The following is a 72,089-nucleotide window of genomic DNA, read 5'->3' as shown; positions in this document are numbered from 1 at the left end:
TGGTTTCTAATTTTTGCAAACAATTATATTTATATATGGTTCGGTTTCGGTTACTCGTCGAAAACCGACACACCTTTAATGGACCCGAATCATTAGCTTAAATTAAAATATAGAAAATTACCAATATATTATACACTTTAATTTACTATTTTTGATATTTTTGTTCATAACACACATACATATAATGAGAATGCTATTTGTTTTATTGTAGAAGTTAGATGGCTTCTTCATTTTTAATGTACACTTAAATTTGTACCTTATTTGGTTTTCCTATTTTATCATATGAAACGTTTTTACTTATCATTTTTCTAATTTTGAATTGTTTTAAATTATCTCATGAATTGAGAAAGTAGAAAGACTAAAGTTTTTATGTGTTTGCACCTCCTTTGCCATTCTTGACGCAAAAAAAACCTATCCACAAACCATGTTCAAGCTTTGAACTCCATCTATGCTGTTGAAAATCTAGGGACTCAGAGCTATTGGCAACAAAATTAACGTTCATGAACTATATGGTAAGATACTCTTTATTTGATGTTCAAGTTTTAAACTTTGAAAAATGCTAACATTCGTTTCTTTCTCTTTTGAAGATGGATACCCAAACATGTTGTTCATTAAACTTCATCCCGGAGGGAGTTTCACAAAGTTTCCAAGTATCAGGTACATTAATGGGGCTGTTAGGAACTTTGATGTGGTCGGCATTGATGAATTCTCCGTGCATGAACTAGACTTGATAATGGGAGAGTTAGGGTATGATGGTACTTAAATCATGTACTACCACTTCCATTTTTCCAATAAGGGATTCAATTTTGGACTACGAGCATTAAGTATGATGATTTGCGTAATATGTCAAATTATGTTACTCAAAAGAAAGTCATAAAAGTGTACACAAAGCATAGACAAACCAACTTGCTTACATATTTCATGTCTCCAAAAGGTACTAAAAGGGTTATAATATAAGATACTGAAAATGAGAAACCTCATACACCACATCCCTAGTAGTTGCTCAACAAGTGGTAACCCTAATTGAGTAATTGAAACTGAAGTTGATGATGGTGACTTACGGTTGGCATTAGCCTTATATAAGTCAGCAACACCTTAATTCAATAGGTCTAGAGATTGGAAACTAACTAACAGGGGATAATCATGAGTAAAAAACTTAAATTTGATTTGATGGATGAACCAATAGTGACAGCTAGTGAAGTTGATAAAGGTAAGGATGTTAATTTAGTCCATCCTAAAGTTATGGAATTAGATATAAATGAAGGTGACATAAACATAAACCAATACATGGACTTAAATGTAAAAATGAGCTAAACCAAGAGATAGACATAAATGTACACATGGACATCAAGCAAGACATGGGCTTGAATAAATATATAGACATGGGATTGAATGTAGAAAAGGATTTAGACCAATACATGGGCTCGAATGAACAATTTGACATCAAAAAATACAATGGTGAGTTGTGGAAGGATTTATAGATGATGGATATATAGTTGTATTAGACCAAGAACCTCCACAAGCCAATGAATTCTAGCTAACATCCACATAGATGATGATTTATTGAAAGACTTTCACCAATTCCATGGGTTTGATGATTGGAGACCAGAAGTTGATAAGGAGAAAAAAATTAAACAAGTTGATATAGATAATGACTCTTAGAACCGTGAAAACAATGAAGATAATGACTTTATAGTTTATGAGGACAACATAATTAAAGATGTTGAAGTTGATATGGCTTTTCATGTTGGTCAGAAATATAAATCCAAGAAAGAATTAAAAGACAAAGTGGATATGCATGCTTTAGAGGCCATAAGGAATATACCATTCAAGAAAAATGACATGTATAGGCTAACAGACGTGTGTGTGATGGTACTGTGGTTGTAAATACAAGTGGGGTAGGCGGACCTACCTCTAAGAAATAAGAAATAGGTAAAAGGTAAAGATTTAAATAGTGAAAAAATCAAATGTCCTTGGAAACTACATGCATCTAGGGCAGTTGTAGAAGACTACTAGCTTGTAAAGACATACACTCATAAACACACCTGCCTCCACACAAGAAAAATCAGATCTTGCACAACAACTTTTCTTTCCAAAAAGTTTGTGGATCAAATTAAAACAAATATTGAAGTGCCAGTTCGTGCCCTGCAAGACCAAATTCAAAAGCAATATAGGGTTAGTATTTATGAAGACAACTTTTAGGGAAAAGTAGCATCTATAAAAATTATTGTATGATATTACACAAAATAGTATGCAATCTTGAGAGACTATATACTAGAGATGTAGAAGACTAACGAAGGTCAACTTATAAAGATCGAAGTGGTTTCTAAACCAATTTATGCATCCCCACATGGAGAGTTCAAAAAGGATATATGTGTGTTTATGACCATTAAAGAAAGACTCTAAGGTTGGGTTGAGAGACTTTTTAGGGTTATATGGAGCCTTCATGAAGGTACCTTTCCCAGGTTGTAAGTCCCTAATTTGCCTGTGTATCAGTCAAATCCGTTTGATGGTGCGGAATCCCAATCAAACAGATGATGTCAGATCAAATAGAAGAGAAGGAAAAGAAGAATATTAAGAATCTTGATTGTATTGATGATATAAATGAAATTCCTTACAATAGATTCTCTCACACAATATGCTCTCTCTTCCTCTCTCTCTCTCTCTCTTGGCCATACAATCTCTAGGGTTTATCAATCCGTTCCTCACACCCTAACACCTATATTTATACTTGGGAGTATGGGCTAACTAAACTTGGGCCATAAATGGGTTTACGGTCGTAAGGTGTTTACGGCCGTAAACTCAATCGTAAACATGACCATAAACTCCAAAAATATTACAGAAAAATACATTTGCCCAGAAAAGCAAAGTATAAACCATATTTTGACCCAACAATCTCCCCCTTGGTTTATAGCTTTCTTTTCTTAATCGAACCAACAAGCTCCCCCTAAAAAGTAGTTGGCTCTTCTTGTCAATCTTCAATGGGAGCTTGGCTTTAGCTTTAACCTTCGATTTCTTCACAACATCAGGATGAACATATGAATCTTCAATGAATGACTTCATCTTGAGCACTTGAGGTTTTCTTCAGAATTTGGCATTGAACGCACATTGGGTGAGGAGGCTTGACGTACTGATTCTTGAAAGTTGGCACTTTCATCTTGAGAATCTTTAGAGAGAACATTAGAGAGAACAAATCTTCTGGATCACTTCAGCAGGTTCATAGATAGCAGCAGAATGATTGAGGAGGCTTCAATGCAATTTGTCACATAATATTCAATTTCAGCTTCACCTTGCTTCTGGGGTTGAAAGATTGAATTTGAAAGAATAATCTTCATTTCTTGCTCCTTCGAATGAGAATTCTTCGATGCTCATGGACGACGCCTTTGGCTCAGAAATCTTCAACACAAACTCCATGAGTTTCATCTTCACCTGAAATCACTTTTCAAGACAAAACAAAACTAAAAGAAAACTTAGCACACAAATTAAAATAGAAACAAAAATATTTTTGGATTTTTTTTATTTTTCTGAACAAGAAATAACACTATTTTTATTATTTTTTTTATTATATATATATATATATATATATTTTAATTCTCCCCTAATATTTAAATTAGAAGAAAACTATGAACAAACTTATATATATATATATATATATATATATATATATATATATATATATATATATATATATATATATATATATATATTTTAATTCTCCCCTAATATTTAAATTAGAAGAAAACTATGAACAAACTTAACAAAAATAGAATGATATCTAACTTTAAGAATGATTTGGGATCAAAGTTTTTAGACAGCCTTTATCCGCTTGTCGGTACCTTCTATCTTCACGTCTTTGTCTGGTCGATCGTCGGTATTGTGGTCCACTTAAACACGAAAAATTGTGACAAATTTAGGACATACTATTTGTTACAAGACAAGGTGAACTCAAGTTCCTAGATATTATATCTGATCCTAAGTTCCTAGATACTATATCTTAAGGACCATTCAGCTGACGACGACCAGAGATTTGTTGTCCACCTAAATTGAGCAGCGAGATCTATAGACAATCTTTGAGTGTTCAATTTTAATTGTACTGGAACATATTTCCCGCTTCCTGATATGCCCCGGCCATCAAGAACTTCCAGAGTACTCCTTACACCGGGTGAGCAAACAATCATTCAGAGAGAGGACAGATTCAGATTGCTATTACTTATTGTTTCAGAGGGGTTGAGAAGTAGAAGGTTGCATATGCTGTGTACCAGGTCGGATTGGAAGCCACGCAAAGGAGACAGCATATGGCTAACAGATAAGAGGAATTTCATATATATAACATGCAAAGAAATAGAGTTGTATATGTTGTGTACCAGGTCGGATTGGAAGTCACGCAAAGGAGACAACATATGACTAACAGACGGAAAGAAAGAAAACGATTTTCTACAGACCTAATTTATCGGAATTTACCAGTCGCCCCATCCAACTGGAATTAAGGACAGAACCCGCACATCGAGGAAAAGTTAAACCACGGTTCCAAGTACGGGTTCATTTAATGTGACGAGTGGATTCCCATATATATCTCCCTGCTCAACCTATCCGAGCATCGTATTGTCAGGCTGAACGAATCTAACTAGGTCAAGATTTGTCAAGAATAAGAATTTCTTAAGTTCAACTCTGCCTAGTCAAGTCCATTTAGAATCTTTTGTGCCTACCGACGCATCAAACCAGAGCATAGACCCTTCAACTTTGGGTACGTTACGCAAACTCAGGTTTCCTGTTATCACATGATCATATCACTTCCCAAAACATCTTCCTCAAGCACACACACTTTTCATAACCAACATATTTTTTTGATTTTCTGATTTTCTAATGTTTTTGGATTTTTGAAAATTTTCTAATTTTTGATTTGTTTTTATTTCTCCCCCTTAATTTGTGCATAGGAGAGAAACGAAAGTAAATGCGCAAATTTAAACTATGCTAAAACAAAATTTAGTCTTTAAAGCGAATCAACTTAAGAAAAACTCAGGAGTATAGAGAAGAAAACTCAAACCGTAAGTCACCGATTGAATTTGCATCAAGAAGGTCTGAGAACAACACGCATAATCTCATAACAGATCCGAAAATTCTTCATGTCATTAAGCACTAACCCCATGAGTGACCCCTTCCTTTCTTCCTTTCCCGCAAAAGGACACATACTCTCAACAAATGTCTGAATGTTGTACAGTTGAGAGATGTCCCCAATCATATGCCAGGAGCAGCCACTACCAACAAACCGAAGTATGATGATGTGCCTCCATAGCTGCTCCAACATAGAGCGAGATTAGTTGGTCTTTGGAACCCAGTCCATTTTGAAACCGGGTCGACCTTTGTCATCAATGCAGGGTACTCTCTCCCATGACATATCCTGCTTATCACAAACAGAAGATATAGAAATATTAGAATCATTAGAAAATTTGGGAGATTGAGCCTTCGGAACCCATTTGTAGTTGGGTTTAACCCATTTCTTTTTCGATCCGATGGGTGGCTCAGTACTTGCTTTTGATCTTGATGTCGGATGTTGAGATGACTTTGATTTTGACTTCACGGGATCATCTCTTTGATTTGGCTTCTTGGCCGGCATTACCTTCTTGCCCTTGGGATTCGGATTATTGGCCTTGTGGGTTTGATTCTTGGCCTTCTGCGCGTTCCAGTCATCATGTTCTGAACGTGACCTGGAAGGGTTTCTTTTGAAGTATCTCCCACTTGGCGCATTTTTCCATCCTTGTGCATAGTAGGGAACGTATGCACGATTAGGACAATTTCTGGCAATGCGTCCAGGTGTTCCACAGTGAAAACAAGTCTTTTTCTTCACTGTGAAGTTATTTATTCCTGCCCCTGGTGGCGTATCCTTGCCTTGTCTCTTATTGTTCCCATATGCACGCTTGCAATAGGCACTTTGTTGCGCTGGAATTGGAGGCCTGTATTTCTCAATGGCAGGTTGATCAGAAGCAGCCGAGTTCGAAGCAAAAGACTCAGAGTTCAAAGAGATGTTGGTTTGTTCAGTAGTGCTCTCCTTGTTCTCATCTTCTGCTACTTTACCTGCACATGAAGTAGACACATTAGTATTTTCAACCTGAATACCTCCTGACACAAATCCAGCTGGTTTTCCATATTTAAGATGTGCCTCCCTGGCAATTTCTTCCTGTGTCATAGGGATGGATGTGTAGTTATGATTGAAAGGTGGAGGAACACTATCATACCCTAAACCCTTGTTTTGATTATCTTTGAATTTTAATTGGGTTTCAAACAAGGACTCGACTGTCTGACTTGACGCAGTATAATTTTTAAAACTAACATCTGTTTTTCCACACTTAATTTTCAAATTGTCAAGTTCTTCAGTTATAGCAGCAAGTTGTCTCTTAATATAGTCATAATTTTCACACTTGTTGCTATACTCTTCCTGAAGCTTCCTAAAGTCCTTGGTTTTTGCTTCTAATTCAGCCTTAAGGGGTTTCTGTCGTTTCCTGAGTTGATATCCTTCATATCTCAAGCCCTCAACTTCTCTTTTTAATAAATCAATTTGTTCCCGAAGAAATTTAATCGTATCTTCACTAGATAGTGTACATGAAACATCACATAATTGAGAACCTGAAACTTCATTGACCGAGATGCTTGCAGAACTCATTGTATTTCCACACTTCAAAGCATCAAGTTCTTCAATTACATCAGCAAGACTAAGACGATTGAGATCTTTTGTCTTCTTGATGATAGCTACGTCCATATCCCACGATTTTGGAAGTGAATTCAATAGCTTTTTGTTTATCTCAGATTTAGACAAGAAGATCCCCGCTATATTCATCTCGGTAATAAGTGTAGTAAATCGCTGCAACTGAGTTTCGAGGGTTTCTCCAGGGATATAATCGAAAATGTTGAAATTTTGTCTTAACATATCCTGACGACTCTCTTTCATGTCTTTATTTCCCTCGTTGACCTTAAAAGCAATTACAAAGCACAACTAGAAGCCAAAATCAAACTTAAAGGTCAAACCCTTTGATTATAAACCTCAAAAGTCAACCTTGAAAGTCAAATTTAAAAGGTTAAACTCAAAAGTCAAACTTAAAAAGTCGAACCGAAAAGCTAAATTTGAAAATTTAAAAGTTAAACGAAAAAGTCAAAGTTTAAAATCAAAAGTCAAACCTGAAAGACAAAATCAAAATTTTAAATCAAAAATCAAAAATAAAAGTTTAAAAAATAATTTTTTTAATTTTTTTAATTATTATTATTATTATTATTATTATTTATTTATTTTGGATGAAAAAGGAATTTAAAACTAAAAAAAAAATTGAATTTTGGGCTAAAAGTGTAAAAAATGTGAAATTAGGAACGAAGGGAACAGGTTATGTTTTAAATTTCGAAGAGAGGAAATAAAGGACTTGCTAGCTGAGTTGGTAAGGCGCTTCTGTTCTTGATCTAGAGGTCGTGGGTTCGATTCCAGGCCACACCAAAGTCGCTCCCCTTTTTTTTATTGAAGCACTGATGCGAGCTGCTGCTTAGCCGACCACTGAGCCGAGCCGTAAATTCCGAACCGTGATCCGAGCCGAGCCGAGGCCGCAAACCTCAGGCGACCGTGAACTGTTTCCAGCCGTAAAACCTTCAAAGATTACGTGAAAAACACCTCTTTTAGCTCCAAAACTCCATCAAAAACCCGTTTTTATGAAAAACGCGAAGAACAAACCCCCCCTTATTTTTCAGAGATCTATCCAAAAATGCAAGAATATTTTGAAAATAAGATCAAATTATGCTCCAAATCTAACAAAATTGAATGATACAACCAAGCTCTGATACCAATTATAAGTCCCTAATTATGCCTGTGTATCAATCAGATCCGTTTGATGGTGCGGAATCCATTTGTAGTTGGGTTTAACCCACTTCTTGTTCGCTCCGATGGGTGCCTCGACACTTGATTTGGAACTTGAAGCCGGCTGCCGAGATAACTTTGAGCTAACCGGTCTTGGCTTCACTGGAGCATCTCTTGAACTAGACTTCTGGGCCAGCATACCCTTCTTGTTCTTGGGAGTTGGATGCTTGGCCTTGGGAGTTGGATGCTTCGCCTTATAGGTTTGATTCTTCGCCTTTTGCGCATTCCATTCGCTATTGTCTGAACGTGACCTTGAGGGATTTCTTTTGGATTATCTCCCTCTTGGCTCGTTATGCCAGCCTTGTGCATAGTAGGGAACGTATGCGCGATTAGGACAATTTCTAGCAATGTGTACAGGTGTTCCACAGTGAAAACATGTCTTTTTCTTCACTGGGTAGTCGTTTCTTTCTGCCCTTGTTGGCGTATCTTTGCCTTGTCTCTTGCTCTTCCCACAATCACAGTTACAACAGGCACTCTGCTTCATTGGAATTGGTGGCCTGTATTTCTCAACGACAGGTTTGTTAGGAGTAACAGAATTCGAAGCAACAGTTTCTGAGTTCAATGAGTCATCGGTTTGTTCAGTAGTGTTCTCCTTGTTCTCATCTTCTGCTACTTTACCTGCACATGAAGTAGCAACATTAGTATCTTCAATATTAATAACTCCTCCTGACACAAATCCCGCTGGTTTGCCATAAACCATGAATGTTTCGTTGGCAATCTCCTCTTTGGTCAACGGGTGATACTGATATGCATGATTGAAAGGAGGAGGTACATTATCGTATCCTAAACCCTTATGTTTGTTTTGTTTGAACTTTAATTGGGTTTCAAATAATGACTCGACTGTCTGACTTGACACAGTATAATTTTTGAAACTAACGTCTGTTTTTCTACACTTCATTTTCAAAGTGTCAAGTTCTTCAGTTACAGCAGCAAGTTGTCTCTTAATATAGTCATAATTTTCACACTTGTTTGCTATACTCTTCCTGAAGCTTCCTAAAGTCCTTGGTTTTTGCTTCTAATTCAACCTTCATGGGTTTCTGTCCTTTCCTGAGTTGATATCCTTCATATCGCAGGTCCTCAACTTCTCTTTTTAATAAATAAATTTGTTCCCGGAGATATTTAATCGTAGTTTCACAAGCTGGAGTACATGTAACATCAGTGACCGGAATGTTTTCAGAACTCATTGTTTTTCTACACTTCAAAGCATCAAGTTCTTCAATTACATCAGCAAGACTAAGATGATTGAGATCTTTTGTCTTCTTGATGATAGCCACGTTCATGTCCCACGATTTCGGAAGTGAATTTAGTAGCTTTTTGTTTATCTCAAACTTAGACAAGAAGATCCCAGCTATATTCATCTCAGTAGTAAGTGTAGTAAATCGCTACAACTGAGTTTCGAAGGTTTCTCCAGGGATATAATCGAAAATGTTGAAATTTTGTCTTAACGTATCCTGACGACTCTCTTTCATGTTTTCAACTCCCTCGTAGACCTTAAATAAAAAGCACAACTAAAAACCAAAATCAAACTTAAAAGTCAAACCCTTTGATTATAAACCTCAAAATTCAACCTTAAAAGTCAAATTTAAAAAGTTAAACTTAAAAGTCAAACTTGAAAAGTCAAACTTAAAAGTCAAACCCTTTGATTATAAACCTCAAAAGTCAACCTTAAAAGTCAAATTTAAAAAGTCAAAAGTCAAACTTAAAAGTCAAACCGAAAAACTAAATTTGAAAATTTAAAAATTAAACGAAAAAGTCAAAGTTTAAAGTCAAAGGTCAAACTTGGAAGTCAAAGTCAAAATTTAAGGTCAAAAGTTAAAAAATAAAAGTCAAAAATTAAAATATAATTTTATTTATTAATTTTAATTATTATTATTTTTAATTTTATTATTATTATTATTATTATTATTATTATTATTATTATTATTTTATTTTGGATAAAAAAGAAATTTAAAATTAAAATGAATTGAGTTTTGGGGTTAAAAGTGTCAAAAGTGCGAAACTTGAAGCGAAAAAGACGGGTTATGTTTTAAATTTCGAAGGAATAAAACAAGAAGCTTGCTAGTTGAGATGGTAAGGCGCTGTGTTTGGGAGTTGGAGGTCGCGGGTTCGATCCCCAGCACCTCCAAAGTCGCGTCCTATTTTTTAAATGCGAAGCAAAGCTGGTTGCGAGGCCGGGGAGCTATGCGAGGACGAGGCTGCTTCTTGCGAGGCCGCAAACCGAGGCTGTGAACTCCTCGGACCGCAAACTCCGACCAAAAACACCGATTTTTCGACTTTGAAGCTCCAAAACTCGATCAAAAACCTTTTTTTATGAAAAACATGAAGAACAAACCCCCCTTGTTTTTCAGAGATCTATCCGAAAACGCAAGAATATTTCTAAAAGAAGATCAAATAATGCTCCAAATCTGACAAAATTGATTGATACAACTTGGATCTAATACCAATTGTAAGTCCCTAATTTGCATGTGTATCAGTCAGATCCATTTGATGGTGCGGAATCCCAATCAAACGGATGATGTCAGATCAAATAAAAGAGAATGAGAAGAAGAGTATTAAGAATTTTGATTCTATTGATGATATAAATGAAATTCCTTATAATAAATTCTCTCACACAATATGCTCTCTCTTCCTCTCTCTCTCTCTCTTGGCCGTACAATCTCTAGGGTTTATTAATCTGTTCCTCACACCCTAACACCTATATTTATACTTGGGAGTATGGGCTAACTGAACTTGGGCCGTAAATGGGTTTACGGACATAAGGTGTTTACGGTCGTAAACTCAATTGTAAACATGACCGTAAACTCCAAAAATATTACAAAAAAATACATTTGCCCAGAAAAGCAAAGTATAAACCATATTTTGACCCAACACAGGTTAAATACTAAATGTAGTTGGAAGTGGTTTCTTGAGTGTCTTAGAGAAGATATTGAGTTGTACTTAAATTCAAACTTCACCTTTATCAGTGATATGCAGAAGGTGATATTTATACATTTAATTGTCATTTTAGTTTTAAGTACACACTAATGCTCATTACTCACTTGTTTTGGAGAATCTGGGGTGTCATTCCAACCGTTGCATAGTTGTTTTTGTGAGATTAAGGTGTTTAAGGTCTTAACTAAATTGGTATATTCTTAGTGAATAAAAGTAAAATCCTTTTTGGATGGCCCTCGTAACTAGAGAACAACCAGGATTGATATTAAAAAAGAGATAAAATTATTTGTTAATATATTATATCATTAATATAATAATTAGAAATAGTTAATAATTAATTGGAAATTAATTTTGGATTAATTAGAATTAATTAAGGGTGCGATAGTTGAATTGCATTTGTTCAATAGTCGAGCAAGGGACACAATTATAGAACTTCCTTTAGTATGGACGGTTTTGAGAGGTTCCAGATATATTCTGGAAGCCTCCAATAGCTGATAAGGAAACCGATTTGAATTACGATAAAATACTATTATTTTATTATTAAAATTAAGGTTTCTAGCAGATATAAATAGGACCATACCCTAGCCAAAATCGACCCATATACAATAGATAGAGAAATCGATTTTCTTCTCCCTCCTTTCTCCATATTTTCAGTCATACAGTTTTCTAGGTTTTAGCTATGAACCATTAGAGGCATCCATATTATTGGTGCTTGCTTTCCGATGAAGATTTCAATAGGGTTGTTCGCATTATTCTAATATTGCAAAAAGTATGTATTCTAACTATGTAATTTTTGATTTTCATCGGTTAGAATTTTGTTTCATAAGTATGTTGTTATAACTTGAGAAAAATACATAGTGTTCTAGGCTTCATGTACCCATAACTTGATTATGTTTCCACTATGAAATTATTTTTGTTTGTAACCTAAAAAACGCATCAGTTTCCTCATGCAGAACACGGGTATTGTCTAAGACACATATACCAAAACATGAGATTGAAATGGAAGACTAAAGAATACAAGGACTATTTGTGGAATTATGCTACAACCACAACTATATTAGAGTTTAAAGCTATAATTCAAGAGTGTATGATTTATAACAAGCAGGCATATGAGTGGTTATTAAAAATCCCTCCACATCATTGCGCAGAAAGTCATTTTTTAGGTTCAAAGTCAAAGTCAGATCCAAAATGAAACAAAAATTTTGAGCAAGAAGTTTTTTAGTGTGACATATGGGAAGTGTAAGCATAAGGGACACATTTTAATGACCTAGAAGGGCAAGGTGGGTATTGATGAATTTGAAGTTCTAGAGGGGTAGTGTTGGTACAAGTTCAAGTCTAGGTTTAAGTTTATGTTTTCTCTTTTTGATAATGTACTTTTGGGATTAGTGTTTGTTGGTAGTACTTTATGTTTATTATTATGATAACCACATTTGGTAATGTACTTTTGATAGTTGTGCAGTATTAATATGTTAGTCATCACTTATAGTAATGTACTTTTAGGATTAAACATGGTAGAACTTATATATGTAACTTATTTTTGGTACTCTTGTGACATGTTAACATTAAACATATTCACTTTGGTACTTGTATATGCATGTTTTTTGGTATGCTTGTAACCTGTTAGCATTAACCATATAATATACATGTGTTAAGGAGAAATAAAACATCACAATTCCATTACTCCATGTTGTGAAAATACCATTACAATTTCATTACACCAAAAAAACAAGTGCAACAACATTTACTTCTTGATTTTACAACAAAGACTAGCCACCATTAGACCTTCCAACACCAAAGACAACATATTCAGGTGGTTTTTACCAACAAAAGCATCCCTACTGCCAAGGGTCGACTCGTTTAGACTAGTCAATCCTGTGTACCACTTAGCGCTTCTTCGACAAAGTCAGGCTAACTTCGACGATCTAGATGTACTAACGAACTTAGGAAGCAAGAGTTACGACAAGGGAAACTTCAAGAAAGCTTCTATTATATAACTTAACTTCTTTACAAGGCAACTTCTCGATGGTTTGGGCAAATGATCCCTTCTCGCTATTTATAGGAACCTTACACCTCCTTAAATGGAAGTTTCTAGGTCCCGATCATTCATGACTAATCTAAACTCTTCCTATTATATCCATGGATTTTACAAGACTCTAGAATATGGTATACTTGTATACGATGTTCTAGAAAACTTGATGTGCACGAAAGTACCCACTAATTTTAATATTTATAACCTAACAAACTTAAACTAACTATGCACTTATAGGCAGTGTACCTACTCGGATTACAGTATAGCTTGGGTAAGTCGGGTGTCGATCACAGGGAACGGTGTTACTAATTAATCTATTTGCTATCAAATTAACCTAATTATTAACAAGTTTAGAACGGGTTTTATCCGATTTTACAAGATCAGACGAACTTAATTCAAATTCAATCAATAAGTAAAAACACACTCTTGTCTAGTTTGAATCCACTTCTTCCTTATGGCTAGCTAATAATTATGGATTATCTAGTTGGTTTTAATTGTATTAGTAATTTAATTCTAATTTGACCAATAATTAACTAATTCATGTCAAACTATGTATGGTCACACACAATTAAACACAGAACCAATTATGAATATGAATATGCTATGTAAGATTTATTATGTAAACGCAATTATAGTCACAATCCACGTTCTCTAACACAGCTAAGTCTATTTACTCTGATTACTAACTAAGATTGGTCAATCCTAGCTCTAACGATTTAATGTTCACTAAATCATTAGGTAAACAAGTTCATGCAGTTAATGGTCACTAAGCTACACAGAACAGGAAATCAAGCAACTAGAGAAACAAACACAAGCATGCTAGGTAACTATAAATCAAACACAAGCAATTTACCAACTAAATAAATCCATAAAAATTAAGCTATTCATAAGTTGGAAGCTTCATCTAGCTAAACAAGAGTAGCTAGATTCAGCTGCTCATAATAGCAACTAACATACTAACACAAATCAAAGTATAATGAAACATGTTCCTAGTTAACAAATAGATAAACTAAATTATGGACCTTTACTCTTTTGGTGTTGAAAGCTTCTTTCCAGGACTTTTCTTCTGCTCAAAATCGTCTTGTGGAACCCCTTTCTCTAGCCAAAAGTCCCCTCTATTCGTAACGGTCAAGGGTTTATATAGTTGCTGATTTTTACAAATTCACGTCGTGAATAATAAGATATTCACGTCGTGAGTTCCAGATAACCGTGCCCGTCAAGGATTCCTTCACCCGCGTACATATCTTCTAGAACTAACTCTCACGTCATGAATCTTCTAGTTCTCACGACGTGAGAACGCTTTTTCCAGATTTTCTTTTCCTTTACTCTTTTAACTCCCAAAGTTTCTTCCTTTAACGCTTTTAGTCCCTTTTCTTCAAAATGTCTTCTTTTTGGCTGCAAATAACATTTAAGCTCATAAGTACCATTATTCTAAACAAATTACCAACTTTTTAATAAAAATGTACTTAAATATTGCCTAAAACTAGATATAAATACGGCAATATCAAAATACCCCACACTTGGGCTTTGCTTGCCCTCAAGCAAATTTAAACTTAACCCTTTATTACTAACATCATATAGAACAATCTGATTCCAGCCCAACCATTACGCCAAGACCTCAACGCATGCATTTGCGTCTAAAATTTTCCTAAAGTACCCCCATACTTTAAATACTCACAATCTTCATAAACACTCGCCCACTTCTTCCGTACAATGCTCATTTGATGCAACCCTTCGAATCCATCCGCAAAAAACCTCCTAACCTCAAGGTATTTTTAGTTGGAGCAACCCAAGCATACATAATCTAGAATTACAATTTATGATACCACTATGGAGCTCTTTGGAATTCTTCATTTCTTTGGCATTTGCTCTTTGATTTCTTTGAATTCACCACCTTGTTTGATTTGATTTCTGGTATCTTCAACTTTTTGAATTTCTTCGGAATTTTGATCTTTTGATCTTCACTTTATTTGCTCCAAAATTCTTCAAACTTTTCTTGCAATTCTCACTTTTTTTTTACATGTACCTCACTTTTTTTCACTCCAAACCTACATGCTTAAGCAGAGGCGCTCAACTTCAACCTTTATTGGTTAACGATAATAATTTTCCTAGATACATTTCAGGTTTAGGCTGCTAAACATATTGCATCCCTCAAACCAAGCGGGGTTATGTTTTTGTTCCGCGATTTCACTAAAATAAGGGAGGCCACAAATGCACTATAACGTGTATTGGCTCAACTAAACATTTGAACTCTTATCGGATCATCGCATATAACACTAGCAACTACAGTTCAAATTATTATTACTAGATTCAATTATTAAAAATTTCAATTATCAAATTTTCTAGTAATTTACTAGTAATTATTAAAAATTTCAATTATTAAAAATTTCAATTATTAAAAAGTAGGATTAAAATTTTCTAGTAATTTACTTTTTCTACCCCTACCCCACATTTATTTCATACAATGCCCTCATTGTATGCATAAAATAAATCAAAATTAAGAAAAATGAAGAAAAATGAAGAAAAATGAACAGACTCCCCTTGGATAGTGGCGTAAACATCTCCAAAAGTGTGGAAAACGTGCATATTGAATATGGACTCTGAGAAATAGAAACTTGGATCATGAACTCGCGAGATAAGAAATGCACCGGCAAAACATGAAATCCAGCCTTCAATCTTCTAAAAGTGTGGTGGAAATCTTCAAAATAGAACGAACAATGTGGGAAAGCATACGCCACATTGGATGGTAGTGAAAATGAGCTAAAATAATCTCCAGAATAATGACAAGAAGAATGGTATCAACCCATGAAAGAATAATATCTCAAGGGCCTTGAACTTGTAAAAACCTTAGATTCACGACGTGAGCTTAAGTAAATTCACGACGTGAAGTCGCAATTACGCGTATTCTGAGAACTGACTCACGACGTGAGTAAAAAGGGTTCACGTCGTGAAAACTGGGCAGACAGAAAAACATTGTTAAATCTTCTTCTAATGTGCACAATTCAATCCAATGTCTTAATGTATTAAGACTCTTCTAAATTCACCAGTTTTTGACTCTTTCGCTGACTATCCACTCTCTTGACTCACCCCACACTTATTTTAAAATATGGGTCTCGACTCTCGACTTTAAACACTCCCGGCTAAAGACGTACGCACTTATATCTCGTTATCCTTTCTAGGCGCTCCTAGCAATTTCTGAGAAATAACCACCAAAGAAGAATAAAAGTAACATAATATCTTAATAGTTCTTACAATCCCAACAAAACAAAACAACATAAAAAAAACCATAAACAAAACAAACAAAATAAAAATAAACAACAATCAATCATCCTCCTCATCATCATGTGCTCCACTGGTTCCAGCTCCATCACCTCCATGTCCGCCATACTCCGTCCATCTTGGGCAAATCGGGTAATGATACCCTAAATGAGGCGGCTGCTCCACCCCAAGATGTCGGACAACATTCTCCATAGTACCTCCGATCCAATTGACACTCAACGATAACTGGTCAAAATAACCAGCCATGTCACTCCCAAAAGGTGCTCCCACCATGGATGTGGGTGGATGTATTGGCTGCCCGCGTTCTCCCCGTCCTCTCACATTCCTGCGCCTCGGCCGTGGTTGTGGTTCAGGTTGTCCGGCCGGCTCCTCCTCATCATCATCTCAAACAATTCCCCAATATGTCCCATAGTTTTTGACCACCCTCATTGTTTCCAGGTACCCCATACTGAACTCATTCCCCTCAATACATGTTAGGGAACGAGTGATATCAGGAACGAAGACCATAAGAGCGGGCCAATCGGGTAACAAAATGCCCTCCACAAATGGGGCTTCCAGGACGAGCACTTGTCGCATAGTCCGCCAAATACCGTGCCAAAAAATAGGGGATGTTGCAGCAAACACCCAGTTGTAAGATGCAACATAAAAAGAACAAGTTACTTTTAGTAACTTTATCACCGTGACGCTTGTGATGAATGGAGAAAGTGATTAATCGATGGATGAGGCGGTGTATCGGGCTTTTGATGCTACTCTTGGGAGATACACCGGAATTAAACACTCCAGTGGCAATGTTGCTCCAAAACTCAGGCCCCGAAACTCCATCCGCATACACCCACGTGGCGTCCCTCAAAAATAAAATAAACTCATGAGTGATGGTCTCATGAGCTTCATAGAGCCCCGTACGGCGAGAAAACTCCACTAGACTGCACTCCCGATACTCCCCACCTAAACGAAAGATCAAAGCTCGGGGAAAAGTGGGATCTCTGACATTGTCATGGAATGTGACTGTGGAAAAGAAATCCACGCAAAGCTCCTTATATACACGCTCCTGGATGTTAAACAGATTGAACCACCCCTTACATGTAAATTGGAATCCGTCCCCCAAAAAGATTTTTGTTAGGTATTGGGACATCCTATCAACCAAGCCAACCTCCCTCATCCTTGCCCACTGAATAGTGGGAGCCATCGCAAACTCTCGATTGTAGAGCCATCCCAACCGGGTATTCCATCGCATGTAAACATCACGGGGTGTAGTGGTTGGAAACTCGTAAAATGGGTGTAAACTTGCAGTCCCAAGAGGTAAGTCTCTTCTAGGTGCCATTTCTGCAAAAACAAGGAACAAACACAGCCAAAACAACAACCCAACAATTTAGACATAAAGGAAAACAGATAACTATTCAGTCCCAGGATTCACGTCGTGAATCCTTTAGGATTCACGTCGTGAATTCGCAATATCAGCAAGCAAAATCGCGACAATGGGGGGTAAATCTAGTCACAATATCAATGGGTTTTACTCCTATACCACTTCCAAACACATAGCATAAACATTCAGAGGTTATTACAGAACTTTGAAGAATTAATTTCGTCATTTCTCTCAATTAATGAACCCTAACCCCAAGTTCATCTACTAGAGCAAAAACTAAACTTAAAAATCAATAATTATTACCTTTGATGGAAGTATTACGTAAGCACAAAGAAGATTAGGGGAGTTTTCGGCCAAAATCGGAGCAATGGGGACCAAGGGGGACCAGATTTCGCTTCCACTTCGTGCGGTATAAACAAATGGGGGTCAACTAGTTATTTTAGGGCTTTATCCTGTGGTCCCGTGTAATTGGAAACTCACGTCGTGAGTTCACCAAAGATTCACGTCGTGAATTTCATCTGGGCTAAAATTGGGCCATGCACTCACGGATTGATCTTGGGCCTCTTAGTCTAATGGGTTAAACTCTATTATTGAGTATTTATCCGGTTCATTCACGATTCACGTCATGAATATGGTCTGGAAGGAAAATTTTATACTAAATCAATTTTGGCTTTAACTAAATTCTCAATTATTACTACCTCCATTTTAAGGTCCCTACATTCAATGTTTAATTATGTTCTAATCGAGTTGGATGACATGATCTATGTTTTTAAGACTAAAATGCAAAAAGAAAAGAAAAAAAATTGCACACCAAACTCGGGTTGCCTCCCGAGAAGCGCTTCTTTTTCTTGGAGTCTTGAGCTGGACTCCGTGCCTCCTACGTTGAGTTCTCGAAAGAATCCACCACTAGGATCTTTTGTTCCTTGAATCGCGTCTTGTAAGCTTGAACTCGCCTTTTATACGCCTTCTTTGAATTCTCTTTTTTTTTTTGCTTTGACCTCTTCTTCATCAAGCTTGCGTTTGGTCCCTTTACCCTGCATTCCATAGCATCCTTCTCCTCTTTCACCACTGGCTTTGTCACCCTTGAAATAACCTCCTCTTCATCACTTGTCATCTCATCATCTTCCTTGCTTACCCAAGAAGGTGGACTCTTGTAAGCAATGACTTCAACCAAATATGGAATATATGCTCTTGGTTTTGTTCTTTTGACTGGATGAACTGTCTTGATCTCTTCTTCCATAAGCTTTTCTAGTTTTTCAAGTTCATTATCTTCATTGATTGTGAACACCTCTTCTTGAACATGATTCCTTTGGAAGCCATCTTCTATCCCAAAAACTTCTTTTTCATCTCCAACCCTCAAGGTGAGCTTAGACTCGCGAATACCAACAAGAGCTCCATCAATGTTAAGCAATCGACGACCAAGGATAATTGGAACATCGGGGTCTTCCTTCATATCCAAAACTACAAAATCTATTGGAAAAACAAATTTTCCAATTTTCACCAAAATATCCTCCACAATGCCCCGGGGTTGTGTCACTAAACGGTTCGCCATGTGAATAGTCACTCTTGTAGCCTTCATCTTCTGAATTTCCAACTTCTGATAAAATGTATAAGGCATCAAATTAATGCTAGCCCCAGAATCGGCTAAAGCATTAACCTTCATTTTGTTACCAAACTCACACGGAAGAGTGAGGCGTCCAGGATCTCCCATCTTCTTAAGTGTCTCTCCCAACACAGCTTTTGAGCTTTGATCACTTAGAATCACCTTAGAATGCTTCTTTAACTGCTTGCGAGTGTCTATCAAATCTTGCAGTAATTTATGATGCTTGGGAATTTTGGATAAGGACTCGACAAAAGGAGTATTAATCGGGATACCCTTCACGTGCTTAACAAACTCCAGATGCTCCCTTTCCAGTGGACTAAGGGTAGCTCGGGAAGGAAAAGGCAAAGGCGGCTGATAACCCGAACCAGCTACAAAATTTTTCTGTTCATGACGGGCCCATGTCGTGAACTTATATGGTTCACGTCGTGAATTCTAAAATTCAGCAGCATCTTGATTTTCGAGCTTGGGCTTCTTCAACTTTGGATCGGGCTATTGTTGTTCAACTTCTAAGGCTTCTAAGAACTCAGAGATGGCCTCTTCTTCAGTATCTATGGCCATTACATGAGATTGGGCCTTCGTTTCGGGATTTTTCAGGGATAACTTCTCATGAACCAGAGTGGCTAGTTGACCAAATTGTACTTCAAGTTTATTGATGGAGGCTTGTTGATTCTTTATTAAAGTTTGCTATTCAATAATAGCAACATTAGTATCATCATGTCTCTTTTCCGAAGCTTCCATAAACTTCATCAACAAGGTCTCTAGATCGGGTTTCTTCTCAGCTGGTGGCTGCTCCTTTTGATAGAAGCCTCGACCTGTCTACCTATACTTCTCTTCTTTTTTCTTTTTATACTCTTCATATGGCAGCCACTCCTTCTTTGGTTTCCTCCAGTCTTCATCAAACTTATCCCCACTCGAGTAGCACACTTGAGCTTTTCTGTTCCCAAACTCATCTAAATGGCAATCCTTGGTCAAGTGCGGACCACTACACCTCTTGCAACCCACTCTCATAGCATGAATTGACTGGTCCATTTGTATTATCCTTCGATCCAAATTATTCAGCATAGCCATCACAGCTGCTATTTCTTCAGTTTGGGCCCCTCCACCGCCTTTGATCCCATCTTGCCTAGGGTTGTGGTATTCGCGAGAGTGCTTCGCGAATTCTTCAATCAGCTCCTTGACCTCCCATGGATTTTTCTTTGTCAAAGGTCCTTGAGAGTCAAGGAGTTGTCTCGTCATAACGTTGACCCCATCATAGAAAATCGACATCTCTTGTTGCACATTTAGATCATGTTGAGGGCAATTCATGAGCAAGACCTTGTACCGCTCCCTTGCTTCGTATAATGACTCCCCCGGCTGTTGCTCAAAGTTGGCTATTGCCTTCTTGAGTTTAGCTATCTTGGATGGCGGGCAAAACTGCTCCAGGAATTGCTCACATATTTGAGCCCAAGTGGTGATTGTACCCGGTGGAAGTGATTTTAACCACTCTTTAGCAGCTCCCTTGAAAGTAATGGGAAGCATCCTAAGCAAGACGGTGTTTTTGTTGACATTTGGGACATTGAAGTAATCCGCAATGTCGTTGACTTCATCTAAATGCTTAAAAGCATCCTCATGATCTTTCCCAAAAAATGGGATATCCTTCAGTGCAGTCAAGATGTGCCCCTTCAACTCGAATGTGGTAGTGGCAGGTATTGCGGGTTGGACTAAACCGGGACCCACATCTTCTCGGATCCGCTTCTTGTAAGCTCCCATGGACATCTCTTCAATTGCTGCCATCTCGTTCCTTGGCTCGTTCTCGGGTTCGCTTGTATGTTCTTCAAATTTCGGCTCGGTATCGTATTCGGATTCGGTTTGGACGGGTATTTGATCCAAGTGCTCAAAATTGCTCTTGTGCCTTGAGGATGAACTTGACTCTCCTGTCTTCTTTCCCGACTTTCTTGAAAATGCTGACTTTAATTCTTGCAGTGGCGTCTTCTTATCAGTCTTCTTGTGAAGTGCAGCTTCTGGATCATCAATTGGTGGCACCAAAGGTGTGGTAGATCCTCTGGTCATGAACTCCTGCAACTTGCTAAACTAAAAACGTAAAACTGAACTAAAATAAGAAAATACTAAAAAAACTGAAAATCGCAGCTTTCACGTCGTGAGTTTATAAAACTCACGTCGTGAATTCTGTGACAGAAATAGAAAACAAAATTTTTTTTATATGCTAATCAACTAAGCTAATAAAAAAATAACTAATTAACTTTTTGCAGATTTTATTCCACAAAAAGGGTCGATTAATCTAATGCAACTAAATAAACTAATAAACGCGCTGCTCCCCAGCAACGGCGCCAAAAACTTGATGTGCACGAAAGTACCCACTAATTTTAATATTTATAACCTAACAAACTTAAACTAACTATGCACTTATAGGCAGTGTACCTACTCGGATTACAGTATAGCTTGGATAAGTCGGGTGTCGATCACAGGGAACGGTGTTACTAATTAATCTATTTGCTATCAAATTAACCTAATTATTAACAAGTTTAGAACGGGTTTTATCCGATTTTACAAGATCAGACGAACTTAATTCAAATTCAATCAATAAGTAAAAACACACTCTTGTCTAGTTTGAATCCACTTCTTCCTTATGGCTAGCTAATAATTATGGATTATCTAGTTGGTTTTAATTGTATTAGTAATTTAATTCTAATTTGACCAATAATTAACTAATTCATGTCAAACTATGTATGGTCACACACAATTAAACACAGAACCAATTATGAATATGAATATGCTATGTAAGATTTATTATGTAAACGCAATTATAGTCACAATCCACGTTCTCTAACACAGCTAAGTCTATTTACTTTGATTACTAACTAAGATTGGTCAATCCTAGCTCTAACGATTTCATGTTCACTAAATCATTAGGTAAACAAGTTCATGCAGTTAATGGTCACTAAGCTACACAGAACATGAAATCAAGCAACTAGAGAAACAAACACAAGCATGCTAGGTAACTATAAATCAAACACAAGCAATTTACCAACTAAATAAATCCATAAAAATTAAGCTATTCATAAGTTGGAAGCTTCATCTAGCTAAACAAGAGTAGCTAGATTCAGCTGCTCATAATAGCAACTAACATACTAACACAAATCAAAGTATAATGAAACATGCTCCTAGTTAACAAATAGATAAACTAAATTATGTACCTTCACTCTTTTGGTGTTGAAAGCTTCTTTCCAGGACTTTTCTTCTGATCAAAATCGCCTTGTGGAACCCCTTTCTCTAGCCAAAAGTCCCCTCTATTCGTAATGGTCAAGGGTTTATATAGTTGCTGATTTTTACAAATTCACGTCGTGAATAATAAGATATTCACATCGTGAGTTCCAGATAACCGTGCCCGTCAAGGATTCCTTCACTCGCATACATATCTTCTAGAACTAACTCTCACGTCGTGAATCTTCCAGTTCTCACGACGTGAGAACGTTTTTTCCAGATTTTCTTTTCCTTTACTCTTTTAACTCCCAAAGTTTCTTCCTTTAATGCTTTTAGTCCCTTTTCTTCAAAATGTCTTCTTTTTGGCTGCAAATAACATTTAAGCTCATAAGTACCATTATTCTAAACAAATTACCAACTTTTTAATAAAAGCGTACTTAAATATTGCCTAAAAATAGATATAAATATGGCAATATCAGGGAGAATTAACAACCTTCAAATGGCCTTCTTCTTTCAGGTAGTGGATTCCCAATCTCTTTGCTTCGTTTTCAAAAAGGAAGTTGTGAGTCGCACCTGAATCTATTAGCGCTTTGGTATTTCCTCCATTCAACTTGGCTTCGACTAGCATGAGACTTCCTACCTTAGAACCACTCCCTTTCGATTCCCTTGTCTCGTCTTTTGTCATAGAGTTTTGAAGTCGCATGGAACTCATGTGAACTTCTTTTTCTTCTTCTTCTTCTTGTAACACCGTCGCATAAAATGTCTTTTTCTTCGGACAGTCTCGGATCAAGTGAGGACCATCACACAAGTAGCACTTGATCTCCTTTCGTTATTCTCTTCGGTTTCTTCCTTCGATTGCTTTTCCTTTCGTATTCGAAGGTTGGGGTGTGTTTTGTTTTGGTTCCGGTTCTGACATAGATTGTTCTCCCCCACTATTCCTCTTAACTATGCTTTCTTTTTGAAATTCCATTAGATCTTCTGCCATGGCAATAGCTTCGTCGACGTCTTTGACATTTTACCTCCTGAGCTCGTTGTAGGCCCAAGATTATAGTCCATCCATGAAATAGAAAAGTTTTTCCTTCTCGTGCATGTCGGGTAACTCTAGCATCAAGCTCGTAAACTCGACTATATAGTCTCAGATGGATCCAATATGCTTTAGACCACGAAGTTTCTTCATCGCTACGTCTTCAACATTATGTGGGCAGAATTGTCTCTTAAGTTGCCTATTGAATTCTTCCCATGTGTCTATAGTATATAATCCTTTTTCAATATCACCGTGCTTCCTTTGCCACCATAGAGCTGCACTCTCGCATAGATAAAGTACGGTTGTATCTACCTTCGTCTTGTCGTCTTTCACTTGACTAGCATTTAAGTAACATTCCATCGACCAAAAGAATTCGTCAAGTTCTTTGGGATCGCGTTTACCTCCATACTTCAATGGTTTGGGTGCTTTTATGTGCGGAAACGTTCTCGCAATGGTACCTCCGGCGATTGCTACCTTGAACAAGTTTACTTCGGCTTGTAATGCGTCTACCTTCTCACAGAACTCATTTTTCACGGTGTTGATAAGTCCAAGGGCTTCTTCCTTGATGACACCAATGGTCTCCTTTAATCCATCGCTCGTGTCACTTATCTCAGCAACGAATTGATCGACGATATCCTTCCATTCAAGGATATCACCGATGTTGATCTCCGTCCTTGTAAGCTTGTTCTCTAAGCTTGCCAAGGCAACTATCGATTGGTCCCTCTTCATGGACTTTCTTCCTCTCTTATCGACGACAGGGGGTAGGTCTGCTACTTCACTACTTCCTCCTTCCATAACTTCGATCTCTTGCTTGCACGAACTCTAGGCTCTGATACTACTTGTCACGGGTTGACTCGTTTAGACTAGTCAATATTGTATGCCACTTAGTGCTTCTTCGACTAAGTCAGTCTAACTTCGACGATCTCGATGTACTAACGAACTTAGGAAGCAAGAGTTATGACAAGGGAAACTTCAAGAAAGCTTCTATTATATAACTCAACTTCTTTACAAGGCAACTTCTCGATGGTTTGGCAAATCAGCCCTTCTCCCTATTTATAGGAACCTTACACCTCCTCAAATGGAAGTTTCTAGGTACCGATCATTCTTGAATAACCTAGACTCTTCCTATTATATACATGGATTTTACAAGACTCTAGAATATGGTATACTTGTCTACGATGTTCTAGAAATATCTAGGTCGTCCCAACATTATCCAAATCGTTCTTGTATGATCTAGCGTGTTCTAGATCGTTCCAAAGTCTTATGGGTCGTTCTAGCTTCGTCTAGTGCATTCTTGAATATTCCTTATCGTTCTCATTTGTTCCACGAACATCTATAATATTCTAGTATCTTCCAGGGTCCCGTAGAGCATTCGTGATCTCTCCGGAGACTTCTCGAGTATACTTGATCGTTCTAGAGTTCTCTAGATGATCGTGGAATTTTCCAGAAACTCGGTCCATGACACTACCATCTAATTCCTATTTCCAAAACAACATAAAGAATAGAAACAAGATCGACGAGGCAACCAAATATATCCTAAGGTGAGTTACTTCAACCTCCTGCATATTGATTGTTCTCAACAGCCCTAGTATTATAGCAATTAATCTATGACACATTAAGGGATCGACCCAACCCAAAAATCCACATCTTGAACCCTACATGAATACAACAAAGTAGAAGAATTATTGCACAATTAATGTTAAAACATTAACCTAATATGAGTTTCCTTAACATTTTAGGGCTTGCATAGAAGCGACGACTAGGGTTTCGTGAGGTCCAGGAGGTTACCATAACAACAACATTTCCACAAAAACAGAGCACCATTATTGAAGCTTGAACACGAGAAGGAGAAGAACGAAGAACCATAAACAAGAAGAATGAAGAAGAAGTGTGTGCTCTTTCTTTATAAACGAAAATGAATAAGAAAGACGTTGAGTGTGTATTTATAAAGAAATAAATAAAAATAGTAAAAAAATCCAAGACTTAAAAAGACGGAAGGAGACTAAAATGACTAAAAATACAAAAAAATACAAAAAAAAATCTTGATTTTGGACATTTCATGCAAAATTGAAAACTTTTTGGACTTTATCCATAGTTTTGTGATTACCATAGGGACCAATTTTGTAGTTTTGTCATATTTCGATGTACAAAACCAAATGTGATCAGTAAAAAGGTTCAACAGGTTCAACATGACCACTTTGACCTCCTAGTGTCACTTTGTAGGTTTTTTAGTTCTAAAAAAGTCACTTATGTTTTCAAAAAAGTCAATTGCAACAACCACTATAAATAATAACATGAATGCATTTCTCATAGTTCAATTAACAATATATTATATAATAGATTAATTTGGTGTTCCCCTAGGAACATAGGTTTTTGAAGTATTGGACTTTGGCCACACATATTTGAGGCATTTGTCACTTTTAGTCCCTTCAATATAGGGTTTTAATTTTGGTCCCTTTTGACAGTAAAGTTCTTAAGGGTTTGACATAATTGGTCCTTCTATTTTGCCTATTAACCATTTTGGAAATATACTTTTTTTTAACTAAAGGGTTTGACATAATTGATCCTTCTATTTTGCCTATTAACCATTTTGGAAATATTTTTTTTAACTAAAGGGTTTGACATAATTGGTCCTTCTATTTTGCCTATTAACCATTTTGGGATTTTTTTTAACTAAATAAAGTTTAATACATATCAATGGAATTGCCCGATTTTTCTTGAAGTTGCAATTTCGTCGCTTTTTATGTTATTTGTATTGGGTTGGTCATTCTTTCTCGATCCTTCTGCACCGCCATTCTTTTCTGATCCATTTACTCTTTCTACCGCTTTGAACCTACTCCACGTTCGTTTAGGCCCAGAGCTACCATCTACGTGGTGTTTTTTTCCTCTGAGCTTCTATTGTCCACGCAGGAGATAACACTGACAATATGTTAGCGATTAAATCGTCTCTCTGCTGCCACCATCAGCATCTCCCCCACATCCATCTATCTATCAACATCACCTAATTATACTGGTTACGAATCAGACCCTAAGAACTTGAACGGGGCGGTGTTCACTGCGGTTTCACATGCCACGTAGGCTGAAAACACACTCCATTCCCTCTGGTCTCAGCCCTTTGACTACTGCGTAAGTTCGTTTGCAGTTACTTTAAGGCATAAAAAATAACCTTATTTTCGTAATATTGGAATATTGGAATAGTCGGTATGCGAAAGTTGGTTTCGAAATCCACGTTAGGGAAGAAGTTCACTTTACAAAAATAAAAATTAAAAAATAATCAATTTGGAGTAATATTTTATGTATTATTTTGTCGTTAAAAATGTAACATTTAAGGAATTGATAACCGGTCCATTTTCTAAAAACTTGCTAATTCCAACTCTTTAATTCTTTAGCCATTTTGACACTTTTGGTCCTTACAGTGAAAATTTTTATATTTTTTCATAAAAAACACAAAAAACGGTCTCCCCGAAGCCCGGGTTTTTCTGCTTGTTAATAGAAATATTCAATTATTTATTTATTTTTCATCGTAGTATGCAAAAAAAAAAAAAAAAAACAAAAACAAAAAAAAAAAAAAAACACACACACAAATTACCAAATGTGTATATTTGACATTCAAACAAACTATATAGTTTGAAACTAAAATAAATTTAAAATGAATTAACCATTGACTCAAAATATGAACACGATTATCCATTGAAATTTGCTTATGAATAGTAATTTTTCTTGGTTTTAAACTTTTGACATAAATATTATTACTTTCTAAAATTTTGCCACTTTTTTTATTTTGGATTTTTGTGTTACATGTTTATAGTTTTAAAGTTTTGCCACAAAGATTTTGGATTTTAACATATTTTGTCCTTAAAATTTTGTAATGTATAGAAAAGGTCTTATAAAGTTTTTTTTATATGTTTCAAATTTTCGTATTGTAACATCCCGGAATATCAAGAATAGAGTTGAAGGGCTAAAAGTGTAAATGGGAAAGGGAAACTCGGCGAGTCCACGAGTAGACTCGGCGAGTATGGTCGCGACTCTGGTTGCGTGTTAAGTGGCCAACTCGGCGAGTCGCAGGATGGACTCGGCGAGTAGGCGCTGAGTGGAGAAAACCCTAATTTCGGAGGATGAGACCTATATAAAGGACATTATACCCTCTCCCCAACCTCTTTACCCTCTCTTGAAGTCCAGAAAACCCTAAGACGCGATTGTGAGGGATTTGAATGCATTTGAACCTTGGAGAAGAGATTTTGGAGGAGATCTTGGAAAGTTAGGAGGCTTGGAGCAAGGGGCTTTGCTAAGATTCAGATTTCTATTCTGTTGGGGCTTCCTTTTGAGGTATTACTTCGTTTCTTGGGCTGTTATTCTTCTAGATTCATCGTTTTGGAGTGTGTGGAAAGTTTAGCTTGTGGTGTTTCGAGTTTGAAGGTTAGATCTGAGGTTGCTACCTCAGATCTGGAATGGAGAAGGTCTAGAGTGCATTAAAGTCCTTGTTCTTGAGTGTTTGGTGAAGTCATCTTGTCCCAAACCCTAGCCCTAGAGTGTTAAATGCCTAGATCTCTTTGGATTCACGTAAAGTTTGACACTTTACGTGATCGATGGGTTGTAGAAGGGTAAATCTATGTTTTGGATCAACTCCATGGCCTGGAAAGCTTCTGTATGAGATGAGATCTAGAGGCACTCGGCGAGTCACAAAGGTGTACTCGGCGAGTTGGAAGAACAACTCGGCGAGTAGGTTGAAGATAGCCTTGGACTCGGCGAGTCTGTTCTTGGACTCGGCGAGTCTGGTCGTGAGGTCCTAACCTTTCTTCTGGTTGAGCTGTGAATCGGTGAGTCAAGGGATGACTCGGTGAGTCGAGTGTGAAAGGACTCGGAGTTGTTGGACTCGGCGAGTCTCGGGGTGACTCGGCGAGTTGAGTCGCGGATTGGGGGAAGTTCTGAGCATGGGGACTCGGCGAGTCATTGGGTTGACTCGGCGAGTAGAGTCAGTCAGGGGTTGACTTTGACTTTGACCAAGGGTTGACTAGTTGATTTCCAGGGGCATTTTGGTAATTGTTGGAATTTGTTTTGAGTTCAGTGTTTTGGTGGTTGGCCAGTGGTGGAAATCATATCGGTGATCGGAGCAGCGTGGGTTTATCTATTCAGTCGGCAGTTGCGAGGTGAGTTATCCTCACTATATCGACAGGGTCTACGGCACCAAGGTCGGCCCTTTTATCGGATTGTGATCCGGGTATCGTTGTTATGTTTTGTTGTTGTGTTGCATCCTGGTAGTTAGGATGGTATATGTTAGAGACCTGGTTAAGTTCGGTATCCTGGTATATAGGATGATGCTATGCTAGTGACCGGTTAGGTCGGTATCCTAGTTAGGATGATGTTATGCTATGTGATCTGTTAGATCGGTTTGATTGGATGTGATATGTTATATGATTGAATGTTTATGTGCACATGGTAGTTGGACTGGGGTTGGGTTGAGGCGGGACCTGCTTTGTGCTGTAGGCCAACATACCCAGGGCGGACCGGTTATCCCGAAGGCCCAGCGAGCGGTCCGGATAGGCTGTAGGCCCCAAGAGGGCGGACCAGACGTGCCGAGGCTCGGAGAGTGGACCAGGCCGACTGAAGGCCCAGTGCGGGCGGACCAGTCATACTGTAGACTCAGGGAGTGGACCAGGTGGATTGAAGGCCCAGTGCGGGCGGACCAATCACACTGTAAACTCGATGTATATGACTAGGCTCGGAGGGTGAACAGGTGGACTGTTGGCCGGTGCGGCGGACCAGTCACACAGTAGACCCGAAGTGCATGGCTGTTCTGTGTTCTATTATGATATGGCATGTTATGCATGTATGGTATATATGGTTGGTATTTTGGGGATATCTCACTAAGCTTTCGAGCTTACAGTTGTGGTTTAATGTTTTTTAGGTTCTTCAGGAGACTGTGGCAAGGCAAAGGCGTGATCGTACCGCTCCTCATGATTATGTTTTGTGATGTGATTCTGGGAAGATTCTGAAATATTGTATTGAAAACCTTTTTTGTAATAATTTTATGAAAATGGGTCGTTTTTGAAAAAGTTTAAATTGGTTGAAATTTTATGGTCGTTACAACTTGGTATCAGAGCCTTGGTTTGAGTGAATTGGAGGAACATTTGTGTGACTCCAGTCTCAAATCGAGGAGGGTTTTCAAAAGAGAATTTAAAATGGTTTTCAAAATGAGTAAAGGAGGATGCGGAGGTACGATCAGCCGGAGCCAGTAAGTAACCCCAAAATACCATACATGATATTTGTTTTGAGCTTTGATAGAACAGCATGCTAGTACTAGGCTAGGGATCTTCAGGATTTCATGATAATGTTGCCTGATTTATGATGCCTGTTACCTAGGGCTTCCTTGCGGGAGATTTCCAGTGTTCCTCTAGGAGTTAGGGTTGAGTGTTGTTATGTATGTTCTTCACTAGGATGTTGTGGTATAATTGATACAAATATGGGTAGGTGTGGAAGGTAGTATGGGCCTGTACTACTGAAAGCACAAGACCCATACGCGTATCAAAGAAACCATGACCTCTAGGGATGGGTTGGGGGTTGGTTCCCGGGTTAGCGGGAAGTTTCTGAGAGCTTGCTATGTTTTTCAATATGGAGGCTTCGAGGCATGCTGGGAGTGGATCCGGATCGGGATCGAGAGCAGGAGAGGGCGGTCAGGGTGAGTCGGTACCGCCCGAGGTTATTGGTCAGATGAGCACGTGCGAGTTGGATGCGAGGATTTGTGAGATCATGCATGATGAGGTTGCTGCGTTGTTCCGGGCTGAGTTGCCGGAGTTGTTTGGGTCGATCAAGACCGCCATGGTTGAGTATTTTGATGAGCGCTATACGGCCCTCACAGAGACGGCTGCCGTGGCGGCTACAGCGGCTGTAGCAGCGGCAAGGGGAGGAGCTGGTCGGGGTTTTCAGTATCGGGACTTCGATAATATGAAGCCTCCTACCTTCGATGGGGTTCAGGATCCGATTGTTGCTATGAGATGGTCTTCAGACGTGGAGGGGTGTTTCTTCACGTGTTCATGCCCTGCTGATTAGAGGGTGAGGTGTGCTTTGAACCTGTTAAGGCTCGGAGCGAAGGATTGGTGGAGATTGCCCACGGGGTCGTATTCGGATGCGCAGAGAGCTGCAGTTTCATGTGATCAGTTCCGGGAGATGTTCAGCACTCGTTATGTGCCGCGGGTTGAGAGAGAGAGGTTGGCTCAGGAGTTCCTGGAGCTGAAGCAGGATTTGGAGTCGGTGACGGAGATCACCAGGATGTTCACTGAGAGGGAGATGTTTTGCCCCGAGTTTGCTTCGGAGCAGGCTTAGATGACCCGATATCTGAGTATGCTCAAGAGGGATATCAGGCAGTTTATGTCTACGCAGAGGTGCGAGACCTTGTTGGAGTTGTAGGAGGCCGCCAGGCGGCGTGAGTTGGAGATTAAGTTGCAGTTGCGAGAGCTGAGGCAGGCTTCGGTGCAGTTGCAGTCGGCGTCGAAACGGTCCAAGACCGTTGATTCTAGATTGGGAGATTAGAACAGCCACACTTGTGGCAAGTGTGGGAAGGGTCACACTGGGGTTTATAGGTCCGGTGGTGCATGCCGCAAGTGCGGAAAGGAGGGGCACTATGCGAGGGATTGTCGGCAGGCAGCCCCGGGTCGGGATTTGAGGATTTTTTATCATTGTCATCAGGTTGGACACTTGAGGGTCAACTGTCCACAGCTTGCTGCAGGACCAGCGCAGGCTCCAGCACCGGCCACATTGAGGATCACGGGCGGAGGTCAGGGTGGAGCGGAGCCCCCAAGGGCTCAGGGTCGTGCTTTTCAGCTTTCAGCAGAGGAGGTCAGGGCAGTGCCGGATGCATCTGCGGGTATGTTTCTTCCTTGATGTCTTGTTATTTTGTGATTATTTTGGAGTACTGTATATCTGCTAGTCTCGTTGTGTGGTTTCTGGTATTGTATTCGTTGTTCCTTGAGGTTTATGGTATGGCTAAGGGTTTGGTGTTCGGAATTTCGTTTGTTATCGTTCATGAGGGTTATTAGTGGGAATTTGGCTTTTAGTCCAAATGTCGGGTATTATCTGGAATCTGAGGGGTGGTTGTTGGAGGTCGGGTTTCTTTCGAGCCGAGATGATTTGTGTTGTTATGTGATTTTGTGAAGGTTGCTCGTTCTAGTGGGAATCAGTTCGCGTGTAAGTGTTTGTGTTGTGTAGGGTTGTTGAGGGAGGTCGGTGATGGCGACCGGTGGTTGATAGTCAGTGCTCTAAGTGGGGGAGAATTGGAAAATTCTCCGGAAGATCGATGGTCATGAGAGGTTGTTTAGCTGCTTGGGATTTAGCAGTGGTTATGTCAGCCAAGAGTGTAGGCTGGTATGAGTAAGTGACAGGCATACGGGGCGGGATACAGACCAAGGGTGATTGATTGTGGAAGGAGTGGGATCGGGCCGGGATTGAGTATATAGGATGGAGATAGAGTTCGGAACCACAAGAGGGCTAGAACAGTATGCATATGAGAGTTTCCCGGAGGGATAATTCGGGATGTTGGATGCTGGTTGAGCGGTCCGGATAGACTGAAGGCCGGTGGGCGTACCAGTCAGGCCGAAGGCTCGGAGAACGGTCCAGACAGGCTGAAGGCCCTGGAGGGCGGTCCAGACCTGCTGAAGGTTCCGAGAGTGGTCCAGATGGGCTGAAGGCCTGGAAAGGCGGTCCAGTCATGCTGAAGACTCTGCATGTGTTGATAGATCGGTAAAAGGAAATGAATTGAGTATGTCGCGACGTGTTAGCGTCGGAAGGTCTGGCCCCGGTTATTGATTGTGGTGAGTGGAAGGTAGAGCATGGACTTGAGAGTCCTTGCGATTGGATCCAGAGCATGTGTGGTGCATGGGATAGCGGTTATGCTATAAGAGAATGGTGCAGTATTGGGTGAACACCGTGGCACTTGTCATAGTGACAAGGCGGCCAAGTGGATTTCCTTGGTAAGGAAAAGGAAAGAAATGTAGCTCCGAGAGGGAGTGTAAGTTCACGGAAGTGGAAGCAGTAGTGCAGAGTTATGATTTGGGGTGTTCCAATCATGGTTGATGAGCAGTGTGTCTGCGGCTGCGGTATGGAATCGCACTTGGGTTGAATGTTTGTTGAGGTCACGGAAGAAATTTCCGCGGGTGTAGAGCCAAAAGGTTCAGAAGGAATGCAAGAATGGCTTCTTGGATTTCTAGTTTGATTTCGATCAAGGATTTATGTATGTGGTGGAAATTCGTCTTGGGGGATGCTTGGAGGTATCGTCAGTGTATCGGGTTTCCCAACCCGAAGATGCTAGAGCCAGTTTCAGCATGGGTATGAGATTGCGGTGGAGAAACTCATAGGAGTTGCTCTGAGGCTGAAGGATGTGTCATCCTATCAGCATGGAATGGATAGAGTGGGGCTCAGATCGGGAATTCCGGTGGTTCATGGTTATTTCTAGCTCGTTGAGTCGAGTGATTGTTGTGATTTGGAACGGGTGAAGTATCATGGAATGATACTCAGTTGATAAGTTGGTAAGTGTGGTTGTCAGAGGGCGAGGCCAGTGGCCAGCTTGAAGCGGTGGTTAGAACACCGCGGGAAGGAAAATTGGGTTTTGGGTATCGGTGGTTGTGTTTTGAGGAACCTGGTCTGGTTAATGCCAGGTGGTTCATTGCGAGAGTAGTTCTGGAGTTGTGTTGCCGCAGGCTTCGAGGACGAAGCCTAATTTAAGTGGGGGAGAATTGTAACATCCCGGAATATCAAGAGTAGAGTTGAAGGGCTAAAAGTGTAAATGGGAAAGGGAAACTCGGCGAGTCCACGAGTGGACTCAGCGAGTATGGTCGCGACTCTGGTCGCGTGTTAAGTGGCCAACTCGGCGAGTCGTAGGATGGACTCGGCGAGTAGGCGTTGAGTGGAGAAAACCCTAATTTCGGAGGATGAACCCTATATAAAGGACATTATACTCTCTCCCTAGCCTCTTTACCCTCTCTTGAAGTCCAGAAAACCCTAAGACGCGATTGTGAGGGATTTGAGTGCATTTGAACCTTGGAGAAGAGATTTTGGAGGAGATCTTGGAGAGTTAGGAGGCTTAGAGCAAGGGGCTTTGCTAAGATTCGGATTTCTCTTATGTTGGGGCTTCCTTTTGAGGTATTACCTCATTTCTTGGGCTGTTATTCTTCTAGATTCATCATTTTGGAGTGTGTGGAAAGTTTAGCTTGTGGTGTTTCGAGTTTGAAGGTTAGATCTGAGGTTGCTACCTCAGATCTGGAATGGAGAAGGTCTAGAGTGCATTAAAGTCCTTGTTCTTGAGTGTTTGGTGAAGTCATCTTGTCCCAAACCCTAGCCCTAGAGTGTTAAATGCCTAGATCTCTTTGGATTCACGTAAAGTTTGACACTTTACGTGATGGATGGGTTGTAGAAGGGTAAATCTATGTTTTGGATCAACTGCATGGCCTGGAAAGCTTCTGTATGAGATGAGATCTAGAGGCACTCGGCGAGTCACAAAGGTGTACTCGGCGAGTTGGAAGAACAACTCGGCGAGTAGGTTGAAGATAGCCTTGGACTCGACGAGTCTGTTCTTGGACTTGGCGAGTCTGGTCGTGAGGTCCTAACCTTTCTTCTGGTTGAGCTGTGAATCGGTGAGTCGAGTGTGAAAGGACTCAGAGTTGTTGGACTCGGCGAGTCTCGGGGTGACTCGGCGAGTCATCGGGTTGACTCGACGAGTAGAGTCAGTCAGGGGTTGACTTTGACTTTGACCAAGGGTTGACCAGTTGATTTCCAGGGGCATTTTGGTAATTGTTGGCATTTGTTTTGAGTTCAGTGTTTTGGTGGTTGGCCAGTGGTGGAAATCATATCAGTGATCGGAGCAGCGTGGGTTTATCTGTTCAATTGGCAGTTGCGAGGTGAGTTATCCTCACTATATCGATAGGGTCTACGGCACCAAGGTCGGCCCTTTTATCGGATTGTGATCCGGGTATCGTTGTTATGTTTTGTTGCTGTGTTGCATCCTGGTAGTTAGGATGGTATATGTTAGAGACCTGGTTAAGGTCGGTATCCTGGTATATAGGATGATGCTATGCTAGTGACCGGTTAGGTCGGTATCCTGGTTAGGATGATGTTATGCTATGTGATCTGTTAGATCGGTTTGATTGGATGTGATATGTTATATGATTGAATGTTTATGTGCACATGGTAGTTGGACTGGGGTTGGGTTGAGGCGGGACCTGCTTTGTGCTGTAGGCCAACATACCCAGGGCGGACCGGTTATCCCGAAGGCCCAGCGAGCGGTCCGGATAGGCTGTAGGCCCCAAGAGGGCGGACCAGACGTGCCGAGGCTCGGAGAGTAGACCAGGCCGACTGAAGGCCCAGTGCGGGCGGACCAGTCATACTGTAGACTCAGGGAGTGGACCAGGTGGATTGAAGGCCCAGTGCGGGCGGACCAATCACACTGTAAACTCGATGTATATGACTAGGCTCGGAGGGTGAACAGGTGGACTGTTGGCCGGTGCGGCGGACCAGTCACACAGTAGACCCGAAATGCATGGCTGTTCTGTGTTCTGTTATGATATGACATGTTAGGCGTGTATGGTATATGTGGTTGGTATTTTGGGGATATTTCACTAAGCTTTCGGACTTACAGTTGTGGTTTAATGTTTTTCAGGTTCTTCAGGAGACCGTGGCTAGGCAAAGGCGTGATCGTACCGCTCCTCATGATTATGTTTTGTGATGTGATTCTGGGAAGATTCTGAAATATTGTATTGAAACCTTTTTTGTAATAATTTTATGAAAATGGGTCGTTTTTTAAAAAGTTTAAATTGGTTGAAATTTTATGGTCGTTACACTTATGTTAATAGGTTTGACCTTAGTATATAAAATGAATTACAAAAATGGTCCTTGTAATTTACAGGAAAAGTACTTGTGTATTTTTTACAGAACGATCCAAATATTTAAAAAAAAACAAAAATAGTCCCTACATAACATAAAGTTTGCAAATTACTCCCCCCCCCCCCCCCCCACATGCCCCCGTAATATATTGTCATGTTTCGACTCTACACTTTTTGGGTTTCACGCTTTCGCCACATAAATTTTATGTATTTACATGTTTACTCTACTCTCTACACTTTCACAGTTACACATGTCCCCCCTTCCGCATGAAACCTCGCATGCGTCCCCCAAGAAGCGGGGATAAAGCATTTTCTAGTTGCTTCATACATAGAATGTTATTTAACTACCTTTAATCATTATGTAATTAAACAAATCCTAAAAGAAAGTAAATAAAATGCTATTTCACCTATTACCTTTTATCAAGAACATAAAACAACCAAGAAATATATTTTATATTCTTACAAGTGCCTATAAACCTATATTTTTATTTTGTTTACGATAAGAAAATAATATTGTTTGAAACTATGTTGTTTCTTTGAATGGACAATGTAAATAATTGGTAATATATATATATATATATATATATATATATATATATATATATATATATATATATATATATATATATATATTATGATAAAAAGAACTAAATAATTGAATATTACGTCAATATTTTGTTATTTGGACAATAAGAAAGTGCATTTATGTTACCATTTGTAATAATTATTGCGATGAATTTTTGTGAAAACATGAATGACTTTTTCGATAGAGAAAACCTTAAAAATATGCAAAATTGACACCAACAAGTCAAAATTGGAGTGTCAAACTTTTTCTGTCAATTAAAAATGGTTTTTGTAGATCAAAATAAAATAGAATGATTAAACCGGAATCAAATGGAAATTTAGAGGCCTTTATGTGTTTCTCCTATAACAAACTAGGTATGAGACACATGTATTATATGAGTTTATTTAAAAAAAAGAATATGAAATTTTAACAATTTGAGAAGTTTGAATTTATAAGAAAAATGAGAAAAAATTTAAATTATTAAAATTAATGAGACTTTAATACATTGAATACATTACATATATAAATCCTTTCTAGTAAATACCTTACATATATATTACCTTACATGTTAAATGTGGAATTTTAATTTAATAAAATAAAATTTTAATAAAATGACAAGTGGAAAATAGAAAATCTAAAAATTCTACAAATGTCATGTGTCCAAATAAAAGAGAAGAGGACATGTGGCAAAAAAAAACTTTCATTTATTAAGGAGGAAGCCTCTTTTAGAAAAAATACCAAGGTTCTAAAAAGGTCGTCATGGTTCCGCCATGGCGCGCCACGGCTCCAAGGCTTGCATCTGTCGCCAAGCTTTGCCAAAACGCCGTCTTAACTCATATATGTGTATAAAAATGAATAATAGTTGAAAATGCATATAAAAATATTAATTATATTGAAAATTGCCGCATTAAGTCACGCCTTACGAACGCCGTGACTCGCTAAGGCTCGGAAAAACTTGAGGTTTGACATTGCCGCCAAGTCACGCCTTACGTTATTTAGAACCTTGAAAAATACTATCAAATAAAATACTAAGAATCTTTTTTATTAACAATGACATTGAATTTGTCACGTTGGCGTCCTATTAATACTTTACGTATTTGAATTTTCACACAAAATTACAAAAATAGTTCTATTAATACTTTATATATTTGAATTTTTACATTTGTATTTTTAAATAAATTACAAAAATAGTCCATGTGGTTGTTAAAAATTATGTAGTTTTCATCCTAAAACATTTTGTGGTAAATTAGTAGTTTAATTTTTGATACTTTAATCAGTTTTGGTCTCTATCAACTTTGAAAAGACAATTATACTTCTTATATTTGTTTTTTGTATTATTTTTCTTGTTTTTTTAATAATTAAAAATAAAAGAAACTCTCCCTCTCTCTCCTTCCCTCCCTCACTCTAGTTCTATTCGTCCACTTTCTCTCCGACTTGATTTCTAATTCGATTCACACAATATACCCCAATTCGAAATCAACTAATTCAATCACATATAGTTCCTTACGATTCTTCCACTTACATCGTCGTCACCAGAGTTATGGTTCGCAAATCGGAGCTAGGGTTTGCAAAACAAAAATGACGACGACGATGTTAGGGTTATGGTTCAACGATTGATATTTGTCTCTCTCATTTCCCAGTGTACAAATCTGCAAATCGGCGATGTTAAAGAACATATCAGTGTAGCCTTTGTAAGATTTAGAACCTTAAATCTGATAAAAAAAACTCACCAATATATGTCTACGTGAGAGTGTATAGAACTGTTATACTTAGGAAATGAAATATGCAGAGGATAAGAAAACAAAAGGAAACCAAAAAGCATTAACTTTCATTCACATATAAAGGGCTATATATAGCCTGACACCGAATTGATAGAACATCATAAGGAAAATAAAAGAAATCTAATAATGCTAGCTAAAGAACAGGAAAAGTGGGAAGACCACCCACGTGCACTAGCCTAAGAACCGGTCAAACCTATTTACCAAGTCTTTTATTCACTCTAAATAAAATTAAGTAAATGAAGTACCCTGTAAAGTAAAATACCAATTAACTGCAGCATGTATCACTGTGATACCAAACCGAAAATATGCTTTTGGGTCTTCAAAATCATGTCATATAATGTCTTTGAACCCAAGGTTATTCCATGCAAACTCAAAACAAAATAATCTAAACCTGACCAATAACAACCTATGACTTAAACCACCTAATTAATCCCAACAATCACCCCTTAATCAGGTGACTCATTTACAGCAATGTCGGTTCATCATCCTCGCACCGGATTAAGTTAAGCTTGTTCTTTTTCTCCCACATTGGACATTTTGAAATGTAATACCCGAACTAATTACAATTGTAGCATTTCATGTGACTCTTGTCCCGTTGTACTCGACCATCTCCTTGAGCTTTCCCGGAACCCCGACCTCCACCTCAGCTCCCATAGTCTTCATGATTCGATTTTCCACAACCACAATGATCACACATATGCTCTTTTTCTTTTGCTTTTTCTTCAGAATTTGCAAGCAAAAGCTGATTTTGTTCGGGTTGGATCTCCTCAACTTTGATCCTTTCTTCATAAGCTTTCAGTCGTCCCACAACATCATCATAACCGATGGTCTTCAAATCTACAACCTATTCTATAGAAGCCACCATATGAATAAAATGTTTTGGGAACACATTAAGAAATTTTTAACCAATTTTGTTTCTTCCATAACCGATCTAAGTGAGGCGGCTCGAGAAGCGTACTCAGACAACTTATTAGCAAAGTTGTCTATCACCTCTTGATCCTTCATCTTTAGATTTTCAAACTCTCTCATTAGAGTTTGAAGTCTTGCCTCCCGAATTCGATCCACACCCAAATGACGGGTTTTGAGAACCTCCAACATTTCCTTTGCAGTTATGAGATTTCCTATTAACAATGTCTACTCTTCAGGTATGGCTTGAAACAAAAATGAAATTGCTATATTGTTCTTCTTGGCATCCCCATTAACTCCCGGATCGATTGCCTCCCACACCCCATGAACATTGAAGATAGCTTGCATCCTCATAGCCCATGCTGTGTAATTTGTTGACGACAACATTGGACATTGAAGAGACATGATGTTGCTCTCCTTTAATTATAGTTGCTGTTTGATCCTTCGGTGGAGCCATTCCTGCGATTTACTGCACTACCAAGTTTATATAATCAACTAAAAACACTGCTTGAAAGACCTACCTGCAAACACCTTTTGTTGCCTTTCACCTGTTGTTTTACACCCTTTGATTAACACCTTCTGGTTGCTCTTGATCCTCCTATATTGTTCTTCGATCAAACTTGGTTAACAAGCTCGCTGATTTTGGCCGAAATCACGACTCGTCTCCGTTACCCTTTTGATCTCTAGAACAGAAAAGAAACAAACTACTGATTTGAAATCAACCCCTCTTCAATCGATCTCCGCTCTGATACCAAATGTAAGATTTAAAACCTTAAATCTGATAAAAAGAACTCACCAATATATGTCTACGTGAGAGTGTATAGAACTATTATACTTAGGAAAGGAAATATGCAGAGGGTAAGAAAACAAATGGAAACCAAAAAGCATTAAGTTTCATTCACATATAAAGAGCTATATATAGCCTGACACCGAATTGATATAACTTCATAAAGAAAATATAAGAAATCTAATAATGCTAGCTAAAGAACAGGTGAACTGGGAAGATCACCCACGTGCACTAGCGTGAGAATCGGTCAAACCTATTTACCAAGTCTTTTATTCACTCTAAATAAAATAAAGTAAATGAAGTACCCTATGAAGTAAATTACCCATTAACTGCAGCATGCATCCCTATGATACCAAACCGAAAATATGCTTTTGGGTCTTTAAAACGATGTCATGCAATGTCTTTGAACCCAAAGTTATTCCATGCAAACTCAAAACAAAATAATCTAAACCTGACCAATAACAGTCTATGACTTAAACCACCTGATTAATCCCAACCGTCTTATGGTTTCCGACGTCGACCGGTGATTTTTGGTGCCAAAATATTGCCATCGGTGATTTTAGAGTATAAATCGGGAGTGTCTAATCGTTGCTGGAATGATTTATGGGTGGAGATGAAGGTGGCAAAAGATATAGGTGGTTGTAGCAAACAGTGGTGACATTAGATGTAGTCGTTGATGGTAGTGTCAGACAAAGAGGTGGAAGTGATAACTTAGGAGCGACAGGGTGGAAAGGGGTTTTCAGACGATGGTTGTTGTGACTTTTATATCTACAAATAACGTTTCCAACAAGGATGTTGGCGGTTCCGACGATGTTGTTGACGGTTCTGGCAAGGATGTCGGTGTCATAGCTCTTCTTGGTTGATCGGTGGTGGTTATGCTAGTATTTTTTTTTTCAGAGAGAGAGAGAGAGATGGATAATGTTCTTTTATCAAAGCACCAAAGGGAGAATTGGGAATTTTTCTGATAGGAGATAAGGGTGTTTTTCCTTGGCGCTATAAAATTCGCCCACCGGGGTCTCATCTGTGACTGTGAGTTCAATGAATAAACGGATGAAGTCAATAAAAAAATCGAAGAATTCAAAGAGCGTTTTTAATGAAAAAGTTAAAAATATAAGTAAAAGAAATGTTAAAAAAGTAATATTGAAGGGCATATTTGTCATTTACGTTGAATTCGGGTTGAATCTAGACCAAAAACATAAAAATATGTTAATCATGAAAATATGTTAAATCATAAAAACTAAAACCGTACAAATTATCCAAAATCATAACAAGTTATCAAAAATTAAACTATTTATACACCAATAATCTTTCTTTTACTAAAAATATATTTATGCACCAATAAATATCTAACTTCAGGTTTAAAACAATATGATAATATATTAATAAAATGCCAACACGACAAAATCAATAAATTATTATAAAATTCATACATCGGAAAAGGTCTAAAAACAGTGATTGATGGCATGCATCTAGTTCAAAATACCACCAAAAATATGGAATCTGGTTCAAATACAACCATACCAATAAATTGGAAAAAGCATATTTCCATCACATCTTTTGAAAGCTTTAAGATATAAAATATTAAGCCATTGTCCATAACAAATAATGGAAAGCATTTCAAATCATAATAAGAGCGAATATATATATATATAATATATATATATAGGGTTAGATTCATGTGAGACGGCCTAATTTTGTGAGACCATGAGACATATTTTTTTAATTTTTTTATTTTTTTAGTTAATTCAAATTCCGAAAATAATATTTAAAAAAAGAATTTTTTGATTTTTTCATTTATTTTGTATTTTAAAATTATTTTTAGAATATATCCAGTGTAATATTCTATTTAGAATATTTAACGTATTTTTAAAAAAAAATAGAATTTTTTTTAATTTTTTAGTTAATTCAAGTTTAAATAATATTTAAAAAAAAATTAAATTTTTCCATTTATTTTACATTTTAAAATTTTTTTTAGAAAATGACAGTGTAATATTCTGTTTAAAATATTTCATGTATTTTAAAAAAAAAAAAAAAAAAACGGGATTTTTTTTAATTTTTTTTAACTTTTTTTTTATTTTTTTAGTTAATTTAAATTCGAAAATAATATTTTAAAAAAAAATTAAATTTTTCCATTTGTTTTGCATTTTAAAATTAATTTTTAGATTTGAACTCACGGTATCACAAAATAATTAAAATGGTCTCAAATGATATATATATATATATATATATATATATATATATATATATATATATATATATATATATATATATAAAGGCGTTAGAATATCGTTTGTGGCTTCAAAAATAAAAGAGAATCCAAATCAAAAAACATATATCACATTTTCAAACAAAATGCCAGAACTTTCACCATTGCCAAATAAAAAAAATATCATTTTCAAATAGAAACTCACAAGAAAAAAACAAAGACATTTATATTCAAGATAAGATAAAATGAAATAAGATGCATATGATATTATGATATAAATGGTAAAAGAGAAAAAAAAAAAAAAAAAAAAAAAAAAAAAAAAAAAACTATATATTTTCCATTGCATGTGAGGTGTAGCAAATCTTTAGAGAAACAATAAAGCAGTCCACATTTCAAATCATACATGTTTAAAGAGAAAATAGATATCATTCCATTCAACCATCTTTGGATTCCCATTAACACAGACTAAAAAACCTAACTTTTTTATCAATATATATATTTAGTAAGACACCATATCCGAAACCCTAGATTTAAAGATGATCATCATCAAGATGAAGCAACTAAAAAAGTGATATCAAAACATTTGGATCACCCCATTGATTCTTCTTCAACATAGACAGCAAAAGAGTAAACAAGATACAGAGGAGATAAAAAGTAAATGTGGGAATACACATTTACCATTCATCCTCTGGCAGATCAACGGTTGTTGGCGTTGGGACATTCACGAGCAAAATGCCCATCTTCACCACAGTTGTAGCAACCGCCACCTCCACCTCCACCTCCGCCGCGACCACCCCCGCCACCGTATCCTCCACCTCCACGACCACCACCACCGTATCCTCCACCACCGCCTCCACCGCTCTGAAAGCAATCCCTAGCCATGTGTCCAGACTCGCCACACTTGAAACATGCGTTCCCACCTCCACCTCCGCCTCCATAACCGCCTCCGCCACCATAACTACCTCCACCTCCTCCGTAACCTCCACCGCCTCCATATCCACCACCACCGCGGCCTCCTCCACGGCCACCTCCATTATAACCTCCTCCTCCATAACGATCACCACCACCACCACCTCCACGGCCGCCTCCGCCACCACCACCGCGTGTGCTTCCCTGTACAGGTCCCTCATCAGGACCAGTTACGTCCACAGCCTTGGTCCGTCCGTCGGATCCGTTCTCGACAACGTATTCAACAGTTTCGCCATCTCCGAGGCTACGGAATCCTTCAGCCCTGATCGATGATTGATGAACAAACAGATCTTCGCTGCCGTCCTCGGGGGAAATGAAGCCGAAACCCTTGGTATCGTTAAACCACTTCACGGTTCCCGATTTCCTAGCACCGTCATCAGCCATTTTTGTTTTAAAGCTTTGAAAGAGAACTCTTAGAAACCCTAGAAGAAATCGGAAAGCCCTGAAAATCAGAAGAGAGAGAAAACCCTACTCTCTCTCTAGAACTTTGGATGACTATCTTTAAGCTCACTGCATTATGTGTGTATATATATTATATCGGTTTTCTTGTTTAGGGGTAAAATGGGAATGAAAATGCAACGTCATCAATGGTAAAAGAAATTCAAAATTTACAATTCCCATCCAACGGCTGGGGATGAGCCAGTGGCGCTTCGAGAGTTTCTTGCCGTCGGATTGAGCTAGTAAAATAAAGTGAAAGTTAAATGGGGGTAATGGTATTGGAAAATGGGAAATTAATACAATTATTAATTTCTATGAAAACAAACCTTAAAATATAAGTTTTTTCATTAAAAATAGAGAAAGTTACACTCTTGGAATTGTGGTTTATCCGTTGTACTGTTTTTTTGTTGTAGTACTCGGTATGGGCATGTTAAGAGAGCCGTTATGACTGACGTGGCTGGTAAAACGGCGTTATAACACTTGATGAAAACCATTTCTTTTTTCGTTATGGGGTGTTATGTGGATCTTATAGTAACCAGGACAAAGATAAAACAAGAAAGATGATTGGCTATCTCATTCATCAACCAATCAAATAATTTTCTCTAATATCTCTTTCTACTTCTCAACATGATATAACATGTCGAACACTATTTTCCCCTTGGTGTTATGGATGAAGTGACATCAATTTAGTGTTACATCTAGTTGTCCACACTCAATGCATTTATTTTTTGTTTATTTTTAGAAAAGTAACACCAATGCTGACGATTTTAGTAACCCTTCTAAGACTATCCATATTGGTGAACACTTCATCAGCTCACTCAAAAAAATTAAAAAGAAAAGAAATGGTGTGAGCGGATTGCCCCTCCAACCTAGTTCATCATCTTTCTCTTTCCTTTTTCTATTTTATATTTCATTTATTTTATAAAAAAATAGACGTGATATTATTTTTAAAAATATATTAAAATACATAAAATAAAACTATCTACAAAATGAGCTAATGTTGATATATTTTTTGATAATTTTTTAAAAATAAAATAAAGGATTGGGTTGGGTTGCTAATGTGGGTAAAAGTTCATGATTAATTAGGTTGTGTATATGAAAGATAGAGAAAATAGTTTTTAATAAATATTTGGGTTGGGTTGGATTGCCAACGAAGATAGTCTAAAGATTATACAATATATGAGGAATTTTCCATATTTTTTCCACACTGAAACAACATATATTTAGGGGTTAGTGTTTTAGGTTTTTTTTCTCTTTTATTCTATAATTTAAATTGTTTTTGTTGGTTGTATATTGTATTTATATTTTCATATTTTAATGTTACAAATCATATGTTTATGTATGACTCTTATGTTGTGATTTTAGGATAATCTTTTGAGGGTTTTGTTGGAATTGTGTATTTGGGGATAACTTAAAATTCAATTATGAATGAAATGACTATCGTTAGTTGAAAGAAATTTATATGACAATCATGTATTGGCTATTAGCAATGTTAACATCATATAGATTTAATCATCATATAGATTTAATGCTTACCGATTGAAAACACTAACACTTATATACCCTTAGTGTATTTATGTTGCTTAACATGTAATGTTATTCTACAATATTAATATAATAAGGGGGCGTTTGGTTCATATAATGTTTTTGGAAGTAATGAAATCTATCAAATGAATTGAAATCTGAATGTACTAAAAGTTGCAATGCGTTTGGTTGACATAGAATGAAATATGTTTTCAGTTTGGTTTGGTATCTCATAAAGGAATTGAAAAATAAATTTTGTAATAAGACAGAAATACCCTTAATTATTTTTGTAACTAATTATATTTTTTAATAAACACAACAAAGTTTTATTTAATTACAACATTTTTTTATTGAACTCTTTTACAAAATTTGAATTAAAAAAATAACTACCATGGATTTTAAATAATTTAAGGACTTTTGTCTCATCTTTTTCAAGAAAACAAACATAAATGGTAAAAAGATGGGACACAAAAAAAATCATCCTATGCAAAAAAGAAACAAAAAAAAAAAAAAAAACAAAAGTAGAGGCAAAAGTCATATTAACGAGTTTTTTTATCTCATAAATAGTTGGAGGATGATTATGTAATTTAAAATAAGGATAAAGAGTTGAATCTACTTTCATGATGCACAGTGGAAGAATTATAATTCTTTCAAATGAGGAATTAAATGGTAATTATGGAAATCTAATTTCATTCTTTTGGTAACCCAAATACAATCTTCCATAGATTTTAATTTCCAATTCCTTCTAATTCCTAAGGAATTATGTGAAACAAATGCACCCTAAGTGTAATATCCATTTTCTGGTATGGTTCTTCTGAATTTAATTTCATTAATTAAGTTTTAGAATTTTGTCTAGATCACGACATGGTGATGGAATGACCACGACATGGCAATCCGTTTTAGGAAAACAAGCATCCGTGAACCACCACGACGTGGCAAGGTCATGGTCACGACGTTGTGACGTCTGGGGTTTAAAACCCTATATTTGGGGATTAGGGCCCTATTTAATGACACTAACTCCTATGGTTGCCTCATTTGGCAGTCTACATCCTCTAGAAATGATCATCACCCAAACCATAGCCTCTTTGTGTGAGTTTTAAGAGTTTGGAGCCATTTTTGTGAAGCTTGAAAGAATAAATAGTTCATCTTGTGATTTGGAAGCTTGGTTTTGGCTTGGATCTAGCATCTTCACTTTATTTCTGACCTTGTGGATGTATAAAGTCTCGACCTTGTTCATTGTATCTTTAGATCTTGTGTTAAGTTATTTTAAGAGATTTTTAGTCCTAATCTTCGTGTCTTTGGAGTTTGGGTGTACTCCAAGGCATTTGAGTGCATTATCTAGCTTCTAGACCATGGTGTTGGTTGGAAAGTGGTATTACATGACCTAGTTTGATTACCATGCAATGGGGCGTAACCATTAAGATCTTAAGACTAGTTTCCACGACGTTGTGGCTTTGTCGTATGACTTCCACAACGTAGCCAATGGGTGGTCACGACGTAAAGCTCGTATGGGGTAACTTTAATCGTTGACTTTTTATACTGGTTGACTTTTGGTCAAATGGTTAGTATGGACGGTAGGTTAAGGACTAATCTTAAAAATTTTGATAGGTGGGTGATAGCACTGGTTCCTTGATTAGTTCGGGTTTTGGTTGATCATATTCAAGTGTTAAGTGAGTATTCTCACCATAGTGTGTGGAATGTTATTTATCTTTGTGACTCTTGCATGTATGTTGGGGCAGGGCCTGTTATGTTGGGGAGGGGGTGTTATGTCGGGGAGGTGGGGTGGGGGTGGGGGTGTGGGCATTATAGGTGGTGATTCTCGATGTTATGTATGGTATGTGGTATTTTGGGGAACTCACTAAGTTTTGTGCTTACGGTTTCGGTGCTTAAACTTATACTTCACGTTCGAAAGGGAAGGGCCCTGCTTGATCACACTACATCCCCCAAAGTTTATTTTCACATTATCTTTTTATGAGTCACTATGATATTTGAGAATACATTGCACTTGATTGTCTATTGAACACATGAATATACGTTTTGGATTGTTTTAAAAATGAAATTTTTATTTGAGATTTTCGACACGCTACAATAGGAACCAATAACCAAATGAATTTTGGCCTAGCGGTATCAAGAATTTGAAAAAGTGTCCTTCCCCTAAAAGGTTGAGGGCTCAAGTCTCGTGGTGGGAAAAAATAGTTTAGGAGTATATTTGAGTGGGTGTGTGTCAGTTGTTCTAAAAATATGAACTAATAAATATTTCAAGATTATAATTCTATGTTAGCACATGTCATGATCAATTTTAAAATTTGTTATAACCTGACACACTTTGCACTTTACTATTGTTGTGGACGAGTTTTGGCATGTGGATTACTCCAAGTGTTGGTATATGGATAGATTAAGTTAACGGTTGACGTAACAAAAACAACATTCGGAAAAACACTAAATCATTATGTGTTTTCTTATAATTACGAATATAATTAAAACATGATATTATTGTTATTGAGCACTTAATGGTTTAATATATAGTGTTTATTGTGATTAGATATGTTTACGATGTGTTAAGCATTAGCACTTCATACTTCATTATTCATATTAGTTAGTACTTGAAACCGGTGTCCCCTTATGTCAATGGTCGATAAACAGGGTAAGAAATTTGACCTTTAAGTGTTTAAAATTCAACAAAAGAGGTTCGAAGAGACATTAAATTAACAATTGGGTGTCAATGAATACATTTTGATGAAACGTTTATATAAAATTTTCTAGGGAGAAAGTTTATGTCAAATAAGATTTTGAAGTATGTTGTTAATGTAACATTTTATCCTTGTTTGATTTAAGACTCAAAATTTGGATAATTGGGTTAATTATCATCCTTTCATTAAAATTTTATTTTCAATGGATTAAATAGTATTAAAAAGTAGTACATTTCCTTATGAACTAAAAGTAAGTTTGTTAGTTATCTTGTACATTAGGCCTGACTAATATACTTGTCCTACTTAGTGGGTCTATCAAGTGTATTAAGACCATCCATTATATTATACCAAATCATTATTCCGGGTTTGTATATTGTGTGGGAATTTATAATTTCATGAGATTATTCTATAGTGTTGGGCTCATCTTATGGTATTGAGTTTATGGTTGATGTTATCTATGTGAAATATATTTGTGTCATAATATTTAGATTGAGTTTGGATTGATTGTTCACATGCATAAGGATCTTAAATGTTAAGAAAATCTTAATTTAGGTAAAAATGGCACATAGTCCTTTGATAAAGAGCTATTTATGCACAAATGGATGTAAGTGAAGACCGAAACCCTAAATCTGCTCTCCATATTTATATGGAAGATTTGGAGAATATAGAGAGGAAATAAACTTCAATTCATATCGAAGAAATCAATTTCGAAGAGTTTTCATGCTTTCTTCCCAAGTTCAAACTTCAATTCCAATTGGAGAAACATCCAAGGTAAATTATTGCTCGTTAAAGCTTTGACTTGAGTTTTTGGAATTCCAAAGTTTGTTGATCACCCACCCGGTACACCATCCTCTAATTTTTTTGGTGTTTTTAAGGATTCAATATGAATCTGATATGAATTGTAATGTTTTATCTCCAATCTTTTGAGAAATCCATGCATTTGGTCATTTAAGATGTATGTAGCTTTTGGTTTGGCGCTTTTTAGAGATCCAATAATTGAGATTCGCCCTATTGATCTCTCCAAATAAAAATTGATAAGGAACTTGGTGATTCTATGATTTTAGAACATGTATTATAGCGAGTAATTGTGACATCCCCAAATTTCACAACAAATTTAAAACTATAAATTCAGAGTATTCATTAAATTTGGAATTTGTTCCTAAAACATATTTATTGAAGTATTTTCGAAGAAATATATTTCATTGACATACAAAAAAAACTTTGAGATGTCATCGTTAATACAAATACATAAGCATAAACTTGTTTTAACATGTATTACATCAATTTATTTTACTATGGCCTAACAACTCCTCACACTCATCAATGTTGTGCCTTTGTATCGTTACCTATGATACAAAGAAACTGAGTGAGTCAGACTTGGAGACCTAGTGAGCATATATGGTTTTGAACCCACAATAATTAAGTTATTTAATTATATAATTCACATCAAATAATTCACCCGATTACCCATTATTGTTATTCTCAAATACTAATCCTAAAATATTGATCTGAAGGGACCTATCCTAAGGATCGTCATCAACAACGGGTGGACAATATTGCTTGGGGGATTTATTTAGCAATATATGTCAATAGGCAACCATGGGGGGATAGAGCACATCAAATAAACATATACTTCATTAACACTTACAGGTTGCAAGCCTGCCAGCGTTTCCACTGGATTGTCTAGAATAGTTTGTGGTCGTCATCTATACTCTATTAGATGAGTGGTTCATCAATAGTCAAGTCCTCTCATCATTTTCATCACCCATCACTTCCCAATATATTTTATATAAATATATGAAAATACATATATGATTAAATGAAGTAAAAATCACATAATTCATCTAACATAGATATCAAGTAATACAGATAATGGGCACACATAACATTTAATCATCTAGATACTTTATATATGTGTAAGTTGAAGTAACTATGCACTTGTTTGCTAAAGTGGATGACTAGAAAGTTGGGCAACACTTCGCTTCAACACTTAGCCTTTCCTTTGATGTGACCTAGGTTCAATTATCACTAAGTCTTAGTTTATTATTTCTTATGATTAATAGTAGTCTAGATCCATCGACAATCCTAATGTCTACATCAAGATCTATTAAGTAAGGAGCAACTAGGTGATATCATATTGGAGGTATGGTCTGTTTGGTATACAGAGTATACTGTTTAGAAATCCCACTTTAAACACCTCATTAATTCTAGCATAGACATCACCCTCGTAAGTAGATCAATCCAGTATAATGATTCATAATCACTAATAAATCTTATTTACAAATTCATAGAAACGACTATGAATATAAACATAAATTACACTAAAATAATGTTGAGTGTAATTTAACTTACAAATATTTTCCTGAAAAAATTCTAAAAATTGTACCGGTAGAACTCTGGCTCAATAGCTACTAATTATCGGCTCTTATGGACCTTAGGGTTTCAACAAAATATCCTAAACACTGAGATTTTTTTTGGGCTAAAGGAGTAGGAACTTGAAATAGATTATTAGAAATGTGCAAAGGGGGATGGGAAACATAAGGTATTTGTAGCCTGATTTCTTGGGAGGCACGCCGTATACAGGCTATTGCATGACGCGCCCTAGGTTGGTCAACTTCTTTGTGTGCGACGCACGTGCTGCTCTGCGCGGTGCAACATGACAGCTTTTAGAAGGTTGCGCGCCTCGCCTTTTTTCCTGTGGCGCATTCATGAAACTTCAAAATTTCATAACTTCTTCATACAAACTCCATTTTAATGTTCTTTATATCCACACTTAGCTATCAACGAGATCTACAATTTTCATTTAGACTCTATCGGTTTCTGAATTATGATTGATTAAGTAGATATACCCATATCTACTATAATCATCAGTAAAAGGCACATAGAAGCGGTTAGCATCCCTTGTGGCGGATCTGAAGGGTCCACACACATCGGTGTGTAACACCGTAAAATTTAAAACAATTTTTCGCATTTGAAAAACACATTTTAACAAAACCATTCATTCATAAAATGTCATAACATCATGTTTTTATTTCACAAAGTGTCTCCCATAATCAAAATACATCCAATCCCATGTGTGTGTACGAATCAAGCCGGCACCTTCCCGCGGTCATCACTGGTACCTGAAACACATAACACTGAAAACTGTAAGCATAAGCTTAGTAAGTTCCCCAAAATACCACACTAATCACATAATAGCCACTCGAGGCTTGTAACTCTGTTGACCCTCTCGTCAATTTGTCTCAGTGGGGCCCTCCAGCCCCAACTCTCTGTGGGCCCTCTGGCCCTAACTCTAGGGACCCGAAAGTCCCAACTCTGTAACTCTGAATCATGCATATCACATATCACAATAAATCACATCACATAATAACATGCAATCACAATGGCATATAACCCTATAATACTCTGTCTCTTAACTCTATTACCACACTAGGTAAAGTATAGTGAGAAGACTCACCTCGGGTATCTCGGTAAATCTCTGACTCGGTAAACACTGGCCTAGCCTCCGCCTAATCATATGAAAATAACACTCTATTTAATATAACTCTCAAAGGTTAGACTATGCTCTCTTATGGCACTCTTAGAAGGGTAAAATACCATTTTACCCCTCTCATAATTCAAAGGCCGCACAATAGACCATACCCTAAAAGTCAGCCAAAATTCAACTCTCCGGGTTACGCTGCGCGTACCAGATGTGTACGCTGAGCGTACCCGGCTGCATCTCAGAATCGGGGAGCGCCACCCAGTACGCGGCGCGTACTAGGGATTACGCTCGGCGTACTCCCCCTACTTCAGCCCTTTTTCTCTTGAGGTCTTAAACAGTTAAGACCTACGTCCATATTTTAGATCTGACCCTATCTAAGCCCATTAATCCATAAAGTTTATGACTTTAAGCCTTTGTATGGCTGAATAAGTCACTAACTCCCAAAATGATCCAACCTTCAACTCTAGAAGGCTTAAAACACATGCATGACTCCAAAGTAACATCCAAGATGGGAACTTTATGGCTCTAAATCACTAGTAACACTGAAAAGGGACAGATGTCGGACCATGGAGCACTTTACACTCATAAAGTCTCCACCTTTGGGGTTTTTAGCCCTAAAAAGGACACATACAACAACAACCAAAAGAAGAGGAAAGTTTTGAACTTTATACCTCGAAGTGTAGCCCTTTCCTCTGTAGATCTCAGATCCAAAATGGCACCTCAAGCTTTAGCCTCCATGAACTCCCTTCCTTCTTCTTCACTAATCCACTAAAGCACCAACAAGCTCAAATCAACACTCTCACACACTAAGAACGATGGGGCTCTCTTTTAGGGTTTCACTCACTGATATGGAGGCTAAGGAATGAGCCATAACACCCTTTAAATAGCGCACAAGGAGGATTAAGGTTTTTGCACCTGGGCCGGGTATGCCCAACGTAACTCTAGGTACGCCCAGCGTACCTTGGCGACTCCGCGTCCAAATTAAGCACGTGAGTACGCGCAGCGTACCCCTCTGGTACGCCCAGCGTACTCACTTGCTACAAACCCTCCACTCAAGGACTAAACATGCCCAAACAATAAAGAACAAGGATGAAAGGAATATACCTGAATCTCGGGGTGTTACACGGTGTGTTTGAGATCCAACAAACCCTCACCCCTTGCACAAGAACCAATGAAGGGTGACTTGGTCATCTTTCCAAGTAAACAAGATTCACACGTGTCATCCGACTTTAAGTCAAATGACTCAAATACTCCATCCTTTTGGAGTTGGGCTATGCGTTTCTTGTTTACATGTCCAAGACGACAATGCCATAAGCATGCTTTATCCAAACCATTAGACGAATTGATATGCAACACATTATTTCCTAAGTTATCTACAACCATCACAATTTCATATATATACCATTACAAAGTAATGCTTCAAAATAAAATTTACCATTATAATAAACATTAATACCACCAATCTCATTATTAAATGAAAAAGTAAAACCTTGTTTATACAAACCACGAAAAGAAATAATATTTCTTGCCATATCAGACGAGTAACAACAATTATTCAACTCTAAATTTAACCCACTACTAAGCAATAAAGAATAAACTCCAATCTTGGTGACAGACGATACTTTCCTATTCTCCATGATCAAGTTCATATTCCCGTGCTCCACACCCCTACTTCTTTTTAGACCCTGCAAATAAGAACAAATGTGAAAACCACATCCTCTATCAAGGACCCAAGAATTAGCATGTGATGAGTTATTAGATAAAATAGTGTAAATACCTGCGAAGGTGGGCTTGATCTTCCCATCTTGCAAGTCCTACAAGTATTTGGGGCAACTTCATTTCTAGTGCCCTTTTTCATGACAATGGAAGCATTCGGCTTCCATTGGATTGAAGAGGGTTTAGCAGAACCAACTTTGGTCCTACTAGAAGAGGGTCCATCATGGGATTTTCCCTTGTGGCTCTTAGAAGGAGCCCACCTATTCTTTCCCTTCCCATGTCCAATTGCCAAGACAGGGGTAGTAGTAGTTTCATAAATGTGACACTTCAAATTTCAAAACTTGATGACAAGTTTTGAAACTCTATAAAAAACTCTTGAGTTTTAGAATTTAATGTTACATAAATGAGACTTTCCAATTTCCATAACTTGAGGGCAAGTTATGAAACTTTTCAAGACTTTTTGAATTCCATAACTTAAGGAGTTAAAGTTTCATGAATGAGACTTTTCATATTTCATAACTTGAGGACAAGTTATGAAACTCTTCAAGAAACATTTAGATCAAATTTAACTAATAAAAATAATCATATAGTTTATCATCTACCAATTTGACCTAATACTACTAATATAGCAAGATAATTTCAAATTCTACAAATAATTAGTTTTAAACAAAATCAAATAATTATCTTAAAATTTGACAATCATTATGTTATTGGATGAGGATAATCACTACCATATAAAAAAAACAGATTTTATGATACAAAACAGTTTGTGGTAATGATCCTAATCCAATTATGGCCAAAAGGCTCGAAGATCTGCAAGCAAAAGATCATACTCGTAGAGTGCATAAACTGAACTCGTCGAGTTGCCAGTTAGTGAGTGAACTAGTCGAGTCAGATCATTGGACTCGTCGAGTTCATCAGTCAGAGGCCAGAAATGTGACTTTTTCAGCTTTGAAAATCAACCAATGCATCAATATAACAGAAAACTACCCTAGGCTCTGATACCACTGTTGGTTTTTATGTACTCTAACATCCCTATGGTGCACATACAAACCTAATGCTTTGGATCTAAGTTTTCACTAATTATACATGCAATATTCATTTTCCAAAGCATAAAGCCTAACTAGCATGCAACTTTGATATATGTATCATAAAAACTAGTTAGAAGATTACCTTTTCATGTAGCTTGTAGAACTTGGCCTTATAAGAGCTTAGCACCCCAAGTGTGATGCCTCAAACAAGTCACAAACACCAATAACAATTAGATGAATATGAGAGAGGTTTAGGAGATACCAAAATCGCCTATGCTCTTCTTGAAATGCAAGGGGTGCTGCTTTTGGAGCTAAGGGAGCAGTTTATAGTGTAGAATTCCAATAGTCATTTGTAAACCCTAATTCTTACACTCAGGCTTATGATCCAACAATTCATTTGGATTAAAACTTAATGGAATTTCACATAAGCTTAGTCCAATTCAAACCAATCATGGATCATTAGCCCAAACCATATGTATCACTGATTTACATAATCAGTCCCTGTTAATTTAATCAGTCTCTTTTATTCACTAAATTAACTCCAAATTAATTCTTGATCAATATCAATTAAATAATATGACTTCTCAATTAATATATTATACTTATAATATATTAATAAATCATAAATAACATCTTTCTTAAATATCCATCCTATCAAATTGTTCTGATGAAGGCAAACCGAAATGGACCATGTTACTATCGGGTCAAGTACATACCAATTATAGTTATGAGATTAGACACCTAATCCAACAGTCTCCCACTTGGATAAGTCTAATAACTATAACTGCCAATGTAACTTCAAAATCCGATTAGCAATCATAGCTCTAAAAGGTCGTTATTGAACTCTGATGCGCCCATCAGATATGGGATCATATAATCCTCTGTTCTGCAAGATATCGTGTGGACAAAGACATGGAATAAAGTCATACTCATTATCCAACAAATTATTTCCCGATTTTTGATTTGTTTGACATAGAACTTAATTGAACGCATCAATAGAGTTCTCACCGGGCCTGTCACACCCCCGAACCGGAGAAAAACGGCGGAAACGTCTGGGGGTTTGGGTGACTTCATCTTGTAATATCATCATAGTGAATACAATTGAAACAAATCATGCATCATCATCACACGAGAAATAATACAACAATACATAGTTTACATCATTGTAATTGTTTACATGAGTTACATCCCAAAATATCAGTGTTTATAATAGCAAACAAAATGCACAAGTTTCCACATGACCTTGATGTCCACCTGCTTAACGGTTTCCTGAGAATACAAGTTATTTTGAAAACGGTCAACATATATAATGTTGGTGAGTTCATAAGTGTATTTGTATGACAAGTTTGTATTGCTTTGTAAACACCAGAAAAACTGATATTTTCTGTAAAAGAAGTAAAACAGTTTGAACGCTTTGTATCAAATCTCGTATTAAAGCATGTGTGATTTAAAAAAATGTATAAGGGAAGTATTCCAGAAAATCCCATGTTTTCTGTGTAAGTAAAAGGTGATGTATAGCATAAGTTTTTCCAATAAAATCCGATATTTTCTGCCTGTAAAAGTGTTCTAATATTAAAACCCAAAGACCGTAAGTTGGTGTTTGCATAATATTGTAATTGTAGATTCGTTAATGTATTCCGTAAATTTTACAGTGGAGTTAACTTTCTTTGTGAGTCGTTATAACCATACTTGATAATGACTAATCTGCCTGTCATGATGTTTTTCAGACCCCGACTTGTTTAAAGCAAGGTTTGTCACCCTAGACTGGCTTAGTCTAACTATAACGAACAACTCAGGTATGGGGTGTCATCCCCGTATAGATCTATACACAAACTCTCGCTCTCCCTCCAGGAGACTCTGGTTATAACTACAAGCTACAGTTGTACACTAGATAGGTGTCAAACGAAATGTCTCACAAAAGCCTTAACTGAATTTACGCGAATATTGAATTGCACAGTTTATATTGTTTCCATGTATGTATTTCGTTTTCAAGGTCTAACGAGTATGTATGTGAATGTGTGAAGTCAACAAGCATGTAAATGGACCACAAAGACCCAATAAACATGTAAGGTATATTCCAGGCCCAATAAACATGTAAGAGGACAACTAAGGCCCACTAAACATGTAAATTATATTTCAGGCCCAATAAGCATGTAAATGGACAACTAAGGCCCAATAAACATGTAAGGTATATTCCAGGCCCAATAAACATGTAAGAGGACAACTTAGGCCCACTAAACATGTAAATTATATTTCAGGCCCAATAAGCATGTAAATGGACAACTAAGGCCCAATAAACATGTAAGGTATATTCCAGACCCAATAAACATGTAAGAGGACAACTAAGGCCCACTAAACATGTAAATTTTATTTCAGGCCCAATAAGAAGTGTAATGACGTAATTGATCCGTTTGTTATTACGTTGGTTGTTTAAATTTAGTTGTTTACCAAAATGAAAAAAAGGCACACTTTTTTGTAAAAAGACATTTTTGGTCCTTCAAACCGAAAATTTACAATTTAGGCACATTTTTGGTAAAAATGACACTTTAGGTCCTTTACAACCAAAAATTTACATTTAAGGGCTTGATTTGAGTAAAATAACATTTTTAGCCCACTCTTGTTAGAATTAACATTTCGGTCAAATTTTTATGTAAGATTGACATTTTCGGCCCAATGTATAGAATTTTTCCTTTTTGGCCCAAGTTTGATAAATTATCATTTCAGCCCTTATAACCGAAAAATAATATTTTTGGCTCAACTTTGTTTAAAATGACACTCAAGCCCCCAAAAGCCCAAAAATTTACAAGTTTAGCCCATAAAACCTGTGAAGGCCCATCTTTAAGCCCATTTTGTGAAAAGTAACAGTTTTGGCCCTTTTAAAATCATAAAAACCATAAAGGTCCATATTTATTCAAATAAATCCTTTTTGGTCCCTTCAAACTGTGAGTTATATAATAACTTCACTTTATGATTATTTTGTCATTTTTGGCCCTCTTATGCGATTTTCTTAGTTTTAAACAGCCTTGAAATGTTTTAAAACTTTTCTTTGCATAATAAGTTGTATCACGTGTTATGTTCTACAAATATCATCATATTTTAGCATATTTTCTAGTTTATGAAGTTTACAACACATAAACACAACATTTAACATAGTAAAACACACATAATCATGCTTAAACACATAGATCTACACAAAGCAACTTGCATTCTCCCCCCAAAACTAAGTGAAAACCGAAAATAAGGGGTATGAACTCACATTGGGGTGATGGATCGGTTTTGATGAAGAGTTTGGAGGAGATTTCGGCTTAGATGCTTCCTTGAGTTGAGTTTTCAAGCTTAGGAAGTTCTAAGATTATAAATCACGAAATGATGTTAAGAGGAATAATTTTAACATAAGCGTAAAGTTAAACATTTTAGATGGAAGTAACTTACCAAGATGAGTGGGTTTGATGGAGTATTCTTGGATTTACATACAAACACACATGAAAATCTTGGTGGAAATAGTGGATATTTCTTGAGACTGTAGAGAGAGTTTTTGTGTGTTTGAAGTTTGAATGAAGAGTAAAAGATGAAGAGTGGCAGAGAATAAGGAAGGGAAGGAAAAAAGTGAGAGGAGGGGTTCCATGGAAGTATGAGATTGCATAGATAAATGAGGTGTATTAGGCTTAGATGTATGGAGGATATTAGTGAGGTGTCATCCTCTAATCAACCCCATAACATTATATATATATATATATATATATATATATGTCGAGAATGAGAAAGAATAAAAAAAATGTTTGGGCTAGTTGTTATAATACTCGAAATTATAATACCCATTTTGAAAGTTTTTGGGCCATTGGGCTCATATGAGGTTTTACGGCCCAAAATGATAAACGAATTCGGTTTTCAGACCAATGAAGCCTAAGAAGATTGTTTACGGCCCAATAAGGCTTATGAAAACAAGTGAGTCATTTTAGGCCCAACATGGCCTAAAAGGTTATAGTTTAATGAAAGTGGGTCCAATTAGAGTCCAAATGGGGTTCTTTGACCCAAAAATAACCAAATTGAGAGTTTACTGGCGCATTAGGCACAATAAGAGGATCCTGGTACATTCTGAGTTTGAACCGGGACATTAGGGTTACAAACCCACAGTTGAATGTGTGAAATGTATTGAATTAGGTTTTGGACTTCACGAGTGAGTTTTTGATTCAAATGGTTGTTTTTGGAATGAGCATTTGTACATAACATCAACTTAGATTACAAGTTACACAAGAGTTGATTACACGAAGACAAAATTTCCTAGCCAAAAATGCTAGTTGTAACAGGGCCCAACACATAAGTCAAAACAAAATCATTGAGGGGGCCAAGATATCACTTTTGATCCTCTTAGGATAAAAGGAACATATAAACTTCGACTTATATGCTTGTACCAACTACTCGTTAAATCATACACAATAATACGTTTTATAACATCAAGTTACTGATGTAGTTTCTAATCATAAAGGTACAACCAACTCATAATAAACAACTCATATATCTTGGTTTGAAGACTATATGATATTATTGTCTCACAATCACTCATGATAAATTCCATGAAGTGATTCATGTGAGCGTGGGTTTAGTCCAATACTCAAATCTTATTTCAAGAGCACTCATGAATGTTTGTAGCAAACTTTTGCAATGTCTTACACCCTAGATAATCATACAAAACTGTCACACCCCCAAACCGGAACGACGGAAACGTTCGGGGGCGGATGACTTCATGTGGTAACGTAACAAATGAATACATAGTAAAGAAAGCAATACAACCATCATATATATAATTGAAAGTTTACATTATTAAAAGGTACATGTTCAAAACCAATTATAATATGATGCCAAAATATGAATTTAAAACTGGCGCCGCAGCGTCCCTTCTTCAAAAGCTGTTTGTTACCTGTAATTACTGAATCCCTGGGACATACAAGTAGTTTTGAAAGAGTAGATAAGCATTTAAGCTGGTGAGTTTCATAAGTATTAAATGACAATGTTTGTATGAAATGAAATGTTTTGTTCTTGTTTGTTTGTTCCTAGAAAATCCTATATTTTCTACTAACATAAATGTAGCCTTCTTTCAAGACCAATGTTTGTTTCTAGAAAATGTATGTACGTATAAAATTTCCAATACGTCTGAAAAAACCCCGTAAATCAATGTGTTTTTAATACTCCATGTGAGTTTTATAACCATGCTTTTGACTAGAAATGCCTATACAGAACGTTCTTCAGGCGTTGGAATGTTCTGACGTTTGTCACCCCAAATGGTGTACTGTAACTAACAGTCAGGGTGCGGGGTTGTCAAGCCCGTATAGATCTATACACAAACACCATGCTCCCCCTCTAAGGGATTCTGGTATATAATACAGGACTTGAAATGTGTACTCGAACGTACGTGAAGTTAATGTCTCACAAAACTTAGTATAAAAACAGATTTACGTGTGAAAATGTTTGTATAAATGATCATCCCCTAAGACTGGGATAGCTATGAAAAATGATGTGAAATCTTTAGATATGTATTTGACAATATTTTACCCTTTGCTCAACAGGATACAAATGGAGTAGAGTTTCGTAAACTATATATGTATATTTTTGATGTAGAAGACAAGTTTGTAAACAAAACATATATATGTATATTTTCGATGTAGAAGACAAGTTTGTAAACAAAACATATATATGTATATGGTTATATATATGCATAAATTTTAAAAGATGATTTGGTATGTTTCGTAATTGTTGTTCATATTCTTACGTTTTTATTAGAAACTTTGCATGAAATAGTCCTTAAGTTTGATACTAAAGTCCTTTTTGTACTTATCACTTTTGTAAAAATGGTAATTAAACATATTTAAATGATTGTGTTTTAACTTCCTTAATGTATAAACATTGCTCAAAAATGTTAGAAGGTGTTAACAAATCTGTAAACCACTTTTGACAGTTTTACCCTTTACTGTCCCTATTTTTAGAAAACTCATAGAAAAATCATCGTAAGTCAAAAACTGAATCCGTCACCTCTGAGAGTTTATAAAATGAGTCTAATTTGTTCCTAATTTTTATTATCATTTTTAGTGGTCTCAAACTAGTGTGAAAATGAACATCTTCACAGACTGGTCTGAAATCACTTCTGAAATGACAGGCAGTTTTATAAAAATTGCCATAAATTATAGAAAAATCGTATGAACGCGTGCGAGTAGTCCTTAGAAAGGTATAAACTTGAACTATTTCCATATTGTATAGTTTTGAAATATATTAAGTTTAAGATGGTCAAAACAGTCCGTGAATAGGACTCAACTTTTCTGTAGAAAGCTGTCATTTAAATTTAAGTTATGTTTAGTGTTCTAACTTGTATTCCCCCCCCCCCCCCTAAAACTTGAAGAAAACATGAAAATGTAGGGTTATGAGCTCACCTTATGTGAATAATTGAAGAATGGAAGGTTAAAGATGAACTTTTGGTTGTTGGTTTGATGCTCCAAAACAACCACTCTTTTGGCTATGTTACTGTCATGAAAATTTCACAGCAAAAGAGCAAGAAAAAGGGTAGTTTACTCACTGTTTTGAATCAATAATTTTGAGTATCATAACAAGTAAATTCCAGGGGTATTTGGTGGTAAAAATATCAAGCAAAAGGAAGGTGTAGATGGGTGAAATGGTGGCTGAAACACAAAAGGGACAACAACCCTTTAGTTCATGGTTTTGATGGCTTTGGAACAGGGGCGGAGCTTGAAGTTTCGATTAGGGGGGGGCCGAAAATAAAATATGTATAAAAATTGAAGAACATGGGGGGGGGGGGGCAAAGTAAAATTTTATAGATTTGGGCATAATATGTAACTTTTTTAATACATAAAGGCTATATATATAAAAAAAAATAGGGGGGGGGGGGGCACAGCCCCCTGGCCCTATATAACCTCCGCCCCTGCTTTGGAAGGAAGTTCTTGTGCTTGAAAATGAGATGAAGGTTGAGAGTAATTCCCTGGAGTATTTTCTGGTCAAATGAGGGTAAAATGAAGAGGAAATTTTGTGGATATGAAGGAGGAAAGAGTGGAAGAGGATAAGGGGACAAAACCTAGACTAGCTTGTGATGTGATGTGAGTTTAAGTGATGTGATCTTGTCTAGCCACTTGCTTGGGTGGTTGCTTAGAGATAGGGTTAGTTAACTAACTAACTACTAGTTATTTAGTTAGTTAGGAGTTCTAGTTAAGGAGAGGGAAGGTCTTAATCTCGAAAATTAGAAGAGGGATTAAGAAGCATTCTTAGTAAAATGTCTTAAGTGATTAAGCACTTATTAATTAAGTTGGCACTTATCTCCACCAATTCTCTTATCTTAATTGATTTAGACATCACAAAACTTACATGAAATCACTTTAAGTCATGACCCATAACTAGTCATTCACTAGATAATAATACATATATACAAATACATACATGTATACTTAGTATAAAATAACAATGTAGTTTTTGTGTATTTGAACTTTAATGTTTATGTTTTATTCTTTTTATTCAAAAACACTTAAATACATTCTAATTATACCTTATAATAATTCATTTAATATTTTAATTTATTTAAATATAAAATTTATTGACCAATGTATAATTTCGTGACATTTAACCGGTTAACCATATCGTTAAACACGTTTTGTCACTTTGGTTCGTATATTTGTCAAATTTAGATCCTCCACATCTATTAAGCAAACGTTTTACATAGAACCTAACTTACTTATCAACTAGAGAAATGTTGATACAAAAATTAAGTTTTTTGCGTTTAAATGATGTTATATGCTAATTTTCACAAACCGGTGATGGTTCGTAGTCATACATCATAACGAAATTATCATTAGTTACTTGTTTTATATTTCACAAGAACTTATTTAAATAAAAGAGGTTAAATTCCTTCGACCATTCTTGATAAAATACTCATATTGCTTAATAATCAAAACATAGCATCGTACGATCGTTCCTATTTTTACCAATTGTTACAAAAACCCATTCATGACAATCTACTTTCATAAGCTACTTCCAAAGTATGATCGACTGTGGATAGTTTGAATAATCTTATTATTCTGGAAGTCAAAACATGCAAAAAAAAATGAAACAATAGTAAATAATTGACACAAGATAGAATCTTTACTTATAAATAAGACTCCTTTTATTCAATAATCAAATATCAATTACATTATAGCTATTACAAGTTTCTAAATGTCTATCTAATCATTAAACTAATATCGTCTTTCAGCCCGATACTCCTAGCATGCTGCAAGTGCTTAACCCTACTCAGTCCCTTTGTAAGGGGATTTGTTGGGTTCTCCTCTGACAATACCCCCTTCATTACGAGAAGTCCATCTTTTACTCGATGTCTTATGAAGTGATATTTTCTATCGATGTGCCTGGATCTGCCATGATCCCTTGGCTAAGGCGACCGCACCCTCGTGGTCACAAAAAATCTCCATAGGCTCCTTTATAGATGGTACAACTCCAAGGTCTCCGATGAAGTTCTTTAGCCATATTTCCTCCTTCAATGCCCCACTTACTGCTATGTACTCTGATTCGCACGTTGAATCAGCTACAGTCTCCTGTTTGGAACTTTTCCAAGTTACTGCTCCTCCATTTAAGGTAAATACCCAGCCCGAATGAGAGCGGAAATTATCTCTGTCAGTCTAAAAGTTGGTGTCACTATACCTTGTCACTCTCAAGTCATCATTCCCACCGAGAGTAAGGCTCAGTCCTTAGTCCTCCGCAGGTACTTAAGAATGTTCTTTATTGAAGTCCAGTGAGCTTTACCAGGGTTCTCGTGATATCTATTAACCATGCTCAAAGCAAATGCTACATCAGGACGAGTACATGTCATAGCATACATGATCGAGCCAACTACAAAAACATATGGTATCCGACTCATTTCTGCAAGTTTGGAATGTCGTTTCCTATGAGTAGTATGTCATCTACATACATTACCAGAAAGCTAACTGTACTCCCACTAGATTTAACATATACATAGGACTCATCCCCGCTTCTCGAAAAACCAAACTCTTTGACTTTATCATTGAAACAAAGATTCCATCTGCGAGATGCTTGTTTTAATCCATAAATGGATTTCTCAAGCTTACACACTCTATTAGGGTACTTTGCATAGACAAAACCCTATAGATGACTCATGTAACGAGGGAACCTTCCCTGTCCACATTTTGTGAGGTGTTTTGGCAACCATTTTAGTTGGGACTAGATTAAGGATATGGGCGGCAGTCTCTAAGGCATGCCCCCAGAATGAGATAGGTAACAAAGCTCGACTCATCAAGGAACGAACCATGTCCAACAGGGTTCGATTGTGCCTCTCAGCCACACCATTAAGTTGTGGTGTCCTAGGTGGCGTTAATTGTAAAACAATTCCATATTTTTTAAGATAGTCATGAAACTCGATACTAAGATACTCTCCACCTTGATCAGATCAGAACATCCTTATCTTCCTACCCAGCTGATTCTCCACTTCTTGTTTAAACTCTTTGAACTTTTCAAAGGTTTCTGACTTATGATTGATTAAGTAAATATACCCATATCTACTATAATCATTAGTAAAAGTCACATAGAAGCGGTTAGCATCCCTTGTGGCGGATCTGAAGGGTCCACACACATCGGTGTGTATGAGATCCAACAAACCCTCACCCCTTGCACAAGAACCGGTGAAGGGTGACTTGGTTATCTTTACAAATAAAATTCACATGTGTCATCTGACATTAAGTCAAATGACTCCAACACTCCATTCTTTTGGAGTTGGGATATGCGCTTCTTGTTTACATGTCCAAGACGACAATGCCATAAGCATGCTTTATCCAAACCATTGGACGAATCGATATGCAACACATTATTTCCTAAGTTATCCACAACCATCACAGTTTCATATATACCATTACAAGGTAATGATTCAAAATAAAATTTACCATTATAATAAGCATTAATACCACAAATTTAAAGGAAAAAGTAAAACCTTGTTTATACAAACCATGAAAAGAAATAATATTTCTCGCCATATCAAACGAGTAGCAACAATTATTCAACTCTAAATTAAACCCACTACTAAGCCATAAAGAATAAACTCCAATCTTGGTGACATGCGACACTTTCCTATTCCCTATGATGAAGTTCACCTTCCCGTGCTCCACATCCATACTTCTTTTTAGACCCTACAAATCTGAACAAATGTGAAAACCACATCCTGTATCAAGGACCCAAGAATTAGCATGTGATGAGTTATTAGATAGAATAGTATAAATACTTGCGAAGGTGGGCTTGATCTTCCCATCCTTTATGTCCTGCAAGTATTTGGGCAGCTTCGTTTCCAGTGCCCTTTTTCATGACAATGGAAGCATTTTGCTTCCTTTGTATTGGAAGAGGGTTTAGCAAAACCAACTTTGGTCCCACTAGAAGAGGATACATCATGGGAATTTCCCTTGTGGCTCTTAGAATGAGCCTTCCTCTTCTTTCCCTTCCCATGTCCAATTGCCAAGACAGGGGCACTAGTAGGAATAGACACAACAAATTTTCCTTTCAACATGGAATCGATCATAACCTTTATATTTTTCACCACATTTATCCGATTTGTGACCAACATGGAATCGATCATAACCTTCATATTTTTCACTCCCATTTTGCGAGACAACCTTAGTCTTGAGAGTAGGGTTTCATATTCTTCTTCGTTGGTGGTGGTGTGAAAATCGAAGAACAATGCATACATGACTTCGTTTCCTTCAGGGTTGATGAGTATGAGACCTGCACCCGACCCCTCCTTACTAGCCGCTCTGTCGGTATACAATGCCTAAGTCTGGTTACCAATAAGCGTCCCATCTTTTTCTTCTGGTCAAGTAACAATCAAGCAACACTCTTAGTTTGGCACTTCTGTTAAGAAACTTCTAAGGCATGTCCTTTTATGCTTGTCCTTGGATGATATTCTATTTTGTGTTCCCCCAGATCGACGACCCATTTTATTAATCTTTCGCACTTCTTCTATTTTAGTAGAATGATTTTTAGAGGTTGCATTGTGAAAACCTACACTCGATGAGCTTGGAAATAACGACGTAGTCGCCTGGCTGTATATACCAATGCTAACACTAGTTTCTCGATCACGGGGCAATTTAATTATGCTCCTTGTAACACTTTATTGATGAAGTATAGTGACAATTGCTTTTCTTTCATTTATACCTTCAATACAACCGATATGGCCTCTTCCATGGCAGATAGGTAGATCGACATGTTTTCTCCTAGGGTAGGGCTTGCAAAGGTTGGTATTTGTCGGAGGGCTTTCTTTAAGTCGTGGAGGGTACGTTCAGCCTCTAGTGTCCACCAAAAATTACGCTTGTCAATACATCCTTTCAACGTCTGGAACAATAGCATTGATTTGTCGGCTGAGCAGGCGATAAAACATCCCAAAGCAGTAATTTTTCCATTCAAAGCCTACATTTTTTAAGCTTCTCAGCTCGGTTGTGTCCAGTAACTCAACAACAACCTTTTCCATACTTGGTTGGATTCTCTTTTTTGTTACTTAGTATCCCAATAATTTTTCCTTCTTGCACACCAAACATGCATTTCGTGGGGTTCAACTTCACGTGCACTTTCTTAATGGTTTCGAGCATTTCTTCTGTGTATTTTAGTAGTGCGTTGTCATTCTGGATTTTGATCACGATGTCGTCAACGTATACTTCTAAGTTTCTGCCAATCTGATCTTTGAAGACCTTTTCCATAAGTCGTTGATAGGTTGCTCCTACATTCTTGAGGCCGAAAGGCATTTTTGTATAACAGAATGTTTCATGGTCAATGTAGAATGTTGTCTTTTATTCGTCCTCCTTTTTCATTAACACCCGATGATAACCCTTATATGTGTTGTTGGGTTTTTATTCAAAAACTAGTTTCAAAAACATGATTTTTAGCAATGGAAGGCTTATAACATTTTGAATAACATAAAAATGTTAAACCCACCAAAGATCTTCTTGCAAAGTTTGGAAAGAAAACAAACACAACCAAAGAAGAAGAAGAACAAATAAAAACATTTGTAGTTCTTTGGATCCTCTTGGGAGGCTTAGAAGTTGATGAACTTTAGATACACCAACAAGAAGCCAACTTGATGTAGATTGTTAGTTCTTTTGTATAAAACTCTTAAGACTCTTAAGCTTTATGTTCTTATCAAAATAAGAACATAAAGAGAACATCAAGAAGCAAGTAATCTTCATGTGCTCTTAACAAAACTAGAGAGAGTGAGATGAAGAGAACAAATTTCAAAAATTTTCATGGGTTAAGACAAGAGAATGAAAGCCTCACTTTATATAGAAAATCTTTGGTGTATAAGTTCTTAACACTTTAAGAACCCATGCCCTTAAAGCCTAAGTGTTCCCTATGCTTCCGTCCATGCCTTTTTTTGAATAAATTAATTAAAAGACCATCACTCCTTAATTTAATCATATTGTCCATGCTTGTCTTTTTAGAGGAGTGTACTTTTCATTAAACAAATGAAAAGCCCATACTCTCTTTTGTCTAGCCAAATTTTGATTATTATAAAGGTAAAAGAAGACAAAATCCTTTTATATTTTATAAACCAAGTTTATAAAATATAAACTTTAAATTTTTGGTAAAAGACAAAAGAATTTATCTAGTCTAAAATGTTGTGCATGACTTATTAATTCATACCATATGAATTATATATAATGTTACTTGCTAATGAAAATTATTATTCCCTAGAAATAAATAATTTTCAATTTAATTATAAGAGTTTATTAAATATTTATTAAAATCAATTTCTAATAAATAATCAATTATATCAAGTTGTTGTTAGTGTGACCCTTTAGTATCATATGTTAATTAGCAATATCACTTTAATATGATTCTTGAGCATACTAGATCTTTCAATCTTCCACTTGCGTAAGATTCATATTAGATTGATAAAGACAGTAGTGAACATCTAGCAACATTTCACTACCCCATCAACATACGACTTTGTGCCATTATATCAACGCCCAATTCCTAAAAAGCTCCAAGCTACAATTGGCGTATATAAGGTAAGTTTATCAGTTATCCCTTTGTCACAGACATCATGTTAAACATGAGATTAGGATCACAATCAATATCATATGGTGTTCAAATTTTTGTAAGGCGCCTTAGATGTCTAACTCTCAACACATAAGAGGAACAAATCCCATCTTGACTACATAAGCCTCTTGCATAGTTCATACCATACCTAGAAATGGATTTTATAACTGCCCGATTAAGGACCAACGTTTGACCATATCTAAGCACAATAATCCCTACACTTAAGTCCCACTATGTACCTCAGGTGTTAAGGATACAAATATATATACCTTTTAATCAAGTATCGTTCATGATAGCGATCCATGAGATGATCTTGATGTGGATCAATTCAATACTAGTTCTCAAACAAGTACCCATGAAACTTGGTTACAACCCACTGCCTACCTTCATCCAGTGAAAGTTAACCATTCCAATTCATATTAGCCTTATTTCATAATTGTTCCCACAATTATAATCAACTATGAACTTTTAGAATAATAAGATTATTCATGGATTAAACATGTTAATATAGAACACAACAAGTATTGATGTCATGATCATATACCATTATATCAAAACATTATATAATAGTTGTTGTTATAATGTTCCAATATCCAAATACTAAATCTAAATCAAAATCCCATTTCTAGCATAATAAAGTCTTATATCTCAAGTGTGACCATTCATACTTAGCTTAGAAGAAAGACTTTATTAATGGGTTCGACTAAACTTAATTTGTGTGAATTCTGTGAATACTATCATCTCCTTATTTGAATTTAATTGAGGTATAGTTAAATATCTTGGAGTATATGATTGGTGTTCTTTCATGATATAAAGTCTTTTAGCTCGATTAAGTATACTTTGGAAATCACAAATATTTCTATATGATCCTTGAATGGCAGAGATCAATATAGCTTTTCAATGAACTCATTCATCCAATCATAATAGATTTAAACTTCTAAAGTAGTGTGTTCTTATTTTGTAGTATATTGTGTCATTTTGTTTTGCTTAGACCTCATTCCAACTAAACTTACTCTTCATCCCATAATGAAGTCATAATCCAATTATAATTCATAATTATTAACATTTGTTTAGAATCAGAATCTTATGTAGCTCTTTACATGAAGATTTTGCTCTAAACTATATGTCTCATATACATTATCTTAGTTCTTCCAAAGTACTCTTAGAATGTTTCTACAGTCATCCAGTGACTTAACCATGTATTCAATCGATATATTATGATATGCTCATAGCATGATCACACACTAGGTCTTATGCATAATATGACATAAATGATGGATTCATTTTCTAAGCAAATCAAATATAAATCATTTTAGCTAGTTTAAACCAATAGGCTAGGTCTTTTTGAGGTTGGCTCAATACTTCGGGCCCCGTGATAATACCAAGATGCCTTAAAAGGAATTTTGTATCTTGATACTTTTCAAGATATTGTCCATATATGCTTAAGGATTTAAAACTTTTAACATTTATTTTATCTGTCCCTATAGATTTTACATTCCAAGAATGTATCTTGTCCTTCCTAAGTCTTTCATTTTAGAAATACATTCTATGTCAAGGTGAAAAAGCTTGGCATTGTCAGAATGTAATTTCTTCTGATTAAGTATGTCTCGTTCATACAAGATTAGGAATGTCACTATGTTCCCACTAGTTCTTAGTAAACACACATGTTCTATTCATTTAAATATAAAAGCATGCCTTATGGTTTTACATGAAAATGATAACTGCAACATTGAGATCTTTGCTTTATATCCACAGGTGGATCTCAAGCTTTACATATTTTGTTAGGATAACATGGATTAAGAAAACCTCCAGGTTAATCTATATAGATATCTTCTAGTAGATATCTATTAAGAAAAACGGTCTTTCTTGGAATATATATTCTACATTTCATATTGAGAATACGAATTTATATTAAACGATATCCATGTTGATCTAATCATAGCTACTTGTGAAAAAAGGTTTGATCATAGTCAACTTCATGAGTATGATAATGACCATATTCAATGACATGAGTTTGAGAAAATCCTTTTATAACGAGTTTTGCTTTAAATGTGTATAGTTATCCATGTAATGTATTCTTTCTAGAAGACCCATTTACTCCTTCTAGCCTTGCTATAAATAGAAAGTTCAATCAATTCCATACTTGATTATCATACATGGATTACATCTCATGCTCATGACATTAAATCATTAATCTGATTCGACATCTGACATAACATCTTGGTATTTGATGAATTTGCTAGAAACTATCAATAAAAACTCATTAATGAGAGATTCCACATTTCTCAATTCATAAATGATTTCTACCACTCATGCGAACAATTTGTGTTTGTGAATACCTATTATTCAAGTTTAACAATCCTTGTTAAAAAAACTAGTACCAACTCTAACTACACTAGGTTATGGTTCTTGAGCAACTTCAAGTTCCATGGACCTCCCATTTGTTTTGTCATTAGAAGCTTGCTTTCTACTAATCCAACTATAAGAGGAATAAGAAATCTTATTCTTGGTGGATTTGAATATAATAATCTAAGACACATTTAGAGTATTATACAAGTATGTATATAGTAGATTTTGGGTTTAAAAGCTTTAGTCCAACATAGGATTTAAATCCATAAAACATTTAATAAGATAGGGATGGAGCGTTTCCATACAAAATCTTATGAAGAAGATGTTATATCTACTTATTAGTTGATATTTGTACTCAAGGTACAATTGATATTGTTAGAGGGGTTATCTCAAGGAAATAAAAGGAGGAATTTTCTACCGATTAGAAAGTAAATCATACCAAGTAAGATTTAATTCATCATTCATTATCATTAAGGCTTTAGATAGTCTTCACCAGTTTATATATCAACTTTATATTTGAATCCTTAAGCAAAAATTTCACAATTATGTTTTACCATATAAAATATAATTATAACTACTATAGTTTTCAATAAAGTTGATTTGGTATCTTGTGTTAAATCTTAGACATTCATTAGAAAGTAAATCATACATCATAGTGTATAGTTCCTTAATAGTTTATTTTCCATACTACTTAGTGAAAAAAATCATTAGAAATCTTATATATATATATATGTGTGTGTGTGTGTGTATGTCAAATAAACTACATTATTTGCCTTTAAGGACCCCTTTCTTGAAGTTGGAATATGTGAATGTCATTTATATAATAAAGATAACAATGTGAAAGATGAGTTTGATTTAAAACAAGTTTAAGTCAAAAGTATTTTCCATATAGAGAACTTATTATTTATAACACTAATATTTACTTTATAATTCTTATTAAGAGATTTAGTATCAAAAAAAGAATTTTAATCATTTCCGAATATGAAGATGATCGTTATAATAAACGATTTAAGTAAATAATCAATCATTGATAAATTAAACTCAGACCTATATTTAGGCAAGCTAAATTAAAACATACATTGTTCCAAAACAAACATTGTTTTATATTACAAGTACATTATGCTCCGAGCATAATAAACTAGACTTCGAGAATGTAGTTCCAACTTGATTTTGTTCAGCTAGATACTCTTCTGTAAATATCTAAAGTATTAGTCTCTTCCAGACTTTCTTTCTAGATGAGAGGAGCAAATCCTCTTCAAGTGTCCAGTTTCTTCGCAAAATAAAAAAGATCCATCTATGTAGGCCTTATTGGATTTCTTAGGCTTAACGGTGTTCAGTCCATAAAACATAGGCATCCTAGATCACACAAGGTGATTCTTTTGGGGCTTGAACTATTCCTAGTTTGATGTTAGAAACACCTTTAACACCATAATGATGCCTTTAATAGGGTATCATGTTCAAGTTTATTACTCAAAGCAAATAGTTTAGGACTAGGACCTTTAAGTTACAATTTCATATCTCTCACGAGATTGTCTTTTTAAGACATGAACTGTAACACCTGTGTTTCTAGGCTAGACATTAATGTTGATGTAATAGTCTAGGTTAACCTTTGTAACTCATTTTGAAATAATAAGAATGTATTATTTGAGTATTATGTGTTTTATGCTTAATTGTGTTGCTTAAATGAATTAAGAATAAAAATAAGCATAATAACAAAATATTAGATAAGCCTAATATCTATGAAGGAAGTTGTAGTAGTCATGACAAGGGTTCCGAATATATAAAGAATGCCGAAATCTGAGTTATAACGAAGAAGTTATAACTTGTCGAAGTTTCGCAACAAAACCGGCACGACACTGTATGACGTAAAATACGAGTTTCAGATAGAGCGATATCTAGCCTTAGTGATCTAAACAAAAGTCGTAGAATACGTTAAACCGAGAGCGTCCATAAAAAGAACGTCTAAATCTGACTTCGTATGAGGAAGTTATGATTTTTCTAAGTTTCGACTTAGCGGTATACAACCCAAATTTCGAATATGAGATTGAGTGATTTCTAGCCGAAACAATCTAACGAGAATCGAAGATCTCATCAATAGTAGTCCAACGGTGAAAAGACAGACGAAAACGGACGTTAGATGAAGAAGTTATGAATTTCTAACGAAGTTTTCATGTCCCGACCTACTAAAAATAATATAATAAAAATAAAGTCAAAACTAGCCGACGAAGTCTAAACGAGAGTTGTAGAGCATAGTCTCACCTTCGTGTGGATATAAAGAACGTCGAAAATGGAGCTCGTACGCAAAAGATATGAATTTCTGAAGTTCAAGGCACGCTTACCAAAGGGGGAACGCCCCGCGTTCGGAGCCCAAAGCCTATCCCGTCGCATGTCAAGTCTGAAGTTCGTAAGCCATGACGCACGGCGGAACGCGCTGCGTTCGAGGGCCAGACCCCCTATAAATAGAAGTCGAGTCTAGCCGAATTAGTTGCTTAATTTCTTTCCTCTCACTCCTTATTCCCTCGTTTTACGTGCAAGTTATACCCCCGAAGCCCCGGTATCATCCTGAGACCCGAAACGAGTCCTGAAGCCCCGAAGATCTCGAGAAACAGAGTTCCCGAGCCGAAACTTTGCTCGTGAGAAGCCCGGTTTTTGTGAAGATCTCACGGTTTCACCGAAGAATACTACTTTTAAAGCCGTAGTGCTGTCCGATAATCATCTTATCAAGTGAGTGTATATTCCTTTTCTTTTAACACATAGATACGAAGTATTCTCTACAAAATATGTGTTATGTGTTTGTATATTATTTGCTTATTTGAAATAATTGTTGAATGAATGATTTGTACAGGTTTTAAGCTATATATAAATGTATATACTTTTATCTACAAGTATGTTGGGTAGAACATGGGTAGATAGTTGTGTGTGATGAAATAAAATGATGAGAGGCCTCGATGTTGTTGTTGATCAAGTCATTTATCGGAGTATGGATGACGCCCACAGACTTTTTCTAGACAGTCCAGTGGAACACTGACAGGTTCATAACCTGTAGGTGTTGTGAACGATGTGTTCACCGGTGTACTCTATCCCCCTCATGGTTGCCTTAGGACATCTATTGTCGAGGAAACCCCTTTGCAGTAATATCCGTCTCGATGAAAATCCTAGATTAGGTCCCTTGTAATAGTTGTTGTCATAGGGACGTAAAGTGAGGATAACGGGAATGGGTAATCGAGTTATTGTTGGTTGGTGAAATTAAATATAATTATTTATTGTGGGTTGAAAACCCTATATGCTCACCAGGCTCCCAAGCCTGACCCACTCAGTTTTATTTGTATTACAGGTAGTGGCGCGAGAGCATAAATTGGACAACTTGTGAAGATATTT

General features: G+C 36.6%; 1 protein-coding gene and 1 non-coding gene across 2 annotated transcripts; one reads left to right on the top strand and one right to left on the bottom strand.

Annotated features, from left to right (window-relative positions):
- The first annotated feature begins 20,378 nt into the window (after nucleotides 1–20,378).
- LOC145103505 (small nucleolar RNA R71) lies at nucleotides 20,379–20,485 on the top strand. Its single transcript, XR_013706594.1, has one exon. It is a non-coding gene; the product is annotated as a small nucleolar RNA R71 (small nucleolar RNA).
- A 21,354-nt stretch (nucleotides 20,486–41,839) lies between these two features.
- Nucleotides 41,840–42,915, bottom strand: LOC145102453 (glycine-rich protein 2-like). Its single transcript, XM_079039850.1, has one exon. The coding sequence runs from the start codon at nucleotides 42,784–42,786 to the stop codon at nucleotides 42,130–42,132; it is 657 nt and encodes a 218-aa protein (XP_078895976.1). The 5' UTR covers nucleotides 42,787–42,915; the 3' UTR covers nucleotides 41,840–42,129.
- Between the last annotated feature and the right edge of the window lie 29,174 nt (nucleotides 42,916–72,089).

This window comes from Lactuca serriola, chromosome 4 (genome assembly GCF_051521515.1).
Source record: "Lactuca serriola cultivar US96UC23 chromosome 4, Lser_US96UC23_V15, whole genome shotgun sequence".
Taxonomy (NCBI): Eukaryota; Viridiplantae; Streptophyta; class Magnoliopsida; order Asterales; family Asteraceae; genus Lactuca; species Lactuca serriola.
The sequence above is the reverse complement of the archived record's forward strand: the minus strand, read 5'-3'. Positions and strand labels throughout refer to the sequence as shown.

Bases quoted from the DNA above. Each gene is read 5' to 3' on its own strand.
- LOC145102453 (XM_079039850.1), bottom strand. From the start codon at position 42,786: ATGGCTGATGACGGTGCTAGGAAATCGGGAACCGTGAAGTGGTTTAAC.